This window comes from Xyrauchen texanus, chromosome 26 (assembly GCF_025860055.1).
Source record: "Xyrauchen texanus isolate HMW12.3.18 chromosome 26, RBS_HiC_50CHRs, whole genome shotgun sequence".
In the NCBI taxonomy this organism is placed as follows: domain Eukaryota; kingdom Metazoa; phylum Chordata; class Actinopteri; order Cypriniformes; family Catostomidae; genus Xyrauchen; species Xyrauchen texanus.
In genome coordinates this window covers 25,169,458-25,241,546 of record NC_068301.1, presented here as the reverse complement: position 1 = coordinate 25,241,546, position 72,089 = coordinate 25,169,458, and positions in this window count along the sequence as shown.

Below are 72,089 nucleotides of genomic sequence, written 5' to 3'. Positions count from 1 at the left end.
ACTGTATATAACCCCCACCCACGGGTAACAGAATGGTATTAAGTGCAGCTTGGATCCATGCATTGGAAAAGCAGCTAAAGCTATGAATAAATGGAGGACTTTGATAAGCGTCTGAATTGTAATTGTAGATGTCATGATCAGCTGAGCATCAGATTGCAGCTTGACTTGACCCTTCTGAACTGACGCTATGCTTGATTTCTGTCATCATTTAATCACTATGTTATTTCAAACCCGTATGAATTTCTGTAGGCAGAATTTTTGTAGGACTACAGCCTTCAGAACCAACCTACAAAATGGAAGAAAAGCATGCAGCAGGGTTCATTTAAAATTATTTTATGTACAATTGTTCTCATTTAATAACGTCTTTTTTCCCCATTGTGAATTATATTACCAACATAACAAATTGAATGAAAAAAAATCAAATTAAAATTACATTTCTGTAGAAAGAAGTTAACATGGTCAGTATCACAAATTAGCTTATTTCATTAGTGACATAGAAACAATGCAGATTCATTAATATTTCTTAATGAATTTTACATGAAGTTTCTTTGCTTGAAATATTTCAGAATCTGAAAATGTTCTGTTTATTTCCAGATTTACAGTAAATACACATATAGAGTATGTATAGACATTATAGGAACCTATACATTTTCAGTGGACTATTGAACCCCAATCTATAACCCCAAATTTTACAAGCAGGTAGGTCGTTTTTCCATTGCTTGCAGATAGGCATAGAAAAAAGGAGGTGTGCCTGATTGTAGATCTTAATGACAGAATGGCACACCATGCCATTGCCCCAGTGCTGGGCATGCACAGTACGATTGCTAGTCATACGTCTGGCACAGACGGCAGCAGAAATGGCTGTCTCACGAGCCACTCTCATAAAGGCAATCTGTCTCAGGCTCCCATAATCACCATCTGCCATTCCCCTGAATCAATAGAAATGACAAACGAGGAGCAGAAGCCTCATTGACAGGCACAGAGGGCAGAGTGCTGGACCAAAGCTCTCTGGGATCTTCAGGGGGAGATATATGTGAAGGAGCAGGTCAGTATCACCCCTCTCCTCCTGAGACTGCAGACCTGCCAAACTCTGGCCTCTTTGAGACCTTTAAGGCTGAATTCTAAGTCATTAGTTTAGAATTATTTAGTAGGCCTACACATAATACACATAAGGTAACAGGGTTGATGCATAACACGAGGATGCAATTTTTTTTAAATAATTCAGTCTCAAACGTCAGTCTTAAACTCCTGAGCCCTCACGTCCACATGTGTGGATAGAACTTTTTGGCTTCACTATAGGCTATGCATAATTTAATTTAATTTAAACCGATTGATCTCAGTTCAGGATGCTCTAGGCCAGGGGTCAGCAACCTTTTTGACATAGAGTGCCATTTTTTATTTTCCTGGTCAATGGCTGTGCAATGATCCTGCATGTGAATTTTACAGAGCATCTTAAATGCTTTAATGAAAGAAAACCTGTCCTTTTGAACAAAATGAGTAAGCATAATTTAGATTTTAGGAAGGTATACCTGATGCTGGGTTCGAAATCTCAAGGATTCATAGTGGTGTTTTCCTTATTACATCACGTGTTGTTCTGAAAGCAAAAAGAAACAAATGAAACACAGAGTTTAGCTTGCAGTCATTCACGCATTCACGCAGCCTGACTGAAGCAAAGTGGGCGCATTTACTTGTGCAATTAACCAAAAGTGAAGCACTGCCAGCTTGTGATGCGTGAATGGCATGCACGGGCTGCACAAGTCTTGTCACATTTTAACTTTAGCCTCCATTCAGCTCATGAAAACATGCTCCGTCACCAAGATGTGAATTGGAATGCAGGTGCAGATTTTATATAAATAAAATAGTCTACTCCTCTCTAGCCATTGCTGGTGTGCCAGTGATTACTCCTTTGTATGCCACTGCTGGCACGCGTGCCATAGGTTGTTGAATCCTGCTCTAGACTGCCATTAAAGGGTTAAAATTTCGACGCACCGAGTCATGTGACTTCATTTAGTTTTTACATTCAAACCTGTTTGTGTCAAATGAGTGGAGTCTCTAGTTTCATCCGATATGCCATTTAAAAAATGTCATTGATTTATCGTGAAATGACATGCTGTTAAACACAATGATCACATACATGGACAATAGGCTAATTTCCCTTAAAATATCCTATATTCACTGTGCATCATCACATTGAGATGCATCCAAAAACTGGAAAATGTTGCTTTCAGAGGCTGTATACAGAGTTAGGATGAAAATAAGGGACATTTCAAACTGTTCTGAGACCAGTGCAGACAGAGAGCACACTGGAGGTTAAGTCATTCCCTAATTAAGGAGCAAGGGAGCATCCTATAGCTTTCCTATGCAGCGCATTCAGTACTATCATCTGTTCAAAGGTTCAGTTTCTGGCTGCAGATGATGTTTGGACAACTCAACATATTTGGCAGACATGGTATAATGATAATCAGTACATAGATTCAGAAATTATAATATATAATTTTATTTTAACAGGGTTGACAGTGATTGGATGATGCTGGCCATTAATTTGAATCAGAATAAATTATTCTAATATCTGATGTAATGTCTGTAACATCCTGAAAACAAACTATTTGATGAAAAAATCTGAATTTCTGTAGCTTAGTTTTATTTAAAATTTCACAACTTAGTCTCACTGTCAACATATGTGGACATAAATTTTTAGGCGAACGGTTTGGCCTAAAAAAATTTTTTTTGGGCATGTTTCTTAGAGGCTACTTGTTAAAAATAAAAAAAGGGAACTGGAAAATACACACAGCAGTCACGCTTGGGTCTCAAAAGGTTACATTTTGTGAGGTAATCTAAAAATGTGCTTCACTTTCATTAAATTCATAAAAATGATTTAATATGACAAAATGTTCCTGAAAAGTTAAGTTACACACAGGAAAGTGATTTATATTTGAAATATATAAGTAAAAATAGAACAATAGCAGGTTAACACTTTTTTCAGGAAAATATATATAACAGTACCTTTTATTTATCTATAATAAAACTAATATGGCAAGAATTTGATAACAACTTCTGAAAAAACAATTAGCTTGATATTTCTTTATGTGTTTAGAAAAATACTGCATAGTAAAATATGGCATCCACTACCTATTGTTAAAGTAATTATTTACATATGCTAAAGAAAGACCCAATAGGCACCCATTGCACTGAAGGACATGTATTGATCATGAATGCTGGACAGATCATTTTGGACTGGTTATTGAATAAGTAAAGGATTCGATTTCCTATGACATAACCGGATTCAATTGCATTAGTTGTACAGCTCCATCACGCCTGCAGTCTCTAGGGAATAACCAAATTACATTTCAGTCTTCTCATCACAGCCAGATTTGTCTGTGCGGGCTCCGTAATGCTGCATGCCATGACAGAGCCCCTAATACCCCTGAAGGTGTGCTGCATTGATGAGGAGCTTTACTCCTATACATCAAAGCAATAGTGATTGACAAAATAGTGTTAAAGCGCCCATCACGGTGCAGGGCCTGGAGACCCTTGGGCTTACAAAGCCTCAAAAACCTCAAGATTGGATCCAAGCTGGGTATAAAGGACACACAGATGATATATGAGAGAGGCTTATCTAAGCTCTGACCACTAACAATACCTTAGCGCCGAAGGACTGAGATTCACGTGAGCACACACACACACACACACACACACACACACACACACACACACACACACACACACACACACACACACACACACACACACTGGGATTGCTTGGAAACAGCACCTGCTCCTCCATTTGAAAACTATTTAGGGAGGCATCAAACTCTATCAGAGCAGGTCTGATTGCGGTCGCCTCTTCACAGTCCTCCAATCACTCAGTGAGTCAATTAGCCCCTGCCCCAGACTGCAGCCCTCCTCAGCTGTGCGCTCCGAGCCTGAGCGGGAATCCATTCAGTGCCACCGAGCAACACCTGAGGCCCCCCCAGCCCTCTTCTCGCCCACCCACCCCCTCTTCCGCTGGCTAATAGTTTGGCTCCAAGGGCAAACACTGCACAATGGCATTCAATTCACCCCATTGTCCTCCTTTACTCTTGGAGAAGAAGCCCACCAGTCAGAGCTCCAAAAAGCCAATTTAGTCAAACATCACGTCAGCTACTGGAACTGAGGGGTAGGAAAGGGCCCTCTCGCAACTTGCAGAGGGCAACTAAAGCATTTTACCATAGCCATCTGGTTGCTTGCATGCATTTGAGGAGTTTTATTGTGTTTATAAGAGAGAAAGTGAGACAGAATGGGAGAGAAAGATGGGAGAGAGATGCATTTCGCCATTGTTTAGGTTAGCCCACGCTCACAATTGGTTATTTATTCAGGGCTCTTTTGAAATAATCGAGTTGACACATCTGTCAGATGGTGAGGGAAGGAATGCTAAAAGGTCACGGAGAAAGATACCAGCTGCTCCAGATGAACCTTTCCTGCCTTCAAATAGCACAGTCATTACACTGAAGCAGATGGGGTCTCTGAGCTTTCATTTCAGTCTTCAGGTACAACAACAGGACTGCAAGGTCAGTTTAAGCTGTCTGGAGGTAAAGCAGCTCACACCAATCCAAAAAAGCAGATTCCTGATTTGCTCCTTTTTCATCAATGGCATCTAACAGAAGAGATGATGGTAATTGGAAACTGAACTTCATTTATAATTTAGAGAAAAGTTTTGAAATGATGTCACATCCAAAGCTGGAGTGTGTTAACGCATGCTTAGAAAGCCTGAGGCTGAACTCTGCCAGCACCCTTTGATGATCACACAAACATATATCAAAGACCTGTAGAAAGAAAGGAATCTTTGATATCTGTATAGGCATCACCTCTGTTCTAAAACTTGTTTTAAGAAGGCCTTATTTTGGTAGCCCTCAAGATTCACTTTTAAAGCAGGACATCTAGTATGGTGCAATCAGGCATAAGAATGGCTAAAGGTGAAGTAGATAATTTCTGTGCCATCAACATTGCAAATCGGAATTGCAAAAATAAGGACTGTTTTCAAACAGATTTCATGAACCAGGGGCGTAGCACCATTTTGGGACCTGGGCACAGAACTATTTTAGGGCCCCCTGACTTGGGGTTTGTGATGGGGATAATATTCAGTCTAAACATTTTAGATGAATATTTAACAGTGCTAATTCATTAGTAATATATACTGTAACTTTTTATTTTCAAATGCAAAAATTATTTGAATCAAGAAATAAATTATTAAAAAAGAGCTTTTATAAAGATAACATTTCTGAAATTATAAGAGTACCAGGTTGTTCGGTCTATCCTAAGACATTTCTGCTCTCAGGTAGTTTTGAAACTTGCTAACTGATTTTTACACAGGGTCCAAAATTAACTTAAAGTTAGGACTGTGTATTCTTACAGATTTTCAGATTCAATTTGATTCTTATTCACAAGCTCTCGATTCGATTATAATTTAGATTTTTATTTTACATGGATTCATATAGGTATATTTTAGTTACAAGATCAATTTAATTAATCTCATTCTGTTAATTATGAAGGGACTTCTAAACTTCTACGAAACCCTTCTGGGTACAATTTGAAAATGTTAATTTTACTAATTATATTTTGTCCGTTTTTCATCATATTGGTCACATTTTAGCTTTTGAAAAATTGTCTTGAAACTGCATTAATTATTTTGAAAATATATTTGTTACATGTCTATTGTTTACATGCATAAATTGTTCTATTTACAATGATTTACAATGATACTCAGAACACATGCTAAATCGGTACTGTCTCTTTAAATTGACACCGGCATTTGAGTGCAATGACAGGTGATATTGTTCCTCACATATTATTTTGGTGGATTCATGTGAGGAAAATTTCACATCTCATGGTGTTCTGGAGAAAAATAACATGTAGGCATCATAGATAAACATCTGATGGTAAATTTTACACTGAATTTAAATGTTTATACCATAGATGCATCATAAGAGTCATATGTTGACAGTTTGATTTTAATTGTGAACGTCAACTTATTAAGCAAACAGCTGATTGTTCTTCACTGTTTAGTGAAGAGCATGTAATGATGCAGTTGATAATAATGTTACCTACCACCGGGTGAATAATTCTGTTTTATTTTCTCGCCATAAGCAATTTTTGCATTTGGCACATGCCAGTGGTTATTTTTAGACTATGTTTACATGGATATCAAATAAATATACCACAGTTAGTTCTATCCTCGAATCTGATTGGATGATAGACGTTCCATGAGCACTGATGGTGTGACAGCATCAGCACTCAGACGCTTCACTGTGTGTATCACTCCCCTTGTGTTGTTCTAAACTAAAGTGTAAGTGTAGTGCATATGTGTTAGGAGTTACTGTCTTTATTTTTGAAATTACATATGTTAGCCAGCAGATGGTGGCAAAAGATAATTTTTGTGTGTAATATGAGCCAGTTGGTGACGTAAAGTGAATCCGTTAGTCATTGTTTACATAGAACAGTGGAGTTTCCAAATTGGATACATACTGTTTAAAATGGCAGAGGACATCGCTGTTTCTATAGTGAATGACATTTGCACACTGGCTACCCTGAAATAGAGAGGAATACCCCGCTTGGACGTCTATATTCCACTGAGAAAACTGACCTTCAGAAAGCTGACAGCATCTCTGTATCTCTCCAAATCCCATTGGCCTTTTCTCAAAGATCAGAGGTGTTTGGGGCCCCAAGGCGACCCCTAGTGTCACTACATCGACACAACATCTCATTCCCTCCATCAGGGAACAGAGGTTACAAAAGTAACCTGGACGCAGTGGCGGTCTTAACATAGAGGCATAGATAGGCAGCTGCTTGGGGCCCCCTACCAGCGGTCGAAGTAGGGGGCCCCCAACCAACCTAAAACAAATAATAAGAAATAATCAAATAAAAGGCCCCTTACCATCATGGACGCTTCAAAAGCATAGTACATTTTATTAACATTCTTAAGAAATACGTTGAAACGTTGAAGTACTGATTAAAATGTCCAGTTAATGGTTATCTGTCCCTACACATACACCCCCTATTTTCACAATGAAATGGACTAGTCCGTAACGGTGCGTGCCGCGAAAGATAAACACACAGTGACAGGAGGACAGGGATGTACACAAACAGAGACGAAACAAGACGAGTCTAAACGCGAAAATGAAAAGAAGTTACCCAAGCGGCTCAATTAAAAGAAAAAAGCGAAAAGACGCTGATAAGTATTTGGCAACGCTGCCAAAGATGACAGACTTTTTTACGGCTAACGTTACTGATACAGACAGGAATAAAAACGTCCAACGAGTTGAACATGCCGCTACAGCAGCAGCTAGCTGTGAAGTGGTGCTAGGTGAGGATAACGTCAACCAAGAAATTGAAGAGGACATCGCGTTGTTGCCGCCCGCCGTCACCGACAGTGTTATCGAGGTTGACACTGAGGAAGAGTTGTCCAGTGATGGCCATTTTGACAGCGATGAGGAGGCTTTGGTGAGTCAACCTCTGAAATTTACGGTAAAAAATTTTTTTTTTACTAACGGAATTGTAGTAGCGCTATGATTCTTCAGCATGTGATCCATCATATGTTGTGATAACGTTAACCTGAAGAATTTGTAAAACATTGTGCACAATGAAGGTTTGAACTTTCAGACACACACAAACAGACATCAAGATTCAGCATAATGGATCATTATCAACCACTGTGATGATATAAGTGCAGTGCATGATGGGAGCCATCAATCAAAACTCATCAATATCTCCCAGCATACACTGCAGCATGAATAAATTATGCTGAATTGCCTAAAGGTGATGATACACAGGGCAACTTTTTGAGCAATGTTGCTTGGGCACTTTCCCATTGAAAATGGGCAATACATTTCTATCTGGATATTTTAGATCGGTCGTAGGCCCTGTGTCTCATCTGGTTGCCTGTTGACGGCAACATTGCCCAGCAACATTGCTCAAAAAGTTGCCCTGTGTATCATCACCTTTAGTATTTTCTTTTATTATTATTATCTGCTTTTATTTTTGCTGTTGTTATTGTTGCAACTTTTTAGTAGCTTGTTTTGTGATGTTCAGAGTTTTATCTGATTATTTTGTTGATTGTCACCGTTGTTGAGATTCATATGCTGATTCTTGATGTCTGTGTTGGTCTACATCATACTGTAGTTCAAAACCGTTATTGTACACCATGTGTTTTTAAAGTTCTTCAGATTACCTGTTTGGCACTGCTAGCTCGCATGCGGTAGGTTCGCAGAGCTTTAATACTCAAAAACGTGAAATATTAATTCGTATTAAGCATTCCTCTCTGTAGATCATTGAATCAGGCCACTACATAATGACTATGTCATCATCAATAAATAGCCAACAACACCTGATCACATTTTCTCTCGGATTTTCATGCCATAACGAATGTGTTTTATAATCAGCCAGAGAAAATCTTTTTGTAAATCTCACTGTTATTTTTTACTTTTTTTTTTTTTTACAGTGTAGTAATAGCCCAAGCCCTGGCTGTGCTAATCCTGCTGCCACCGACCAAAGCACTGTAGGCTTGCTACGGGCCATAGATTAGCTTTACCTGCCTATCCACCATTCAGTCTGTACATTTTTTTGGCGGGGGGGGGGCATACATACCTTAGCCTTGGGCCCCCAATTTGCTAAATCCGCCACTGCCTGGACGATAACTTATAACATGCCTCAGCATGTGCGACCATCGTGCACACACACATGGTTAGCAAAACTAGTACATGAGATTAACGAACTCACGTAATTCCCTAAATTAGCCATCAGCACTAATTTATCATTTCACTTTTGACACGTTCACATGAAAATATACACATGCACCCAAACCATGTATTATAACATCTGATTCAGTAAATGATTAACCAATATTTGAACTGTAAACTATTAATTATAGTAATTATATTGATTCACTTACCAAGAAACTTGATAATTATCAGAAATAATGCCTAATAAAGCGAAGAATTTCTGTTTTACAGGACTTTTGTTGAATGCGTTTGCATCAGCTCACGTTCATCTTGTAGTTTCAGCACACTTCTCACGTGGAGTGCGATATAGGGCGATTTAATCGAAATAACTCTCAAATATAAACTCTTGTTGCTCAATGACTTCTCTAACATTAAATCTATGGATTAACTTCCTTCTCAATCTGTTTTCTTTATTTATTTCTAGCCTTAGGGACGGTGCTTGTGATTTCTCCAGCAGCCAATGCTACCACAAGTGAGAGAGCAGAATCCAGCAGCCTATGATGATGCAACCCAAACTAGCTAAACATTAAAAAACATAAAAAAATAAAAGCATAAAAATATGTTTATATGCGTATTCTAACATCAGTTTTTTTCCACAGGTTTTAGCATGGTTGTAGTAACCTGGTGTAAAGCAGTCAATGGAAAGGAGGAGGCGAGAACCGGCTTTTCAATATAAATAATAGTTTAATTTCAAACTCAAACAACAGAAAAACACATACATGACGGACATGTCCGTAAACTATCTCTCTCTCCTGCATAATCCTCCGCAGTCGGCCTTTATCCCTCTTGGAGGCTTGATTAGCCTGATAAGTGACCGGGTGTGTATAATCATGACCCGGCCCTGCTCTCCACCCTGCCACACCTGGGTTACAAAAGTGTCCAATAACAGGCTGAGATTAAGGGAGTAGTATTTGGCTGGTCATTTGATTCTAACATGGCAGCCCCCATGAGGGGACACTTTCCATGTAGAATAAAAAGATTTGACAAGGTTACTGATATGACTTGTATGTTAATTTCATGCGAGTGCTCATGATTTTGTATATATGTTTAAAATTACAATTAATTTATTTAGGAGTAAAACATTTTAAGGAGGAAAAATGTACTGAGTGCACATTTAAGAGTCAGGTCAGAGGTAATCCAAAAGTAATCAGATTAGATTTCCTAATATATTATCCAAGAGATTACATTACTGTTTACAATTTTAGTCATGTAATTTGTAATCAGTATTGGATTGCTGCAATTCTGATTTAGCCTAATCTACCCAGCATTGCCAAGGAGTAAGTGATAAACATGAACTTTTATTAAATAATATCAATAAAGGAGTCAAAGTTCCTACATTACATGATATTAAAGCTTGTTTAACAAATGTACACCTGTAGAACAAATGCTAGCGCTGCATCATGTTTATCAATTGGGTTGCTAGGAGACGTCTCTGGTGACAGTCAAACCCCTGCTAAGATAACAGGAGCATTACAGTTTTGTCCTTACACATCATGCTTATTCCGAACATCTGGCAATGAAATAACTTAATGGGCAGAGATATCAAGTAGGAATATTCAGGGGTGCCGCAAGGAATTTTGGGCCCCATGACAAAAAAATCTAATTGGGCCCCTTCTGAGCAGCTGTTGTCACCAAATCTCTAGGGCCTAACTTTGCCATCAAAAGCTTTACATAACTCTAATCAAAGGCTTGCAGCTGTCTTGTTTCTTGTAGTTCAATACTAGTACTAGCACAATATTTACTGCTGGTGATTGTAAATGCAAGTCTGCATACAGTATGCAGTTCACTCTTTGATGCAAGATTAAAAGCCACCATAAAAAAGGCAATCCTTTACAGTCTCAATGTATTTTTATTGTAAAATTAATGACAGATTATAAAAAAAAAAGAAAAAAGAAAAAACTAAATATATATATTAACTTTTTATTCAAAGTAAATTAACATCATCATTTCAAAACAATGAAAACAGCAGATTTTTGAACTTAACTGCACATATATGCCAACAACAAAATAAAGTTGACGTGTAAAATGGAATTTTCACATCAGGGTTATTATAGTGCTACAAAACAGATCAAGTGATCACTAAATCAATAGGTTTTGAGGTTTGGAATATGGTCATAAACTAACACTAACAGTGACATCAAATTAAAAGGTAAGTTAATAGCCATAGCCACACCATTTGAGAGCTATCACTAGACCTTGCTCAGCCTGACTCACCAAGAGCCCAGCGCCGAGCCTTTTTGCTAGCAAAGTCATTGATCAAGTCTTTGAAGTCTAGCTTTCTAGCCAATAATGTTCATTATGTGAGAAAATAATTTGTGTTTGATTTCTGTCATTAATAAACATTTCATTTTCTTTTTTGTTATGGTAAAAAGAGCAAGAGAGACAGAGAACCCCACACAGACTCCCTGGAATGATGCTATGTCATTTACACGATGCTGATCACCTTCTTCACAGGGACAGGGAGGTGCAGTTATGGGGAGACTGGGGTGCTGCTGACTCATCTGTTGTTAAGTCTGCTAAAAGGGGCATGGACAATGATTTAATATGAATATCTTGCTAAAAGTTTCCCTGCACTGATTAAATGTTGATGAAATGTAGGCTAACACCTGCAGCTAGCTAACTTATTTTATTTTTTTTAGCTAGCTAGCTTATTTCACTACAAAGACTAAGCGCAACACGTCATAATCTGAAGACCACGCCCACTGGGAGGGAAGACAATCCAACCGTCTCCGTTGACTTTGCATTGCGAGAGGCTGCCTCCTTGTCATTTATGACATATAACAAAAGACAGAAAATGCTAACTAAACCCAGAAATACATTTTTAAAGCTTCAGAACCATAAAAGCCAGCCTTTAAGGAGACTAAAGTAGATACAGGCAGTAAGACGTGAAGCATCAGAAGGAAAAATGGGTAAATTGAATATATCTCCTCCTCTCAGGTTCACATAAGGTGGTGAAATAAGCAAACGACATGGTTAAAATTCTGAATGTTTTTTTTCTTTTTACAATATCATGTCGCGTTCCAGTGGGCGTAGTTCTCAGAGTAGTTAGGGTAGTAGTCTCCTTTTATGTTCTGAAACAAACAGTTTTTTGGTGGTGACAGCTTATAAAAAAATTATTTCTGGGTTATTTAGCTTGTTTGCTGTATACCTTGTCACACAGCAGCTTTTAGACATTGTTTTGTTTTTTTGTTATAAGTCATAAATGTCAAGGAGGCAGTCTTTCGCAAAGCAAAGTCAATGGAGACGGTTGGATTGTTCCAATACGCTCCGTCTCTATGGACAACAGGTTAATACCACTCACAGACTAAAGGCTACCCACCTTTCTTGGTGAAAAACGTCTCGGGTTACATGTGTAACCCTTGTTCCCTGAAAAAGGCGGAACGAGATGTTGCGCTGCTAAGCGCTACGGGGAACAGCTCTTGCTGTGAGCCAAGCTGAAATAATGTGTGAAACACGTCAATGAACATTGACCGGAATTTACAGCCTCGGCTGATGTAATTATTAGATGCACCTGCGGCCAGGCTATAAATGGACACGTCACCAGGTGTCGTCAGATACTCCTTTTTGAAGAGCAGTCCTGGGACGTCCCAGTGCGGCAAAGCAGCGCAACATCTCGTTCCGCCTTTTTCAGGGAACAAGGGTTACACATGTAACCCGAGACGTTCCCTTTACAAAAGGCTTCACTACGATGTTGTGCTGCTAAGCGCTATGGGGAACGCAATACCCACGCCGCCGCACTTGGGGCTGTCCGGACCCCTATGGTTGTGCAGTGTACTTACAAAAATGCGAGAGGTCTCAGACATGAGCTTGAGATGTCGACTCAAGGGCATAAGAGCCCGGAGTAGCATAAACATCTAAACCATTAATTTTTTGATGAATGTGTGTGGAGAGGACCAGTCTGCCGCATCACAAACTTGTTCAGGCATGAGCCGAGATGTCGAATCAAGGGCATAAGAGCCCAGAGTAGCAAAGCATCTAACAAACAAAGTTCGATGAATGTGTGCGAAGAGAACCCTATCGCAACACAAACTTGTCATAAAAACTGATGAATGTGAGCGGAGAGGACCAGCCTGCCGCATCACAAACTTGTTCAGGCATGAGCTGAGATGTCGACTCAAGGGCATAAGAGCCCAGAGTAGCAAAGCATCTAACCCATAAAGTTTGATGAATGTGTGCGAAGAGAACCCTATCGCAACACAAACTTGTCATAAAAACTGATGAATGTGAGCGGAGAGGACCAGCCTGCCGCATCACAAACTTGTTCAGGCATGAGCTGAGATGTCGACTCAAGGGCATAAGAGCCCAGAGTAGCAAAGCATCTAAACCATAAAATGTGATTAGTGTGTGCGGAGAGTGCCAACCTGCCGCACCACAAACTTGTTCGGTGTCAACTCAAGGGCGTAAGAGCCAAGAGTGGCAAGAACATCCAAACTATAAAGTTTAATGAATGTGCGCGGAGAGGACCAACCTGCCGCACCACAAACTTGCTGCAGAGGGAGACCTCTAGCCAAGGCTTTAGAGGAGGAGAGCCCTCTGGAAGAGTGCGCCCTAAAACCTACTGGCGAAGCTTGACTGCGCACCTCGTAGGCCCGGGCAGTAGGTCCCTCACCCAAAGTGACAACCCGGTCGCGGCTTCAAAGTGAAGAACTGCTGCCCTGACTTTACGCCACTAGCAAATGCGGTGGACATAATTCTGAAGGGCACAGACTGGACAAAGTCTGAGTAGTCTTAGCTGCTCCGGCATTACAAACGGCAGGGAGCAGAAGGCTTAGAGAATGACTGGCCAAGGGTCGAGAAAGGCACCTTGGGTAGGTAGTCAGGGTGAGGGTGCAAAGAATGCTCTTGGTCCTACCTGGGGCAACTCAAAACAGGCCGGCAAAAGAGACAGAGCCTGTAGGTACCCAAGTCTCCTTAGAGACGTAATTGCCATATGAAAAACCATCTTGAGAGTCAGAAGTCTACCAAACGCTGACTCTAGAGGTTTTAAAAAGGGAGTCTTACCCTATGAAGAGGTCCTAGCAAGGATGCCTCTTAGAGGGCACCCCGCCCACCAAGGCGTGGCAAGCCGAAGTGGAGGCCACATAGAACCTGGCAGTGGCGAGGCAAGTGCCCGCTGACAGTTCTTTCCACAGAAAATCCAGAACTGAAGCAAACTGGCAGTTAGCAGGTTCTGTAATTTGAACTTATTAGAAGGAAACGCATGCAGGCGCATTTGTGCCATGTATGCGCCACCATCGAACAGCACCCCCGAGGGGGACTGGGTGACTCGGGAGAAGTAGAGGAGACATTGCGCTATCAACAGAGGCGAAGAGGTCCTCTTCTGCCCTGTAAAATCTACCCAGATCAGTTCCAAGGGAGGGAGCCCTAGCACTTGCAATGGTCTCGATAACTTCAGGAGAAAGCCCTGTGAACCTCAGTTGGTACCCTACAGGGGCCAAGCATAAAAGGTTTCACAATTCGGGCCGGGGATGAATATGCCCCCTGAGCCTGAGAAAGAAGGTCCTACCTGATCGGAATTGCCAAAGGCGAACCGTCGAGGAGAGATATTAACTCCGAGAACCATTTCCTGTTCAGCCAGCGCAGCACCATTAATAGGAGGCAAGACCCTTGCTGGTGAACATTGCCAAGACTCCCGGGAGCAGAGAAACCAGGGGAAAGAAACGCATAAAGACGCATTCTGGGTCATGTATGTGTTTTAACGTCCAGACCCAAGGGGGCTGGGTGATTTCAGGGAGAAGTCGAGGAGACATTGCGCTATTCATAGAGGTGAAGAGGTCCTCTTCTGCCCTAAGATCTCACCCAAACTTGTTCCAAGTGGAAAAAGCCCGGCATTTAAAAAGGTCTCGATAACCTCAGGAGAGAGCCCTGTGTCCCTCAGTTGGTACCCTTAGGGGCCAAACATGAAAGATTCCACAATTTGGGGCAGGGATGAAATAGTGCTCTGTGCCTGATACAGAAGATCCTTCCTGTTCGGCACCACCAAATGCGAGCCGTCGAGGGAAGAGATTAGCTCCGAGAACCAAGCCCTGTTCGGCAGCGCGATGCTATCAGTAAGAGGCAAAAAACCCTTGCTGGTGAACTCTGGGCAACTACTACCTTAGGGTGGAGTTCTTAACTCCCCTGTTGGTATTTTCTGTCTGGACCGTAAATCTGCTCCCATATACGGGCATCCAGGGATATAACTGCCTGAGTGACAGGAGCTTGCCCTGGGCCCTAAGGAGAACCCAACGTGTCAGAAATACAGCTGACAAGAACGTGGATCTCCTTGATGATTTATGTAAGAGGCTACCGCTGCATTGTCCACCCGCACCAAGACATGGCAGCCTCAGGAGGAGGTATTTCAGGGCCAGAAATACAGCCATCAACCCGAGACAGTGACTGTGACAACCGAGCTGATGACCCTCCTATCCCCTTAAGCTGGACGACCACTTAAGGCCGCTACCCCACCCATCAGGGAGGCATCTGTCGTTAGCAGCCTGCGACAACAAGACGCACCTAGAGTGGGACCCAAGGCAGAAAACCGGGGTCTGAACCACATAGAAAGGGAACGAATCCTGAGGCGCGTAACCCTATTTAGCCTAGGGGTTTTGGCCCTTGGATGAAATCCCCTGGCTTTTGGCCACAACAAAAACGGTCTCATGAGCAGAAGGTCCAGAGGGATCACTGTGGACGCCTTCGCCCTGAGACCTGGAAATCATTGATACTGATAACAGTGCAACCTTGCCCTAGCCTGACTTTGCTCATGGTTATCTAAATGGACTCAATACTAGCGGGAGACAGTTGTGCCCGCATTGAGATTGAACTCCATACGATGCGCCGATAGACAGTGTTCTGAGTGGGAGAGAGTACGCTCTTCTTGGCGTTGAGCTTCAACCCCAGAGAAACAGATGAGCTGAGACGATGTCCCTGTGCTGAACTGCCAGTTCCTGGAACTGCGCTAGGATCAGCCAGTCGTCTACATAATTCAGAATGCAGATGCCCCGGAGTCGCAAGGAGCCAGTGCTACATCATGCATTGTGAATGTGCGGGTAAAAAGGGCTAGGCTGAGAGAAAGAACCTGACCCTGGAAGACTTTGCCCCGGAAGTGAACCTCAGGAACTTTCCATGTTGTGGCAGAACTTCTAAATGAAGCATAGAAGTGCGTCATAAGATCGATGGTGACCAGCCAAACGAGTTGTAGGGCTTGAGACACGACCGCCTTAACAGGCATCATCTTGGACTTGAACACCCACGGTAGTTCAAGCTTTAAGATCTAAGCCAGACGCTACCCCTCACCCTCCATGGGAAACGGGAAGTATTTAGTGTAATAGCCTAACTCTCTCTCTGGAAGGGGAACACACACCGTGGCCCCTTTAACCAGGAGATTGATTTTTCTTTTTACATAAAAAGAAATCCGGTTCACAGTAGTGAGAACATACTGTTGAAGCACGGAAAAACGGCGAGTGAATTAAATCCTGACGCCCTTATAAGACCCACAGAAAAGAATTCATCCGGCAGAAGTTTCCACGCTGCCGGGATCTATGAGGTGGGTATTATATTTTAACACTTCCTGTTGAGGGTTAGTCGGGTGTTTCAGCGTCCTGAATAACATACAGGAACAGCGAAAACACCCAATTTTGACGGAAGCCTCTGCAACCCGAAACACCAAGAGGTTGCGGGAATGGAGGGGCTTCGAGGGCGGCGAGACTGTCACCAATCCCTGGGAGGAGCAGCGTAGCGTGCAGAGCAGCATAGTGTGCAGAGCAGCACCAGCCTGACCTGCTGCTTAATAAGCCCTTCCCACTAAAGTGGAGGTTGTCCTACAAGGCTTTGAGGGGAAAGAGGGCTTCTTAAGTGACGATGCCGAGCCCGGCGAGAGATAGCCCGCAAGCGTCTCTTCGAAGCATCACTGAATACTGCCGTGCCTCAGTACCCACGACAGTCGAATATAATGACGTCGAGGGTATGTGAACACGGGAAGAAAATATATATATATTATATTTTTTTTGTATTTTTTTTTAGGGGTTCTCCATGAGCAAAAAAGCTCTTCATGGAGGTTATCAAAGAAGGGAAGGAACCATGAGGCGTTCCCTTTCTTAGACTGGAAGATAAAATCTATCCCCTAATTTGGAGCGTTTGGGGGGTCTCTTTTACGCGTGGCCATGACCAATCTGGCAACCGCACGAGTAACAACATCGAGCAATTCCTCCGTAGATTTTTTATCGCAGACGGAAAGCTCGGAGGCGGGAAGAAAATCGCGATCCACCTCATGATCCGAAGAAGCGTCGAGATCATGTGAAGGAACAGCTGGGTTTGGGGAGAGAGTGAGAGAAAGGGATCAACCCGTCTCTTGCTCCTCAACCAAATCCATTCGAGAGTGCTGACTCTCGGAAGCAAGCGAGGCGAGCACGACGCACTCTGCCTTTTAAAGCAAATCGCAGTGCTCGCACACACCCTGCTGCAACGCGGGCGCAGCGTGCTCTTACCCCCAAACAAACAGCAAAAACTGATGTGTGTCGTCTTCAGCTATAGAGCAAGAAGAGGGGAACACGCACCGTTTGCTTTCAGTCATTCTCTCTTTTTTTAGAAATATATATATAATATTTTCCAAACAGAAGAGAAAAAGAACAACGTTCACTGCACACTGTCTGATTATATCTCCTAACAGAGGAAAGAAAGTTTTGACAGCGTGTGTGAAACACACAGAAACAGAATCGCTCTGAAAAAAGAGTTTCTGACGACACCTGGTGACGTGTCCATTTATAGCCTGGCCGCAGGTGCATCTAATAATTACATCAGCCGAGGCTATAAATTCCGGTCAATGTTCATTGACGTGTTTCACACATTATTTCAGCTTGGCTCACAGCAAGAGCTGTTCCCCGTAGCGCTTAGCAGCGCAACATCGTAGTGAAGCCTTTTGTAAAGGGAACTGGGCTACAGATTGACACCCTTTCCTTTGTCTTTCTCTCTCTCTTTTCTCTCTTTCCTTTTTTGAAAACCAGATTTTCTTATACTACTCAACATTGTAATCTGTGTTTCTGGCGCGTCGACTAACTGTCTGCAACTAAACACCGTCATTCACCCACTGATAAGCACGCTAAGGCAGGACCAAACCATTTCATGCAGATACAGGGGTGGTCGGTCAATATGGATGTTTACTTTTTGGTCAATGGGGATATTTAACTTTTATTGCCAAAATAAGTCAAATCAAATACATAATTAATTTTATTATTATTTGAAATATACTCAATGATGATGGTTTATATAGTGTATAATATAATAAAAAAATTATAATTAATTAAATTAGTTTTTACCTATTTGTTGGGGCCCCCTGTCATTCAGGGGCCCTTGGAATGGTCCTAACTTCCCCTATACGGCGCCCCTGGGATTATCCCATATCCGACAGACAGATGAAGACTGAAGCTTCACTACGCAAAACCCCACTGTAGCCTGATTATAACTGCACATGTAAACGTATGCTTGTAAACTCACCTAAAGGATTATTAGGAACACCATACTAATACTGTGTTTGACCCTCAGAACTGCCTTAATTCTACGTTGCATTGATTCAACAAGGTGCTGAAAGCATTCTTTAGAAATGTTGGCCCATATTGATAGGATAGCATCTTGCAGTTGATGGAGATTTGTGGGATGCACATTCAGGGCACGAAGCTCCCGTTCCACCACATCCCAAAGATGCTCTATTGGGTTGAGATCTGGTGACTGTGGGGGCCATTTTAGTACAGTGAACTCATTGTCATGTTCAAGAAACCAATTTGAAATGATTCGAGCTTTGTGGCATGGTGCATTATCCTGCTGGAAGTAGCCATCAGAGGATGGGTACATGGTGGCCATAAAGGGATGGACATGGTCAGAAACAATGCTCAGGTAGGCTGTGGCATTTAAATGATGCCCAATTGGCACTAAGAGGCCTAAAGTGTGCCAAGAAAACATCCCCCACACCATTACACCACCACCAGCAGCCTGCACAGTGGTAACAAGGCATGATGGATCCATGTTCTCATTCTGTTTACGCCAAATTCTGACTCTACCATCTGAATGTCTCAACAGAAATCGAGACTCATCAGATCAGGCAACATTTTTCCAGTCTTCAACTGTCCAATTTTGGTGAGCTCTTTCAAATTGTAGCCTCTTTTTCCTATTTGTAGTGGAGATGAGTGGTACCCGGTGGGGTCTTCTGCTGTTGTAGCCCATCCGCCTCAGGGTTGTGCGTGTTGTGGCTTCACAAATGCTTTGCTGCATACCTCGGTTGTAACGAGTGGTTATTTCAGGCAAAGTTGCTCTTCTATCAGCTTGAATCAGTTGGCCCATTCTCCTCTGACCTCTAGCATCAACAAGGCATTTTTGTCCACAGGACTGCCGCATACTGGATGTTTTTCCCATTTCACACCATTCTTTGTAAACCCTAGAAATGGTTGTGCGTGAAAATCCCAGTAACTGAGCAGATTGTGAAATACTCAGACCGGCCCGTCTGGCACCAACAACCATGCCACGCTCAAAATTGCTTAAATCACCTTTCTTTCCCATTCTGACATACAGTTTGGAGTTCAGGAGATTGTCTTGACCAGGACCACACCCCTAAATGCATTGAAGCAACTGCCATGTGATTGGTTGATTAGATAATTGCATTAATGAGAAATTGAACAGGTGTTCCTAATAATCCTTTAGGTGAGTGTAAATGTATGCATGTGTGCATTAGACTTGTCTCTGTTCTGAATTAAATGCTACACTACAGATGTTATCTCCAGTCATGTTTACAAGAGATAATGCATATTGTAGTGCTAACAGGGGATTATACTATTTATTTATGTTTTTTTAATTATTGGGAAAGAGAACTGCACCTGTAGGTTACCAGGCTATTGATAAAGAAGAGGATGAGAAGACAATGTTATCAGTAACAATAATGGCAAATACTTGGTCTAAAACAAAATATGACAAAATATTTTTTTCAACTGGATGACTCCAGAATATTTAGCAAAATGTAAAGATGTATTTGAAGTTACAGTAATTATTCAGTATGTGTTGTATTTTACAGATTGTGGTTGGGTGCATACAAATTCTGTACATTATTTACAATCTATCTATCTATCTACTCACTAAAATCAGTTGGTTTACAAATTACCCAACACATAGCCCAATGGTGGGTTGATATAGCACCGACCCATTGTTAGGTTATTTTAACCCAATGCATTGTGTAGCAAGTTTTACCCAATACATTGGGTTATAAAATAACTAATTTGTTGGGTTTTATTTTTTGGGGTGGCCAAAATGTTGCTTTAACCATCCTAGTATTATTGGTACTATTATTATTGTTTACATTATTATTATTATTATTATTGCTGTGTAAATAAATTATAATGCACAAGTTACAAATATCTTGATAATGCTTTATTTCCATTAAATTAAAAGTTGCAAACATTTTCAATAATTAAGTTAGTGTTATCAATTTACTTCCTTTTTATCATTAAGTTACAATTATGTTTCAATTTACAAGAACCACCACAAATAAATAAGTAATAAATAAGTAGGCAATGATGTAACGTTGCTGGCAAGGACAAAGACGATGGAGTGACGAACCCAAGTGCAATTTATTAAACAAAAGTGAGATCCAAAAACCCTAACGAGGAACATTAAACATAAACATGAACATGATGAAAGTAGACTTGGCTTGATTTGTCTTAAAACAAAACAAAACTACAACAAAGTTACATTAACAATACTCCACAAAGGACAATGGCAAACATGAGGGCTAAAATACATTGACATGGGTAACAAGTTAACAAGACCACCAATGAAAATACAAGACTGAAAACAAACAAACAGGTGAGTAGAGACAGGCCTGAACCGGTAAGCAGAGGTTTGTTTATGACATGCATAGAGCAATCTGGGGTTCGACTGAAACATGGCGTGGAACAGACTCAAACTTGGCTGTGACATGGCATGGAGCTCTCAAGGGTTTGGCTGAGACATGGCATGGAGCTCTCAAGGGTTTGGCTGTGACATGGCATGGAGCTCTCAAGGGTTTGGCTGAGACATGGCATGGAGCAGACTGCGGTTCGGCTGTGACATGGCATGGAGCTGACTCTGGCATGGTTGGGACATGGCCTGGAGCTTTTTTTTTTCAAAATTAATTTTTCAAGGTTCTACTTCTGAAGTGTTTACCTCACATATGAATCCATCACATCCTTTTTTTTAAATCTAGTTGTACGAGGCGATCACAAAACGAGTCAGGCACCTTCCTGCAAAGGTAAAAGAACACCATCAAAATGTAAGCTGCTTTTTGGCATTAAAAAGTCACAATAAAAGTGATAAATGTCAGGACATGGAAAAAAATTCATAACCGTCGTGAATTCAGGGGCGCAGAACTATCTGAAAAGTGGCTTGATCACCCAATGTAATGTAGATGCTGGCTATTGTGTAATACAGGGTTTGGCAACATATGACACGTTCCAGCATTGGCACGCCAGCAATGGCGAGAGAGGAGTAGGCCTAGACTATATTTATATAAATTCTGCACCTGCATTCCAATCTACATCTTGATGTAATCCTTCCTCATGATTACACAGCATGTTTTCATCAGCTGAATGGGAAGCTAAACACTATTAAAGTGTGATGAGTCTTGCGCTGTGCGTGCAAGCCATTCGCACATCACGAGCCAGCAGCACTTCTCTTTCGATTAATCGTGCGAGTAAATGCGCCTGCTTTGCTTCGGTCAGACTGTGCGGATGACCGCCTACATTCCGTGTTTCATTTGTTTCTTTTCACTTTTTGACACTCCATGTCAAAAAGGTTGCCGATCCTTGGTGTAATATCTTGTTGAGTTCAATTTGTGTATTGCAGATATATGTTGCAGATATAACTTTCTAGATAAAATGTTTCATATTTCAGCTTTGAAGTATTTTAATGTTACACTGTAAAAATGACAATATACTTTTCTTTCAGTTGATGAAAAACTGCTGTGTCTGCAACACCAGATAATGAGTCTTAAAGCTGAGGCGTATTACAATTTCTTTGCGCTTCTGCCAAACATATTAAATATTATGTATGATTTCCCAAAAAAGTGTCGAACACAGAAAGTGAGGGGGAGCATCCCAATTAATAGTTTCTACGCCATAGTTTAAAATAGGCTGGCTTTATAGCAAGTGTTATGTCGGTAGCCAAGTGAGCAGCAATACAGCAGACCCAAAATTGAGGGGAAATTATAGAATTATTTAAATAATAAAAGCGTTCATATAACGTGATATTATTAACGTACCTCTGTAGCTTCTGTTGGTAGTGGCACTGGTCGACCGTTGGAATTTAAAAATGTCCTCGCGAGAACAATTTTAACCCAACTGGGTGCGTTATTATAGAAACAACCCAATAAACGTTAGGAATAACCCAACAGAACGATCCAATATGTTTAACCCAGCTATTGGGTAAAATAAATAACCCAATGTTTTTTGGAGTCTGTCTGTCTGTCTGTCTGTCTGTCTGTCTGTCTGTCTATCTATCTATCTATCTACAATTTAATTACACCCTTTAAACATATTTAGAACATGATTAGGAGTATATGATTACCAGGTGTTCAAAACATAATGACCAATTGATTTTCATAACTTTTCAATCATTAGTGATAAGTGGATAATAATTTTTAAACTGTTTTATAGCAATTTTGCTAACAAAAAGCAGTTTCTAGATGATTAAATGTTTTAGGGCTGAGTATAACTAGAAAAATATTTTTTTTATAATTTGCCTATATGTTTAGAATTTAGCCTAGAACATCAATAACATTTTCTCAAGAATTTTCTTGTTTACAGAACTACTGAAGAAATTGTTGATAATGTGTCACATATTAAATTAAAAGTCACATCAAAACTAACTTTATGGTCAACACCATGAAACATCAGCAGTCTTAATTAATCTCAATGGCCCAGGGCAAATAATAATGCATTATTCATAATGACACTTTAAACTCTTCATAAAAACAATGATAGTGTCATCAGCCTGTGATCAATGTTTGGGGGCCTTGTGAGATGCACATTGTGTTGTATTAAGGTTATCAGCCATATACATATATAATATTGGCAGACTGTGAGATTGTTGGACACTTACAGTAAGTGATTACTGCACACAGAATTTCTCACATTAATTACTTTATATTAGTAAACTGACATTCATTGTTGATGTAATGAGTAAACAAATATGTGACTTCATTGTTCACATCAAGTTTTGCTTCATTAGTGGGTTCATTATGTAACTGATCATTTTAAGTGGCTAATAAGACAATTAAAGAGACCTAATATGCCAAATGTACATATCATTATCATTTCAGTTAGCTCATGAATACATTTTATGAGGATTGCATCATTATTGACCTCATCCATGTGCTTACAATTAAGCTCTTGGGTAAAGTGAAGAAGTGACCCCATTGGATGGCTCATCATTGAGCTCATTAGTGCATACCAAATGGTACATCAATAACATCACCAATTAAGCATTTGGTATGAAGTAGTGGGAAGTTAATTGTAGGGCTGAACAATTTGGACAAAAAAAATCTAATTAAGATTATTTTGAAAAATAATGTGATTGCGTTTTGAACTATGATTATTAACATGGAAAAAAAATGTGTTTTTTGACCAAAGTTAAGTCTTGGGAAAAGTCTTGATCTACTGCCAAAAGAAATACTTTTCAAGGAAGAGTATTCATATTTGAGTCCTCTTAAAAATAATATATAAAAAAATAAAAAATAAAAAAGCATATTCACATCGCCTTCACACTGTAGGCTATTTGTTAAATATGTCCCTGTTTTTGTCCACGTTGTTATAGAGTCTCAGCCAACTTTTAATATAATATATTTTTGTAAATTATTATTATTATTGTAAATCAGTAGCATATTTATGTACTAATTTCAGGTACTTATTTTCACTTACGTGTGGTATAGTGTTTCGGTCCGATTAAACCCATAAGCCTTTATTTGGCAGAAGCTTTTATTTTAGCAGAACTTTGAAAGAAGATGTTTTTTATGGAATTGAGTGGCCATTTAAGTGCAGAGAAATGCTCTTATCCACTTTTCTGTTCACAAAAATCTGGTGTAATTGGGTACCTTTAGATTTTGAAAGTAACTTTTTTCAGCCAAATGTAATTGAAATTATGCAAATATGCAATTAGTGAATAATGAACATTAGTGAAATATGCAATTTCGTTAAGCTCAGAGCAATTTCAGCAGCAGAACTTTTAACCTACTGTTTTTGAATTTTCGTTGACTTCTTCAAACGGTCTTCTTAATGTTCTCATATGTGCGAATTGCAAGACAAGGAAACTTAAAGGAATAGGTCACCCAAAAATGAAAATTTGCTGATAATTTACTATTAATATTAACTACAAATGTTTGCTTCCATACATCTCTGTGACACGCGCTAATGAGAGGGATGATGTAAGCGTGTTGATAAGGTCACATTTCACATAGAGCAGTCAGGAAGTGGGCTATTGTTTACAAGAGAAACTTGCACAGACCACAGACAAGTGCTGTTCACAAACCAAAACAGTCCAAAACAATTTCAAAACAATATAAAAAATAATGATGATGGAGGGAACGAGGTGTTGTGTCATGAGTTGACACAAGGGGTCGCTCCTGCGGAGCCCAGACATCTCTGATCTTGAGAAAAGGCCAATGAGAATTGGCATGTGGAATTTGCTTGGCATTGTGGTCTTCAGAGAGAGAGCCTTTAGCTCTGCTGACTTATGGGGCTCGAAAGGAGCTCCCCGAAGACCCCGAAGGACCATGGAGAGGTCCAATGAGGAAACGAGGCACGGCCTGGGGGGGGGGGGGGGTTTAACCTCCTCGTGCCTCTCAGGAACCTGATGACCAAATACTGCTTCCCTAAATACTTACCTTCCACTGCATCGTGATGTGCCGATATAGCGGCTACATGCACCTTCAAGGGGTAGGGGGACAGCCGGCCTTCCAACTTTTCCTGCAGAAAGGAAAACACTGATCCAACTGCGCATCTCTGGGTGTCGTAACCACGGGAAGAGCACCACTGAGCGAACAGACGCCACTTCAGGCCATAAAGGCGCCTTGTTGAGGGGGCTCTCCCTGAGTGATTGTGTCTACCACCGCTGGTGGTAGGGTACCTAAGTCTACCGCGTCATGGAGATTCCAGAGGTCTGGTCACGGGTGCCAGATGGTGCCCCGTCCCTGAGAAAGAAGGTCCTTCCTCAGGGGAATTCACCGGGGGGTTTGTCGCAAGGAGTGTGAGGTCCAAGAACCAAATCCGGGAGGGCCAATACGGGGCCACTAAGAGGACCTGCTCCCCATCCTCCCTGACTTTGCGACTTGAGTCGGTGCTGACTCCAAAGGAGGAGACGGCGGGCGAGTTCTGACATGCGGCGAGAGCGTAGACCGCCTTTGCAGATGATATACGCCGCCGTGGCTGTGTTGTCCGTCCGGAGCAAAATGTGCTTGCCCTGGATCAATGGCAAAAGCCTCCTCAGGGCAAGAAGTACTGCCAGCAACTCGAGACAGTTGATGTGTCAACGCAGTTGCAGGCCAGTCCAAGGGCTGGCGACTTAGTGCCCGCTGCATACGTCGCCCCAGCGTTGGGAGGCATCTGTCGTAACCACGACATGTCTGGAGACCTGGCCTAGGGGAACTACTGCCCATAAGAACACTAGGTCTGACCAGGGGCTGAGAGAGTGGCAACAAGCCTGCGTGATGAGGATAAGGTGTGTGCCGTGGTGCTATGCTCGTCTCTTGACTCGGGTCTGTAGCCAGTGCTGGAGTGGTCTCACATGCATCAACCCAAGCGGCGTGACCATCGCTGAGGATTCCATATTCCCCAGGAGCTTCTGAAAGGATTTCAGTAGGACCAACGTGTTCCGTCTGAATGCATGCAGACAGCTCAGCACTGACTATGCACGCTCGCTGGTGAGGCGCGCCATCATTGAGACCGAGTCCAACTCCATACCGAGAAAAGAGATGCTCTGAACCGGGACGAGCTTGCTCTTTTCCCAGTTGACCCGAAGCCCCAAGAGGCTGAGGTGCCTGAGCACCAGGTCCCTTTGAGCATACAACATGTCTTGCGAGTGAGCTAAGATTAGCCAGTCATCGAGATAGTTGAGGATGCGGATGATCGCTTCTATCAGTGGGGCAAGTGCTGCCTCTGCGACCTTCGTGAAGGCGCAATTGGACAGGGACAGGCCGAAGGGGAGGACTTTGTACTGATATGCCTGACCCTCGAAGGCAAACTGGAGAAAGGGTCTGTGTCGAGGAAGGATCGAGACATGAAAGTAAGCGTCCTTCAGGTCTACCGCTGCCAACCAATGCAGATGCCGGACGCTCGCTAGAATGCTTTACTGCGTGAGCATCTTGAACGGGAGTCTGTGTAGAGCCTGGCTCAGAACTCGCAGTTCGAGGATTGGCCGCAACCTGCCGCCTTTTTATGATACGATGAAGTAGGGGCTGTAAAACCCCTTCTTCATCTCGGCGGGAGGGCATCTCTATAGCGCCCTTCCGTAGAAGGGAGGTGATTTCCGCACGCAAGGCAGCGGCGTTCTCGCCTCTCATCGTGGTGGAGCGGACGCCGTTGAACCTGGGCTGGCGCCTGGTGAACTGAATCGCATAGCCCAGTCGGATGATCAGCCAACGCGACGGGTTTGGGAGCGCGAGCCATGTGCGAGAGGGACCAAGGGGACCGGCAGGTGGGGCGTCGCGACGGGGCGGAGCCCGGGGTGCTGAGTCTAGGGACATCGAAGCACTTACCTGGCTCCTTGTGACCGCTCCCGGAACTGCCTGGGATGGGGTAGGAAGAATTTCGCGGAGACCGTCGGCTCGGGGGCGGGCTTGTGCCACGGCTGGGCGCGTGGAAACGTGAGGTCCTGTTCCAGGGCGCTGTACCTGCCAAAGATAACCGGTGGCCGGCGGTCGTGATAACGACGGCTGGGGAGACCGGAAATAGAGGCCGGGGGCTGAGGAAACTGCTCTTTTTTTTTAAATGTGGGGAAATAAAATTCAAAAGGAAATAAGGATTCTCCACCCGCCCATCCAGCAGGGGAGGGAGTGGTCTGCTTACCAGCTCCTGTAGTGCAGTTTCCTGAGTCCCGGGGCTGCCCGTCTCAGGGGCGCTTCGAAGCCTTCTTGGGGTTCTTGGCGGCCGGCCATGGGGCGAGGGGCATCACCGTCCTGTGGGTAGCTATATGCCCCAGGAGAGGCGGGCTGTGGTGGGGCTGGTGTTGGTGTTGGTGCTGGCACCGCAGGGGGACGCGCTGGGTTACAAGCAGATGGGGTGCAGGGTACGTGGTCACTTGTTTTGACTATAAATCTCAAAATAACACCTTTTAAAAATACATTCTATGAAAAATCTAAATATCTTATGCAGTGTTGTTTCTAAAAGAAGATCAATCTAATTGATCTTGTTTAAAGGATTTAAAAAATATATTTTTACAGGAAAACAATACAAAAATGATCAAGAATACGATAGTATCAAAGGTCTTACTAGAAAAAAATATATATTTTATGAATTTTCTTAATTAAAAATATGATTGTGTCTGGTAACGTGCATGTAAAAATACATAATAACAAAATAACATTTTGTCTTAGTGTAAAGCTGAAATTTACACAAGGTTTATTTCTATTTCTTCTGCTCCAAACTTACTTCAAACTTACTTCTCTGTCTGCTTGTATGAATGTAACACATCATAAGAAAGTTTTTCACCGCTGTTCAAATGCACTTTAGATCACATCATTTATATGTATAAATGTTTTCCATCTGAAAGGACTAAATATTAAATGAAGCAATCCATCCATCCATCCATCTTCAACCGCTTATCCGAAGTCGGGTCGCGGGGGCAGCTGCTCCAGCAGGGGGCCCCAAACTTCCCTATCCCGAGCCACATTAACCAACTCTGACTGGGGGACCCCGAGGCGTTCCCAGGCCAGTGTGGAGATGTAATCTCTCCACCTAGTCCTTGGTCTTCCCCGAGGCCTCCTCCCAGCTGGACGTGCCTGAAACACCTCCCTAGGGAGGCGGCCAGGGGGCATCCTTACCAGATGCCCAAACCACCTCAACTGACTCCTTTCAACGCAAAGGAGCAGCGGCTCTACTCCGAGCTCCTCACGGATGACTGAGCTCCTCACCCTATCTCTAAGGGAGAAACCCTTCTGAGGAAGCCCATTTTGGGCCGCTTGTACTCGCGACCTAGTTCTTTCGGTCATGACCCAACCTTCATGACCATAGGTGAGGGTAGGAACAAAAATTGACCGGTAGATCGAGAGCTTTGCCTTTCGGCTCAGCTCTCTTTTCGTGACAACGGTGCGATAGAGCGAGTGCAATACCGCCCCCGCTGCCCCGATTCTCCGGCCAACCTCCCGCTCCATTGTCCCCTCACTCGAGAACAAGACCCCGAGGTACTTGAACTCCTTCACTTGGGGCAAAACTTCATTCCCTACCTGGAGTACGCACTCCATCGGTTTCCTGCTGAGAACCATGGCTTCAGATTTAGAGGTGCTAATCCTCATCCCAGCTGCTTCACACTCGACTGCCAAGCGATCCAGTGAGAGCTGAAGGTCACGGGCCGATGATGACATGAAGACAACATCATCTGCAAAAAGCAGCGATGAGATCCCCAGCCCACTGAACCGCACGCCTTCCCCACCCCGACTAAGCCTCGATATCCTGTCCATGAATATCACAAACAGGATTGGTGACAAAGCGCAGCCTTGGCGGAGACCAACCCCCACATGGAATGAACTCGACTTCGTGCCGAGGACCTGGACACAGCTCTCGCTTTGGACGTACAGGGATTGGATCGCCCTAAGAAGGGACCCCCCCACCCCGCACTCCCGCAGCACCTCCCACAGTCTCTCCCGGGGGACCCGGTCATACGCCTTCTCCAGATCCACAAAACACATGTAGACCGGATGGGCATACTCCCAGGCCCCCTCCAGGATCCTTGCAAGAGTAAAGATCTGGTCCGTCGTTCCACGGCCAGGATGAAAACCGCATTGTTCCTCTTCAATCCGAGGTTCGACAATCGGCCGAACCCTCCTCTCCAGCACCTTGGAGTAAACTTTACCAGGGAGGCTGAGAAGTGTGATACGCCTGTAGTTGGCACACACTCTCTGATCCCCTTTTTGAAGAGGGAACCACCACCCCGTTCTGCCACTCCTTAGGCACTGTCCCAGATTTCCACGCTAATGTTGAAGAGGCGTGTCATCCATGACACCCCCTCCACATCCAAAGCTTTCAGCATTTCTGGTCGGATCTCATCAATCCCGGGGCTTTGCCACTCGCGGAGTTGTTTGACTACCTCAGTGACCTCCCCCAGGGAAATAGAATCTGATCCCCCATCATCCTCCGGCTCTGCCTCTACCATAGAGGGCGTGTTTGGATTTAGGAGTTCTTCAAAGTGTTCCTTCCACCGCCCAATAACCTCCTCAGTTGATGTCAACAGCGTCCCATCTTTGGTGTATACAGCTTGAATGGTTCCCCGTTTCCCCCTCCTAAGGTGGCGGACGGTTTTCCAGAAGCACTTTGGTGCAGACCGAAAGTCCTTCTCCATGGCTTCTCCGAACTTTTCCCACACCCACTGCTTTGCCTCCCTCACGGCCGAGGCCGCAGCCCTTCGGGCCTGTCGGTACCTTGCAACTGCCTCTGGAGACCTCCGGGACAACAAATCCCGGAAGGCCTCTTTCTTCAGTCGGACGGCTTCCCTGACCACCAGTGTCCACCACGGTGTTCGAGGGTTACCACCCCTTGCGGCACCTAAAACCTTGAGGCCGCAGCTCTCCACCGCGGCTTCGGCAATGGAAGCTTTGAACATCGCCCACTCCGGTTCAATGTCCCCAACCTCCGCAGGGATGCCTGAAAAACTCCGCCGGAGGTGTGAGTTGAAGATCTCGCTGACAGGGACCTCCTCCAAACGTTCCCAGTTCACCCGCACTACTCGCTTGGGCTTCCCAGGTTTGTCCAGAGTCTTTCCCCACCCCCTGACCCAGCTCACCACCAGATGGTGATCGGTTGACAGCTCTGCCCCTCTCTTTACCCGAGTGTCCAAAACATATGGCCTCAGATCCGATGACACGATTACAAAATCGATCATCGACCTTCGGCCTAGGGTGCTCTGGTACCACGTACACTTATGAGCATCCTTATGTTCGAACATGGTGTTTGTTATAGATAATCCATGACTAGCACAGAAGTCTAATAACAAACATCCACTTGAGTTCAGATCAGGGAGGCCGTTCCTCCCAATCACGCCTTTCCAGGTGTCCCTGTCATTTCCCACGTGTGCGTTGAAGTCACCCAGCATCACTATGGAGTCCCCCAACGGGGCCCTATTCAGGACTCCATTCAGGGTCTCCAAGAAGGCAGAATACTCTGAATCGGTGCATATGCACAGACAACAGTCAGAGTTTTCCCCCCCACAACCCGTAGGCGTAGGGAGGCGACCCTCTCGTCCACCGGGGTAAACTCCAACGTAGTGGCGCTCAGCCGGGGACTCGTGAGTATCCCCACACCCGCCCGTCGCCTCACACCCTGGGAAACTCCAGAGAAGAATAGAGTCCATCCCCTATCCAGGAGTACGGATCCAGAGCCAAAACTGTGCGTCGATGTAAGCCCCACCAGATCCAACTGGTAACGCTCCACCTCCCTCACTAGTTCCGGCTCCTTCCCCCCCAGTGAGGTGACATTCCACGTCCCCAGATCAAGCCTTTGCTGCCCGGGTCTGGTCCGTCGAGGCCCACGGCCTTCACTGCCGCCCATATGGCAGCGCACCCGACTCCTGCGGTTCCTCCAATGGGTGGTGGGCCCAAGGGATGTAGAGGGGGGTTCCACGTCGCTTCTTCGGGCTGTGCCCGGCCGGGCTCCGTGACAAGCCCGGCCACCAGGCGCTCGCCGACGAGCCCTCCATCTGGGCCTGGCTCCAGACGGGGGCCCCGGGCTTCCTCCGGGCAGGGTAACTCCTCCTCTTGCCGTTTTATTCATGAGTCATTGTGAACCATTCTTAGTCTGGCCCCTCACCTGAGACCACTTTGCCTTGGGAGACCCTACCAGGAGCACATGGCTCCAGACAACACAACCCTCAGGATCATAAGGGCACACAAACCTCTCCACCATGATAAGGTGCTGGTTCCCGGAGAGGCGTGCGTCGATGTATCATTTGCTTTGAAGCAAATGAAAATAAAATGCAAAGTAATTTCTTCAGTAATCAAAATACTTTTTGAATGTAACTGTATTCTAATAACTAATTATTTCAATTGTAACTGTAGTGGAATACAATATGATACTTATATTTTGTATTTTAAATGTTATTCCATTACATGAATTCCCAGAACCGCCGCTCCATATAAGCAGACTACGTAGTCTGCGTAGGGCACCAACTCCCTAGAGGGGTATCATCTTACCCTAGGAGGGCACCATAAAGTCCACCGGCTGCCCTAACTCACACGTTATACATTATTCAAGGACCCGAAAGCAGTCTCGGAACACATATGATAGCTTCATGTTCAAATCACGTCAATATGAATATATTGTGAATACTTTATATATCACTCAGCCCTAGAAAAAGCACTTTGATTAGGAAACAAAGAAAATCTAGCTTGATTAATGATGACAATCCCTTTAAATAGGTTTCTAGTGAAGTGAAGAACATGTAGGCCTCCTCCTTTGCGTGTCACTCAAAGTGTTCTATCCTCCAGATGAGTAAATGCTCTTTGGCAGGGGTTAGATGGCTGTGCCCATGGTCATAGGTGGTGATCACTACTGTTTAAAGTTTATTAGCTGCAGTCTTGAGTCTGTCATACTTTGAGTGTCCTAAATCACTCTGATCAGGCCGTTTCTTCTCAAGCGTGCTGCTGTCTATCTTTAAGGCTTAGGCACAGCACAGATCGGCTCTGATTGTATGTGACAGTTTCACATAACTCATGACATGCACTTTAGAGCTGTGGGCTTTTACAGTTACACACAGCTAACTGACACTGTCATGGGTCAGCTGGTTAAAGTGTGTCAGTTTGAGAGTGTCTAGGTACTGTAATAGTGTGTGAAAGTGACAGAGAGAGAGAGAGAGAGAGAGAGAGAGAGAGAGAGAGAGAGAGAGAGAGAGAGAGAGAGAGAGAGAGAGAGAGAGAGAAAGATAAGTTCTGTCTCAAAATCTAGTTAATTGTCTAACTAGACAGAATTTTAGGTCAATAGCAGACAGCAAAATTAGTAAATTAGTTCAAATTCTAGAGGAGTATCTCATGAATCCTTTCAAGAATCTCAGAATGTATTTTGAAAAGCTCAGTGAAAAAAATTATCCAAGATGGCTAACAGAGTTGAGAGAAATATATAAATATACTTACATTTAATAAAAAATGTCTTGGTTATGTGAAGTGTAACCCTGGTTCCCTGAGTGGGAATGAGATGCTGCATAGTCACATTGGGACACGCCTTTAGTGTCACGAGTTCTAAAGCCCTTATACAATCACAGCAGTTTATTGGCTGATGGCACTTAAGCAACACACCTAGGGAGCTATGTCACTGGCTTCATAAAGGCACTTGCTTTGTACCATTAAGTCAGATATTCTGCATGAAGGCACGAGTCTATGCAGCTGCTAGAGAGTATGACCAGATACTCTGAGTCTCTTTCCCACACAGGGAATCTGGGTTACTCTTCACATAACCAAGACATTCCCCTTCGTAGGAACTCAAGCTGTTTAGTAATATTGGGAATGATATACATTCACAGCATGCGAAAAGTAGCTGCCAATGTCTACGCCCATGTCCAGACAGTTTATATTCTAAGATTTCCGCTGGCCCATCCAGACCCCGTAGGCTGGATGACCCTTGTATACAGTGCCTCAACCCGTGGAGGAGGTGTCTGTTATCATAACTTTGCAGCAACACACCTGTCCCAACGGAATGACTAACATCAGGTGGTTCCATTTCCATGGTAACAGAGTTCGGTAGCACCCATGCATCACTTGTATTAGTGGTTGATTTCCCTTTGTGGAGTTCATCAAGCACTGAAAATGTCTTTAACGCAACATGCCCAGGGGAATGACAGTGGAAGCCCCAAAAGCCTGTGAAATGTTCTTGCAGGGAGAATGCGTCCCACACTGAACATCGTTAGACTCTGGCGGAATGACAGAATGCGAGCTGGAGACAGATGCTCCTGCATCACCTCTAAATCTAGCTCCACCCCTAGAAACAGAATCTGTTGCCTTGGCAATATGACACTCTTGTCCACTGTGGCATGGGTGGGTGTGGTCATGTGTCAGTCTGCGGGAGAGAGAGAGAGTGCTAAGGCTCGTCACCTGGTTCTTAATTATCTCTAACACTTGTCTTTCATTATAGTGATGGCGGAGGGAGACTTAAAAGGCATGCAAGAGCTTCAGAGAGAGAGAGAGAGTGACCAGAAAGCCACAGCAGTCTGAACTTTTGGGAGTGTTACCTTTATGTTGACAACGACGGTTACTGTTGTATGTATGTGAACAGAAAATCTGACTCGATGGCATGAAACAAGCACCTTTATGGAGCCGTGACGTAGCTTAAGCGCCATCAGCCAAAAAATGTATGTGATTGTGTAAGGGCTTCAGACCATGTGATACACAGGGTGTGCCCCAATGCGACTATGCAGCATGAGTTCCTACGAAGGGGAACTGAAATGTTGCAATAAAAACTTTTTTTTTTTACTTTTTAAAAAGTGTATTGTATCATTAATTTAGTAAAATATGCTAACCTGCCAACACCAAACTTGATCGCTAACAGTGATTCTAATGGGTGCTTTTTTTGTGGCAATGTAGACTTTTATTTTCACTTTTGTTGTTCCAAGATGGGTAGGATGCTGCATTAGAAGGTAGCTGCATATAGTCAGCTGACAGTGATGCAACTCTCTAGATTTTCAAACAGTCTTTGTATAGTCTTTGTAGGTTTGTGTATATGAGTGAGCATTTGAGAAGATCTTTGGGCCCATTTCACTGTTCTTGAGTTCGTCCCAATAGTAATATTTATATGCTCTTGTGCTGAGTTTTCCCCATTGGCTGCGATATGACAGGGATGCAAACAATGCTCACACTGCTGTTTGACACATTCATACATCTTCAGATAAAATAGTGGCTCCTGCGTTTTGAAAATGTTGTGTTTTGTGTCTATTTTTGAGAGTTTGATAGTAAAATTAAGCTTGAGATTTTTCTCAAACGAGTTCATAACACCCTGCAGATGGCATAGACCTGAGCATTGAAGGTTGATTGACAGGCTGAACACTTGCTGTGAGGCTTCTCTGAGGGAAAGCATGCAGAGACTGCTTCAAGTTGTGTTCAGGATTGTTGTTATTGTCATTGTGCAAAATATGCATATTTCTTTCTATTTGGGTTATAGTAAAAGCTCATTTACATTTCTTTCTGAAATTATTGCAAAGTAAAAAATCACTAACTAAATCACTAACTAAAATTGAAGTTATTTACTCACTTTTATGCCGTTCCAAACTTGATTGATTGTCTTTATTAACGGAACATAAAAGAAGATCATTTTGATGGTAATTTGATCCAGTCCTGTTGGTTGAATTAATTAAAATGACAGTACAAAGGGACTTATTTTTAAGCTGAATAAAGCACACAAAAGTGTCATAAAAGAAGTCCAAGCGACTCATGCATCACATTCCAAGTCTTCTGAAGGCATACAATCACTTTCCATAATGAAAACACCTTACAATAATTAATTATTCACTTTCAAATCATTGATAAACAACAGTATGTAAATCCAATATGACGGCAAACGTCATTGGTTCTTGTGTGTCTTGTGACCAAACAACATGACATCATAGAAGAAAGAAAATCCTACTGGTTAGGAATAACATGTGTGTAAATGTTGAAAGAATTTTTCATTTTGAAAAATCTTGCCCTCTGGCATAGCAATCTGAAGTCTCATATGAACATCCACATAAACTGTTGCATCACATATGGTTGCAACACATGCAAGAACCAATGCGGTTTGGCATTATTGACTCACATAAAGCTATTGTATGCCAAAAGACTAGGAAAATCTGCCGAATTATGAAATACTTCGTGGTACAGTATACTTTTATGTAATTTTTGGAGCTCGACAGCACCCCATTCACTGCAATTGTATGGAAAAGAGCAGAATAAACATTTCGTTTTGTTTTCCAAAGAAGAAAGAAAGTCATAAGCTTTTTAAGCAACATTTGTCACGTTCCTCTGTTGTCTGCCCTGTGTCATCATCACTGCCATTTTGTTAAAGAACTACACTTCCCAGTATCCACCTGTCATCATCACTGCCATTTTGTTCATTGTTCTCACCTGTGTCCTATTTAGTCATCACTCCCTGTGTAATTAAGCCCTGCTTTTTGTTTTCTCCTTGTCTGTCGTTGAATGTTGTTGATGTTCGCTCCCATGCCTGTGTTCCCAGCTCCAGTGTTTTCGTGTTTTGTTTTCATTTTGCCCATCGTGGTAGTTTTGTTTGTTCATGTCTGTTTGCTTCCTTTCGTGTCAATAAAGAGAACTGCTTTTGGATCCGCACCCCCTCGTCTGCCTTCGTTGCCTCATTTGTAACAGAACGACAGACCCACAATGGATCCAGCGGTTCAGCAAGCCAACTATCGCCTGCGGCAAGAGGACAGACCGGTGGAGGATCATGTCGGTGACTTCCTCGAGCTGGCGAGTGTCTCTGACGTCCCTGACTCCTCCCTGGTCGTGTTTTTTCGGGCGAACCTGAACAGTGCGATTAAGGAGCGGTTGCCACCGGCAACGCGCGGCTGGACGCTCCGCGCGTTCGTGGAGGAGACTCTACTGGCCTGCGGTTCCTCGTTCACTGTGGACATCGTCGAGGAGAACCCCGTAGCTCCTCCCACAGTGGTAACCCTCCATTCACCCGTGGTTCGTCCCTTCACGTCTGCCAGCGAGCCAACCTTCATGCCTGCCGTGGTCAAGGAGCAAATGCTGCCAGCTTCGTCCGCCCGGAGGAGGAGGAGGAGGAGGAGGAGAAGAAAGGCTTCCGCTCCCCAGTTCACGCCTGCCACGGCCAGCGAGCCAGAGCCCACGCCTGCCACGGCCAGCGAGCCAGAGCCCACTCCTGCCACGGTCAGCGAGCCGTTAGCCCCCGACGTCAGTGAGCCAGCGCCTGTAGCCTCCGACGTCAGTGAGCCAGCGCCTGTCGCCTCCGACGTCAGCGAGCCAGCGCCTGTCGCCTCAGACGTCAGCGAGCCAGCGCCTGTCGCCTCAGACGTCAGCGAGCCAGCGCCTGTCGCCTCAGACGTCAGCGAGCCAGCGCCTGTCGCCTCAGACGTCAACGAGCCAGCGCCAGTAGCCTCCGATGCCAGCGAGCCAGCGCCAGTTGCCTCCGACGCCAGCGAGCCAGCGCCAGTAGCCTCCGACGCCAGCGAGCCAACGCCTGTAGCCTCCGACGTCCCTGTGCCAGCGCCTGTAGCCTCGACCGTCCCTGTGCCAGCACCTGTAGCCTCGACCGTCCCTGTGCCAGTGCCTGTAGCCTCGACCGTCCCTGTGCCAGCGCCTGTAGCCTTGACCGTCCCTGAGCCAGCGCCTGTGGTCTTGTCCGTCCCAGTGCCAGTAGCCATGACCGTCCAAGAGCCAGCGCCAGTAGCCATGACCGTCCAAGAGCCAGCGCCTGTGGTCTTGTCCGTCCCAGTGCCAGTAGCCATGACCGTCCAAGAGCCAGCGCCAGTAGCCATGACCGTCCAAGAGCCAGCGCCAGTAGCCATGACCGTCCAAGAGCCAGCACCCCTCGAGCCTCCCAGGGCTCCGCCTTCCGAGCTTTCCAGAGCTCCGCCTTCTGAGCTTTCCAGAGCTCCGCCTTCCTGAGCTTTCCAGAGCTCAGCCTTCCGAGCTTCCTGAGCTTTCCAGAGCTCAGCCTTCCGAGCTTCCTGAGCTTTCCAGAGCTCCGCCTCCCGAGCTTTCCAGAGCTCCGCCTCCCAAGCTTTCCAGAGCTCCGCCTCCCGAGCTTCCCAAGCTTTCCAGAGCTCCGCCCTCCGAGCTTTCCAGGGCTCTGCCTCCCGAGCTTCCCGAGCTTTCCAGAGCTCCACCCTCCGAGCCTTCCAGAGCTCCGCCTCCCGAGCTTTCCAGAGCTCTGCCTTCTGAGCTTCCCGAGCTTTCCAGAGCTCCGCCCTCCGAGCTTTCCAGGGCTCTGCCTCCCGAGCTTCCCGAGCTTTCCAGAGCTCCACCCTCCGAGCCTTCCAGAGCTCCGCCTTCCAGGCTTTCCCGAGCTCCACCTTCCGAGCTTTCCAGAGCTCCGCCTTCCGAGTTTCCCAGAACTCTGCCTTCCGAGCTTCCCGAGCTTTCCAGAGCTCCGCCCTCCGAGCTTCCCAGAGCTCCACCTCTCGAGCCTCCTACGGCTCTGCTCCCAGAGACTTCTGAGCTTTCTGGGGCTCTGCCTCTCGAGCCTCCTACGGCTCGGCTCCCAGAGACTCCAGAGCTTTCTAGGGCTCCACCTCTCGAGCCTCCTACGGCTCTGCCTCCTGAGCCTCCTACGGCTCCGCCTCCCAAGCCTCCTTCGGCCCCACCTCCCGAGCCTCCTATGGCTCTGCTCCCGGAGCCTCCCGAGCTTCCTACGGCTCCGCCTCCCGAGCCTCCTACGGCTCCACCTCCCGGGCTCTCTAGGACTCCGCTCCTCAAGTCTCTCGAGCCTCCCAGGGCTCCGCCTCTAGAGCCTCCTATGGTGCCACCTCCATCGGCCCCGCCGCCAGAGCCTTCCAGGACTCCGCCTCTAGGGCCTCCTCCCAGGGCCCCTGATCCTGTTCCTGACCTGTGGCCTCCTCCCAGGCCTCCTGACCCGGCCCCTATCTTGTGGCCTCCTCCCAGGCCTCCTGACCCGGCCCCTGTCCTGTGGCCTCCTCCCAGGGCCCCTGACCCTGTTCCTGACCTGTGGCCTCCTCCCAGGCCTCCTGACCCGGCCCCTGTCCTGTGGCCTCCTCCCTGGCCTCCTGACCCTGTTCCCATCCTGTGGCCTCCTCCCCGGCCTCCTGACCCTGTTCCCGTCCTGTGGCCTCCTCCCCGGCCTCCTGACCCTGTTCCAGTCCTGTGGCCAGCTCCCAGACCTCCTGAACCTATCCTTGCCCTGTGGCCAGCTCCCAGACCACCTGAACCTGTCCTTGCCCTTTGTGCCCCCTTGGACTTCCTGCCTGCCTTCTGTGCCCCCTTGGACTTCCTGCCTGCCCCTTGTGCCCCCCCCCTTGGACTTCCTGCCTGCCCTTTGTGCCCCCCTTGGACTTCCTGCCTGCCCTTTGTGCCCCCCTTGGACTTCCTGCCTGCCCTCTGTGCCCCCTTGGACTGCCTGTCTGCCCCCGGTGCTCCCTTGATCTGTCGGTTTGCCCCTTGTGCTCCCTTGGTCTGTCTGTTTGTCCCCCCCCCCTTGGATGATTTTTTTAATTTATTTTTTTTGGAGTATTCCCTTTTTTCTTTTTTCTGAGGAGCGTCTGGAAGCCGCTCCTTTGAGGGGGGGCTATGTCACGTTCCTCTGTTGTCTGCCCTGTGTCATCATCACTGCCATTTTGTTAAAGAACTACACTTCCCAGTATCCACCTGTCATCATCACTGCCATTTTGTTAAAGAACTACACTTCCCAGTATCCACCTGTCATCATCACTGCCATTTTGTTCATTGTTCTCACCTGTGTCCTATTTAGTCATCACTCCCTGTGTATTTAAGCCCTGCTTCTTGTTTTCTCCTTGTCTGTCGTTGAATGTTGTTGATGTTCTCTCCCATGCCCGTGTTCCCGTGTTCCCGTGTTCCCGTGTTCCCGTGTTCCCGTGTTCCCGTGTTTTGTTTTCATTTTGCCCATCGTGGTAGTTTTGTTTGTTCATGTCTGTTTGTTTCCTTTCGTGTCAATAAAGAGAACTGCTTTTGGATCCGCACCCCCTCGTCTGCCTTCGTTGCCTCATTCGTAACAGCATTAGGGTGAGTAAATGATTAATATATTTTCATTTTTGTTTGAAATATTTCTTTAAGCATTTGCACAGCATAATAGTGTTGTTAAACAATAGTATGACATCTTAACTGTCCATTTCTTTTGTTCTCGAGCATTTCCTTAAACAACCCCCCACCCCGACATATAGAGACACACAGCACCTGTGAACACCCCAAGGGAAGAGAGCAGCAAGAGAGGACCTAGAAGCACAGAGGAAGGGTGGATGGAGGGATGAAGAGAACAGAGGAATGTGAGACAGCATGGCTTCAGGGGTGAGAGAGAGAGTTGTCTCTGTGTGCCACAGAGAAGGGTGGGTTGGAGAAGGGAGGAAAAAGACACCATATGGCCCCTGCCAGGGTTGGGTTTGGGGTGACAGGAAGAAGGAAGATTGAGAGGACGAGGCAGCTGGCAAAGGAGACGATGAGAGGGAACACTTCCTTCTGCAGTGTAGGGCAGAAAGACAGGGGCCGAGGGCCAGACAGGGACCACTGACTGGCACCAGATCTGATTGTATTCAAGGCAGAAATGCCAAACAGTGACAGGTGCTAGCACTGTAAGTGCAGAAAGGAAAGAGAGGGAGAAAAGACCAGATGATAAGAGGAAGAATGTGAGGGAGGAGAAAAATGAGGATGGCGGAACTTGTGTTTGATTGTGTTTGACCCATATGTTACATGTTTGCATGTAACATATGGGTGGCTCAAAACGTCACCGAGGTGGGAATATATGACATTTCTATTTCTGGATCTGTGGTGTGCAAATGTATTAAGAAGTTTCCTCTAAAGTTCACACAGGTGTCCTAGCAGAGTAACCAGATGTGAACACATACCTCTAACATTTGTCAACCAGAAAATGCTTTTTGTAAAATGTTTTGCTTGACAGTTGTGCTGTCAGGATATATATATATATACTGTATGTGTTTTTACATCTTTTTGCAATGACATTTGTAACTATGGCTTAAGTGTGACAATTTTTTTATGCCACTGTGTATGAAATACACAATGAAGCACACATTGTTTTAAAGGTTTACATCCATTGCATGTGCCAGATGGTTTATCTTATTTATCTCTGTCGGGCACATGATAGATTGAGTTTGTTTGTTTCTTCAATTGCACCAACACACTGTGTACGTGCTTGCAAGCATGGATGAGGAATTATGTGTGAGTTTGTGCAAATGGGTAAGTCAGAGAGCAGGAGTGTTCAGAAGAGCATTTGCGTGCATGAGCCTGTAAGGCTGGGGCTCAGGAGGCCTGCAGCTGCATCAACCAGGTGCCACATGGCACTCGCGCTTTGGCCTTGGTGGCAACATCCCTGTAGGTGGTCCTAGTCAAGAGACTCTCATGGCTTATCAATGCATACACACAAACACATAATTTCAGCTTCAATATCTGTAATGCGAAGACACGAAAATAATATGTCAAGTGAAAATAAATTCTGATGAAACCATGAAATCGTATTTCTATTTTTTAGGATACTTTGCACTATGCATTGTAAAGACAGCTATAATTTAGACCAAACACAATTCAATATGTGAATAGATGTATGAAAGAAGACCAATCACAAATCAGTATGCCACTATTATGATGGCACCATTGCTGTCGGCTACATTTTGAATGCAAACATTTGTACAATGTAAGTAAATACATTCAGTATGGATATACATAAATACATCTGTGTATGAAATACACTCACTGAGAACTTTATTAGGAACACTAATGGTCCTAATAAAGTGCTCGATGTGGTCTTCTGCTGTTGTAGTCCATCCGCCTCAAGGTTCGACATTCCACATGCTCATTACAATTGTACAGAGTGGTTATCTGAGTTACTGTATCGCCTTTCTGTCAGCTCGAACCAGTCTGGCCATTCTCCATTGACCTCTCTCATCAACAAGTTGAGAACTACCGCTCACTGGATGTTTTTTGTTTAAGGGACCAGTCTGAGTAAACTTTAGAGACTGTTTGTGTGAGAAAATCCCAAGAGATCAGCAGTTACAGAAATACTCTAACCAGCCCATCTGACAACAACAATCATGCAACGGCCGAAATGACTGAGATTCAATTTTTAACCCTGATGGTTGATGTGAACATTAACTGAAGTTCCTGACCTGTATCTGCACGATTTTATACATTGCACTGCTGCCACACAATTGGCTGATTGGATAATTGCATGAATAAGTAGGTGTACAGGTGGTCCTAATAAAGTACTCAGTGAGTGTATACATGCAGTATGCAATTGCATATATAAATATACTGTATCTGCTACCGGTCCAAAGTTTTGAAACACTTGACTGAAATGTTTCTCATGATCTTAAAAATCTTTTGATCTGAAGGCAAATGCTAAATGTTTGAAATTATAAAAATATAATTGTGCCACAATATTAATTTATTTAATTACCAAAAAAAAATAAAAAATAAAATAAAAAAATAATAATTAATTGATTACTTGGACCAAATAATAAAGAAAAGCAGCCAATAATTGCCCAACATAGATGGGAACTCCTTCAATACTGTTTAAAAAGCATCCCAGGGTGATTCCTCAAGAAGTTTGTTGAGAAAATGTCAAGAGTACATGTCTGAAAATTCTAGGCAAAGGGTGACTACTTTAAAGATGCTAAAATATAACAGTTTTTACATAAGCAGATTAGTTACTCTAGATCTCCAGACGTTTATGCATGATAATGTAACCTAACTCGACTGGAATTGATAATACACTTAAGCATTTGCATAGTGCACATTCCACAGTAGAAGAGTGATTGACGGTTGTATCGCTACGCCAATGGTTTCTTTGTATCTTCGTTCTTTCTTTCTTCTCTTTTTTTATGTGCGGGTTAATTTTAGAGTCATCTAATTCAAAACAGGGATCCTCAATTATGCAATGTGTCATTTACATATGCTAATTAGTATCATATTAATTATCTTTAAATTGGGTAATTAGGCAATCTCAATTAAGACATTGTTCATTACACTAAATGCACAGGAAAGGTATTTGAAGTTTTTTTTTTCTGCCCTCCCAGTGCCTCATCTCCCTTCATGAGTGTGTAAGTGTGTATGAGTGTGTGTGTGTTTGAGAGAGGAGCTCTACTGGGCTCGCTGCCACATCTGAATCGGGCCTTGCCAGCATGGCGCGTTTAATAATTTAGCCGTCCCACATCATATAAGGGATGCACCCACAGCTTTCATGATTACCAAGCATATGGTTTTGTAATGAAGCTGCTGCTTGTAAAATAGTAATGACTGCAGAGACATAGAGAGAGAGAGAGAGAGAGAGAGAGAGAGAGAGAGAGAGAGAGAGAGAGAGAGAGAGAGAGCTGCTTCTTTATTTCATTTTAGCCATGCAGAGAATGCATTATGTCTTGTTTGAATTTTGTGTGTAGTGAAGCAGCCATTGAGAAGATCCTGTTTGTTTTGCTATAAATGACTAAAGGCCAACAAAATGCTGGCAGGGATTCAGGGGTACTAGAGCCGCAACAGAAACTGGGAGGATGCTGGGAGGGTTTATCCACCTCTGCATAGTCAGTCTGCAGAAATCGGGAAGACAATAGGACTTCAATGCAAGCTTAAAACCACAAAAAGAGACTTTACCCAAATCAAGCAAGCTGTTTTAGTACAATTACTTTTACCTCTTTTCTTGATCTTTTTTTTTTTTTTCTATTGTCAGTCATGTGCTGCACAGCAGGGGATTGGTTAATGTGTCAGGTCAGCAGCTTTGCATTTGCTGATGGGAACATAATACAGAATAGTTTCAGGTATTTCCGACCAACAGGGATAGCTCTGTGTGGAAGATGAGGCCACATCAGGGGGTCCATTTCTACTAGCTTCCTCTGAAAGATGGATGTATAAAACATACATTTCTTGACCTCTTTTGAAATATTAACACATATTCACCAACATACACATTACAGCATTCTAGGCTGTATTCTACTTTTGAGCAGATGCTCATGCTAAATAATTTACTGGTGCTGCCCTCAAATTGTGCACATAATATCTGGTATATACAGTCAAATATTCTGGGCCAAGCATGAATCTCAATGATTGCCTAAAGGGAAAGGATAAATAAATAACAATGCTGCAATTGTGATGTGCAGCCTGGAGAATTTATAATATAAATCCAAGATTTGATTTCTTCTCCATCAGAGAGTGAAACTCAGGGCAGAGTGTGGCAAGCGTCTCCCTGGCCTCATGTGGAAGACAATAGGCTTCACAGCTGTACTTACTCCCACTGAACTTGTGGTCATATACGCAGCAAACCCTATTCCAAAAAGGTGTAAGCTTCCTGATGTCTGCTGACTTCTAATGGTTTGTTCAAACTGGACACGATCTGCACTGTTTTTTAAAATGTTTTACTGGGTAAACATGTGCTTGAGGGACACATTTAACCATTGCACAGCATCTCATTGTTTTTGCATATCAAATTAAAAGAACTTGAACTGAATGTTAAAAAAGGATCAAGACATGCATTCTGTTCCAATTGTTTCTCTGCATCTGCCCCGCACCGCCTTCCCCTTTTGAACAGTCTCTAAGGCAGCATACTAACCATCAGCACACCTTATTAGAGCCTGATTTGGAACATTGTACTGCAAATTGGAAACAGCTCTGTATGTGTGACACCCTTGACAAATAGTCACAGGTAAATTTATTTTTATGCATATGAATATTTCATATTCGTTATGCATGTAATTATTTGGTTGTCATGGTATTGCCTACCATTATACACCTGTACTAGACTGATGAGATGTAGATCGCTAAGTGTACAGTAGGGGCTGTGCTATGCATTAATTGTGAGAGTACTGCGAGCCGCACTGGAAAAACAGTCATTACGATTTCGGCTCCGGTGATGTTAAAAGCACAACTTTGTCTGTCTTCCATTTCTATCTCATAGGTGGGTGAAACTTGTTACTGTGAACACAATGTCAAAAGAGAGCATAATGTGAAGTGTATTTATCTGTGGAGCGGAGGGGGGGGGCGGGGCCGGGTCGGAATAGGGATAAAGGCGGTCGGTGACGATGGTTCGAGAGAGAGAGAATTACGGGCATGTCCGTCGAGTGTGTTTGTTTATGTTTGTGCTTCTGGTTTAAGTTTGCATTAAATTATGATTTATGTTGACAAGCCAGTTCTCGCCTCCTCCTTGCCCATCCTTAACAGTGTTACATTGGTGCCGAAACCCGGGAAGGAGGAGGCAAGAACCGGTTTGTCAACATATTCCGACCCGGCCCCGCCCCCCTCTGCTCCACACTATCATTTGAGGAAGGGGATGTACATTTTGGCACTGAATTAATATGATCTATGATGATGAAATTTTATTGTTACATCGATGCCTCGTGCGGGAACATGTTGTAGCATGCCCGGGTGTTGCATCATATAACTTAAAAGGTTCTAAAAGGATCTAAAGGCTCCAGAATGCTGTAATCCGACACAAATGCTATATTTGTCATATTTAAAATCCTAAACAGTTATTCCTACTTCAGTAATTTTATAAGATGTGATTCCAGTTTTGCACTAATACCCAAAGTTCTTAAGACTGATCACATTGTTCTGTGAATATTACTGTATATGGGTTTAGAATGTGTTCACAATATTCAGTTAGTGAATTTAAGTGTTTACATTGCGTTATTGGCCTGCTCAAATTATTTAGTTCTATGGACATTATATAACTTTCATAAATTTTTCATACAGTGAGAGACTGTAATGTAGTATGATGTGAGTTGTTGGAATTAAGTCTAAATGTGTGAATATATACACTAACATACTTCAACAAAGACGTTATGTGACATGTGGTTTAGTGACATTACTAAGTTTAATGAGTTGACTTAAAGAATGTTTATTGCTGAGAGAAGAAACATTAACAATGTTGAAATGACATAAAATATGAAAATATAAAATTATTATAATAAAGTCATTACGAGAGTGACTCCGGTGATGTTAACAGCACAACTTTGTCTGTCTTCCATTTCTAACTCATAGAAAACTTTTACTGCAGCACCGCCAGTCGGTTGGCAGGCGTGCTACATATGCCACACAAATAGCACTCCTGATGCTATTCATCATCAATTCATTCATTTGATGCTAGCATGTTGCTAAGCTAACATCGGATACTCTAAGCATAAAAAATACTTAGTTCACACAAATATTGGTATCACATTGCAGGACAGGTATTTTAGAGCTCCTTGTACAGAAGCATACACACAAAAGTTTCAGAGGTTTTTCTACTTTTTCAAGAATGAAAGTGACAGGGTTTGCAGGTTAGTATATTAAACTTATTTAACTGTGCAAACTGAATGATTAGAAATAATTATACAATTTCAATGTATCTTTGAAGAGGTTTTATTCAAGCTGTGGGGAAGTGCTTTTGTGTGGCTGACAGCAAATTCCCATTCATTAAAATTAAGGGAAATATCCAGTAGATTTGGCTATTAAAAAAAGAAAAAAAAAGATTCAGACTGTTCAGTTTCAACCAAGCATATTCATTTCTCAAGTGTAATGTTGTTAAAGATTGCAGAGCTATAATCTCTATAATTTGAAATATGTGTTTTATGTTTTATTTATAATAAAATAAAAAATGTATCCATGATGGCAAATCTCCATTTTCAGCTGTCATTACTTAAGTCTACTTAGAACATAATATATCACATAATCCTCAAGAAATCATTTAATATGTTAACTTAGTTCTAAATTAACATTTCTTTTTGTCAGAACTGTTAAAATGGTTGTGCTACTTAATGAAGTGTGGAAATTATAATGTAGTGTCTTTTTCCAGCTGAGGTATTGAATACATTTGCATTTTTTTTTATGTTACTTTACATTTGCAAGTCAAATTTCAGTTTTAAAAATAACCAAAAAGAAACATATTTCTCCTCAAATTCATCAATATATTGTTATTTTGTGAGATGAAGGCTATTCGACACACTTCTGTTTTGAAAGAATAAAACAAACTTGATCAAACAAGGACAAAGAGAGGAGTGAACAACCCAGATGTACAACAACAAGTATGCAAGTACATCCGAGTGAATTCAATTCAGTTCAATTCACGTTGCCTCATTGGTATGACAAAAGTACATTTTGTATTTCCAAAGCATTAAAAGAATGTAGAAAATAGTTAAGAACCGTTAAACAGTTGAATTAGTGATTGGACAAGCAATATAAAAGGAAAACATTTCAAATCATAAAAAAAACAGATAATAAATAATGATTATGATACAGAAATTATGTAACAAGTTAACTTTAAATAATCAACTATAGACACTCAAATAAACATGATCAACATTCAAGTGTAGGGTTTGCAGTGTGTGTGTGTTTCTTAATTTCACATCAGTCACTGTGTTCAGGTAGTCTGCCACAGTGTACTCTCGATTTAGTGCCAAACAACATTCTAATTTGTGTTGATTTTTAATGGTATTTGTCCTTTGGGTGATGTATTTGTCTTTTTCTGTGGTTATAATTTGGTTGGTCCAAATGATTGTGATTTTGTCCTGAGGTTGGCTGATATCTGCAGGTGTGAGGTCAGTCAGTCTCAGCACAGTCTCTAATTTGAGAACCAGACTCCTCACGGGTCCTATACTAGTAGCTTTAATGAACAGTATATTCCGAACACTTGCATTGCTGCAAGTTGAGGATTCTAGAAAGATTGAAGAATACATTATTTATTTAAAAATAGTCAGTTGTAGCAATGCAAATGCCTTTACTGTAAATGTTCAATTATTTTCAATCAATTTAATACAAAATCACAATATATTTAGATAATTAATATATTTAGATAATCATCTGGAAAATATCAGATTATAGATGCATAAAAAAAGGCATCGATCCCAAGCCTAGTAGAAATCATGGTTTTTGGCAGAAACCATAATTTTACTATTGTAATGTTGTAACCATGAGTAGTAACTACAACTGTAGTAATCATGTTTTTTGGCAGAAACCATGGTTTCACCAGAGCAATACTGAAATATCCATATAGTAACCATGGCTCACTTTAAGGGAGGTTTTTTTTTTTTTTTTTTTTACAAAAAATTGTGAAACTGTGGTTACTGTAGTAAAACCCTGGTTAATTTTTGTAAGGGGATAATCAGGAAATGAGATGAGGTAGGAAAAACTAACGTAAGAAATTCTTGAAGGATGAAATACTGGGGAGTAGAGAATAAGAGAAGGACAGTGATATGTGAATGATCGAGAGAGGGACTTTCCCTTCACATGGGAATATAGAGAAAATATGCTGTATAAAAGCATATGTGCCTAGGTTGCCAAGGTGACTAACTAGAGATGATAAATGATAAGATACTGCCTGAATGCCAATGTCAGGGGTTAGATTACCACAACAATAGAAGGTGCTTTATGCCGTCCACTAGGGGGAGCTGTGGTATTCCATTTAACACATTTATTGGGAGAGAACCATACCCATTTTGTGTATCTGTAATCAATATTTTAGCATCTGATTTTAACAAACATTCCTAAAAATACTAATTTTATGAAAGCCCGATGATATCAGAACACTTGCCTTGTTGTTTTTTTTTCTAAGACTTTTCTTTTATTAGACCCCCCCCCATCCAGGAACATGGGATGATGCAACCACTGACAAGTTTCTCTCCACACACTGTTCTCCAGTCAGTCATTCTAACTAGGATCTTGGCTTCATTCCTTCTATGAATAACAGGCTTCATACTGGTAGGCTCATCTGGGAGAGGGTGAAGCAACTCTGATCTCAGATTTCTCATCTCTAGCTGGCATCATCTGGCAAATTCATTCTTCTTTTAGACATGCTAAACATGACCAGTTTTCATACCATGTGATAATAGGGTGAGTAAAAGGAGTTTGTCTGTGCGAAGTAAACCACTGGGGAGACTTCTTTGCGCAACTAAGGATGTGATGGTGTATTGTTGTGATTTTTTTTTAACTCAGTCTGTGACCAGGGCTGTATAAGGGGCACTTACCCTCTAATATTTTGATTAGTGGTAGGCTGATTGTGGTGAGGCAATCATCATCACAAAGCATGGGATTCCAGAAAGGACAAGTATTCTCTGGTCTGGTCTTGAAGAGTCAGCTCTCCTGAAGACAAGCGGAATCGCTGGAATAGAAGAGCAATGCCTTCCCTCAGCACTCAAAATAGATCAGGTGATGCGCAACCTGCAGCAGATGGTAGATAGCTTAGAAGCATCGTTCCGGCTGCCTCCGTTGTGAAATGAGGAGTCCGTCCAAACAACCACACCAGTCCTAACTCTCTGCAGTCCTATCTCTAGAAATTTGCCTAAGGTACGTATATACGACGGTAATGGTAACTGGCTGGCCTATCTTAGGCAGTTTGAAATGATTGCCAAAGCAGCCAGGTGGTATGACAACAACCGAATGGTTCACCTGGCGATGGCCTTGGATGGAGAAGCACTATGATGGTGAGAATGAATGGGGACAGTTAGTGGTGGTATTAGAGAGAAGGTTTGGTGAAAATGTTTGGGAGAAGTTACGCCAGAATGAGTGGAGGTGTGGCGAGTGTTTGGGTCCTCTGGCTGTTGACATAGAGGACATGACTGGAGCCACATATTGAGAGCTACCTTCAAGTGCGAGGGATAGCCTAGGAATTGAATGCTTTCTATTGGCATTGTGCCCTTTGCAACTACAACAACAAGTCCGCCTACAAAAGCCTCACAGCTTGGTAATAATAACAGTAATAATAATAATAGTAATTGAGGCCATTTGTCTGGGCAGTTGGTGGTAGAGTGCAAGCTAGATGGACAACCCATAAAGGCTCTGAGGGACACTGGCTCTAGCATCAGCCTGATAAGACCCGATTAAGTTCCAATCAGTGCAACGTGGCAGAACACAGTGCCGTCATGAGTCAGACAGCAAAAATAGAAGGTAAACAAAAAATGTGCCTACAGCTGGGCCCCATGACTACAGAAAAATGGTTTTATGTTGCTCCTGCATCGGATGATTGCATATTGGGCTTTGATGCCTTGGCAGCCCTGAAAGCAGTGGTGCTGCCTGCAGAGGGCTGTGTGACAATGGCTGAGAGTGTGTAGAGGCCCTCGAATATGGGCACATGTCTGAAACAGTGGCGGTGACACAGAGTTGTGGTCCTGAGACTTCTCAGCTAATAATTCAAATGCAGCAACACTTTAGAAGGGACCCAACCACTACACCTGTGTCCTCATCGTAGTCAGCAGGATCTGATCAAGGTGAATGGGGCGGGGTACACCAAGATCTGGCGGTGGCATTAGCTGCCCTATTTGAGTGCAGCAGTGTGGGCTTTAGGCAAGTGGACAGTTACACTCACTTCTGTTTGAGTTCAGAGCCCTGTTTGCAGCAAGGGATGAAGACTGCCATCGCACCCTGTTGCACCACATTGACACGGGTGACAGTACCCCTATTAAACAGCGTATCCGTCACCTTCCCTTTACATTGCAAAAAGATGCAGAGTTGAAGATAGCAGAAATGGCAAAGTCGGGCGTAATCCAGCCATCATCCAACCATCATATCGCTGGTGGTACTAATTAAGAAGAAAGATGGAACTTTTCAGTTCTGTGTGGATTATCGTCAGTTGAACTCAGTAACAATGAAGGACTCGTACCCTATCCCACTGATAGATGATTGAACTTATCTCTATGGAAAGCACTTCAAAGTGAGGACAGACCACTCCTCCCTGCAGTGAATGTTGAGTTTTAAGCAACCGGAAGGTCAGTTGGTGATATGGCTTGAGTTATTACAAGCCTTTGACTTCACTGCAGAGTATAGATCAGGGAAAAACCAAGCTGACAGTTTATCTTGGTGGCCATGTGTATCAGAAGACTGTCTCCATTGTTCAGCCTCAGAGAAAAAGGAGGAGTTTCAGCTGAGGGTGAGAGTGACAAACATTTCCCTGGAGAATGACAATTGGACAGTAGAAGAGCTGAGGAAGGAACAACAGCAGGACCCACATCGCTGCAGTAATTACATGGCTAGCGAGTGGGCACTGTCCTGATCGTGTTGTGTTGGCACCTCACAGCACTACCACAAATAACTTTGAGGCAATGTGGGAGACCCTCCAGCTCCATGAAGGAGTTCTCTACCGCCGGCAGTACAGCACTAGTAAAATGGCAGAGGAACTACAGCTAGTGCCCAGCTGCAAGCTGGAGCTCCTATGGAGAGGGTCACAGTTGACGTGCTTGGACCCTTCCCTTTAACTCACTGAGGTAATCGTTATGTGTTGGTGGCAATGGATTACTTCACCAAATGGCCTGAAGCATATGATATCTCAAATCAGGAGGTGGCAACTGTAATGGACTGCTTAATGCAGGACATGTTTAGCTGGTTCAGGATTCCAGGTGAGCTCCATAGTGACCAGGGCCATAATTTCAAATCACTGTTGACCACTGAGCTTTGTGACAGGTTGCTAATTTACAAGACCCGAACAACCCCCTTGCACCTGCAAAGTGATGGTTTGGTTGAATGGTCAAACTATATGTTAACTACCCAGCTCGTTGTGTTGACCAACCATCATCTGCAAGAGTGGGACCAGCACATTCAACTTCTTCTCTTTGCCTATCACACTGCAGTACAGGAGTCAACTGGATGCACCCCAGCTGCACTGATGCTGGGGAGGGAATTGCGCATGCCGGTTGAATTGACATGGGGCCGGCCTCCGGACACTGTCCTGACTCAGATTATGTTAGGGCCCTACAGCACAGGATGGAGGTAGTACACCAGATTGTGATAGAACACATGAGGCAAGGTCGGGTACGTCATAAATGCAATTATGATTTATAGCAAAAGGGCAGCGAGTTTCAAGTTGGCAAAGAGTTTGGGTCTACAGCTACCTCCAGCATTCATGATGCATTGCATATTTTTTAAAGAATCATTGTCAGATATGTGGAAATCAAGGGTATATTAAGAGGTAAACAGATGGAGATCAGCAGGACTTCAGCGATGGTCCATCAAGTTCATCATGATCCACTGACCATCATTACGGAACAGAATTGCAGAGTTGAGGTCCTACAGTTTCATGCTTTCATGATGGTAACCTATGGGCCATTAAGAAACTAACGACACATTGTTCTCACACTCTCTGCATGCATTTTAATGTAAGCATTACATTTTGTTTTGCATGGAGAGTTCATGGTCCGTCACTCGCAGCAAACCAGCTCCAGCAAAGCTCTGGCGTAACGGACCAGCAAGTAATGTGTTCTTCAACACTGCTCATATCACAGAACAGATGAATGTTTGTGTATGTGTGTGTGTGTGTGTGTGTGTGTGTGTGTGTTACTGGTGTCAGCCAGCATTGCCAGTGCCAGTCCCACTGTGTCTGCTCGTCTGTGGACATGGCTTATTTTGCATGGCAACTCACAAGCCACACTTCACAGGGACTTCATAATAACACCCCCTGCCGAGGTGACAGCCTGATTGGATTTCTGAAGGAGTCACTTGCATGCATTTGCATACTAATTGACAAATGTTTTTTTTCCGGCTCCCCTACTTCCTTGACTCTCCCCGTTCTTGAACTCTCATTAAATTGTGGAACCATCATCCATCCATACACACAAACTCCCCATTTTTTTTTTTAAATAATTCAACCAACATATTAAAACGTTTTTTTTCTTTTCTTTTTTTTTCTTCTGAAATGCAATTTTGGTTCCACAAGGAGAACACATACATAAATTGTGAATGTGTGTGTGTGTGTTTTATGACTAAAAAGAGTAAAAGAGGATTTCTTTCGTAGCTCAGAGATAAGAGCTACTCCAGCTGAGAACACGTCAAGTCGGCAAAATAAGCCTCCCAAGAGAGCAGACACCAGGCAAGGCAGAAACAGTAGTGGCAGATGTGCCCCACTATAATGCAGTATATATAGGACACACACACTCCCAAATGCCCTCTGCCCTTCATTACAGACTCACACGCACACGCACTCAAACACACCCATGTTCCCCTCCCACATACCAGCACACGCAAAATTGAAGTGGATGTCGACAGATGCTGCTCTTGCAGCCCGTGTTACTGAGGCGGTTGTTATTTTTTTTTTACTCCTACACACATGTAGCTTTGCCACCATTTTAATTATATGGTATAAAAAGAGCTCAAAGTCTCTGTTGGATGCAACCTATCGGAAGGAGACCACACAGAATCAAACTACAGGATTGTTTGTGCAAGTGCCAGTGTTATATACAAATGGCTCAATGCGTCAAGTGGCAGAGAAAAGCTGTGTTGGTGGAGTGCCAACGTCTTTCATAGCATTAGGTTATGAAACAAAGCGGCTCGAGTCAGGTGTGTAACACAGTGAGAAATTAACTCATTTTACCTCATGTGCAGGGATAAAAAAAAGTCTGCAAACTAATGATTTGATTTATGAATTTAATTAGTGTAATACATATTGCTCTGGCTTCTGCCCTGCTGATCTCCTACAGAACTAAGGTAAAAAGATGCTCTCGCCCCAGCCGACCAGTTAAAACAAGTCTCTGTGGTTTATAGAACTGAGATACTGGAATAAAATATGGATAGATACATGCCCCTCTTGCTTCTGAAGGAGCTGTTTCAAAGACAACGAAGGCTACTGAAATGTTCATGAGGACAGCGTGCTTTACTGACATACCTTGGCTTGACTTTCTCTACCGAACAAACAAAGTAGCACTCGTATCAGGAAGCTGCTAATGTGCAGATAACATGCTCAGCGAACACAACGAGTAAAAGCATGCTTGATGATCTAAGTAATGTAATGATTTAAACAATCTTAGCAAATTTTAGCATAAAAGCATGATAATATGTTTATCAAAATGAAACATATAATCATGCTTTTATGGGTAGATGATATGAAATACTTTAGGGAAGTTGACTTGCCCTGCGGTGTGACTTCTTATAACCTAAAACTATTTTAAACAGCTTTGTGTATATTCTTTTATCATTTTTATGCTGCATATAGTTCATATGAGCTAATATTAAATTGAGAGACTTCATGGAGTATTTGAACTTTTATAAATTAATTTGTCACACTGCAGGACAAGTGAAGGCAACACATGTATTAAACTTGTATTTTTATTTTATTTTTGTTGTCACATTAAAACTGACGAAGAATGTTTTTAGTACTTTATCATTTATTTAGGAACTTTTCAAATGCCTTTTATGTGTGATTGTGTCATTTCCACAACACCAAAAAATGTTGACCCTAAAAAAATATTTTTCAAATGCTAGTGTATTTGTTAACTAAATATTTGTTATTGAAGAGCTTGCTTGAAATGATGTTTGATGAAAAGAAAGAAAAATCAAAGTAAGTAAATTTCACTTATGAGCAGACTTTTTTTATTGGGCACAATTTACAATCAATTAATGGCAAATTAGTGGCATAAATATTATTTATTGTGTAAATTTAAGATAAATAAAATGTTAGCTCTGAATTAGCCTCAGAAAAATAAATGAGTAATACATTTAATTTCAAAAATGTTAAAAATGTAATTTCCACCACTGTTATGTCCATCACAGAATTTTAATAAATAAAATTCAGAATATAAGATGTGATGGAAATGTAAAAATAAACTTTACTTTATAGACATTCACAGAGCTAAAAGTGCCAGAAGTTGAAGAAACACCCATACATTTTAACCATACATTCTGATGTTGAAGATACTGTGAAACCTTTTGAAATAGTCATTGAGTAAAAATTTTAATCCATTTAATTAGAATTTAATAGAAATATAATGATTCATAATTAAACTCAGGGTGGGATGTCAAATTTGTGTGTTGTTTGCTCTTTATAAATAACAGTCTGACACATTCAATTTCAGGGATCATCAGTGCTATATTCTCCAAATACCATACTTTTTACAAACATCTCTCACACACCCATTTTTACTTTTAGACAGAGCCACAATGGAACAGAGAAAGTGAGTAAGAGCTTCAGTAGCACCAAACGAGGGCCCCCTGGAGACTGTATGTTTGGTGCTGTGCTTGTTGTGTGCTGGGAGAGATGTGACATTGACAGTGATAGCCTTGCTGCTCTCTCTTTTGTAAAGTGGCCGTTGCAGGTGATGGATTCACTTCTAATGGAGTGCTACTCCCTCAGAGGGCTAGCGTTTACCCAGTGCTCTGCCTCCCACTGAAAGCACCTCCACACTGCTTGCACATGAATAATTGCCCACTAGGGACTGATTTTGCTGTAGATATCCCTGTATGCCCCCCTCCCTCCCACCCTTCACTCCTCTAGGGAAAGGGGAAGGGAGGAGGTGCGTGGGCCCATGGTGTCAGCGCGCTAAAGGCATTTTCAGTTCTTTATTTTCTTTCCCCCCCACATCTCTGATACTCTTTCATACAGTATTTCATACAAATGGCATTGGTTTCTCCAATGTGTGTTGTGTGGAGAGAGAGAGGTGCCCTTGGCTTTTAACAAAAACCAATAATGTAAGCCTGAGAGTTCAGAGAGATAAATAGAGAGAGAGAGATAAATAGAGAGAGAGAGAGAGAGAGAGAGAGAGAGAGAGAGAGAGAGACCAAGCTTTTTATTTGTCATCGTGTTGCCGCTATGAGAAACCAGTTGAACGGTGGCCTTCACACACACATTCAGTACACACAATTTTGCACAGCTTTCAAAGTTAGTATTATGCCATTCTTTTTCTCTTCTTTTCTGCTTTTAAAATCAGATTTTTCTGAACCATTTATAGAACAAACAATCATTTTACAAAAATGCATCATAGAAGTGATTCAGGATGCAGATAATGCCAGTATTTTATTTGATTTCATATAATGCAAATGATGATCTTTTTGTAAAAAAAAGTAAGAGAGATTCATACATATCTCAGATTCATACATATCTCGGTGAGACTTTTTTCCCTTCTTTTTTTTACAAATTTTAACGCATAAAAAAATATGCATATACATAGGCCTACAGTATATATATATATATATATATATATATATATATATATATATATATATATATATATATATATATATATATATATACACACACACACACACTGTATGTCAATATTTATATATAAATACTTTAAATGTAATACATTTAATGAATCAGAGAGTTAAAAAGCACAACATTATTGTGGCAGATGTGTAAAGTGGCTTTAGAAGGCAATACATTTTTATTCCTATATCATTAAACATTAGCTTATACACCATTGGCCTAAAGAAGTGGTTTCCAACTTTTTTAGTGTACTCCATCTGCAACCCCCCACCCTATACGTAAGGGTTAATGCCGACGAGGTGTCCATTGTCAGGTTTTAATGGACGACGGCGAGGTGTGAACCGGCCGACGCGCAGCGGAAGGCCATTAAAACCTGACAATGGTCACCTCGGAGGGCATTAACCCGCTTATACCATGGTCACTTGCCAAATAAAACATTTTTAAAACATTAGTTTATATTTTAATTAGGCTAAATCTATTTTTTACAAATAATAACTTGCCTGACGGTTTATTTAGCAACCGGAGATATTTATAGTCTGCTCAGCTTGTAGAACCCTTCAGGTTCAAAAATGCATTTTTTTTTTCATGAAACACAAAGGTAGGCATAGTTATTTTTTTATTACACATAAAACAATTAATCAAACAACAATCAAACAAAAAAAAAACAATTAGTTCTGCCCTCCAGCGATTTGCGCTTATAGAGGGCAATAAATTAATCAGATCAAAGAGAGGGTCATTTGCCTACATGGTGAGCGCTGGTATCCTTACCGCTTTTTCTGTAACGCTTAATTATTGCTTTAAACACAGCATTACAGGTCATGAATCTGGTGTCAGTTATAATATTGAATTCCCTTATATGGCGGTTGATACCGGCTCTCAGGCTCCTTAGGCTTGAAACGCTGTACTCTCCTCCTGCCTTGGTTGTCTGGACAGCTGCGTAAAACTCCCGCAGGGTCTCATTCAGAGCAGCAGCGGTGTAATTTTCAAAGCTGGAGTCCATTTCTTTTTGAACAATAAAGTCTCTGAGTATATTTACTGCCCATTTCGTATTTTTTTTTTCGTGTTGATCTCATCTTTTTCATCTTCTATTTGATTCAATTCTCCCGGTGTTATCTCTTTGTGTCGTTTCTCTGTTTTATTTACATTTTTTCTTTCTTCAGCAGCATCCCAGTCGTCAAAGTTGTCATATTCTCCATAAATGTTAAAAGAAATAACGAAGTCGCTCATTGTTGTATTAGTAGGCTATGTAATATCTAACTAACGTTAGATGTTTGTTTTGATAGAGCAAATTGTTAACGGATACTTTGACTGCCTGTTGCTATGGTTACTCACAGCTGTTGTAGGCAGCGCATTCATTTATTAATTTCGAATGGTAAACAGGCAGTTTCACCAGAACTACTTTACTAGGTGTCCTCTATCACCTTTTAACGGACACCCTGCAGCCAATCAGAATCGAGTATTCACCCAGACCATGGTATAACATTACTTATACCATGATCAATGGAAACAAGTAAATTCTTCATGCTGCAAATCCTCCGTCTAACCATTAACGATAGCATTAGCATGTGATTTAGCATGTAACCTCTCATATGGCATTGTGCTGCCCATCACTGTGAGATCTCCAGCCCATGAGCCATACAGTGGAATCATTTGTGTAGGCCTACTGGCAAGAAACATGTCATAAATATTAGATCTGCTGATGATGGCTCCCAAGATGGATTGCATTCTCATTCCATAAAACAGCCACGGGACACATTAATTATTCATATGGGCTGAAGCCACCCGCCCACCCCTCAGCAGATACTCAGTACACATTTATGGAGTCTATTTACCTCAATTAGCCCTCTACACACTTTGTATAACCTGTGTATGTGGGGCCAAAGAAAATTTACAATCAAAATGACAAAATAGACATGTGCATGACATGTGCTTGGCAATTGACTTTGAATGATTATCATCATTCCTGAAAGCCTAGAGTGTTAATACCACGAGTATATACTTTGGCTGCCAAAGCATGCTAACATTTGCAATTGATTAAACAAGTTCCATTACATTTATTCTATGCAAATAACACAATTATGCAATTTAATATTAACTTCAGCGCATCTAGTGTCACCAAATGAAATTACAAAATGATATGACCAACAGGTTTCCCGAACAGTCTATTGATTCCATTGATTGGACAAATAGATTGTTCTACTCCCTAACTCCATTAGTTGAGCCAATGCTAACATCAACCAACAATGCAGAAAATCAACGAACAAATAGCTTACATATAACAGTCTCTGTATATTAATCTGAGATAGTAGTAATAATTTTAGCACCACATACGTATCTGCCCTATTCTTAAACGCTGCAAACTCGTAGACTGAGATAAGTTTGTACAGTTGACAGTAGTTTCTAGAGAAAAGTTTTTCTCGCTCTCCGTCTGTCACCTTTTCTCACTCTCTCTCTCTTGTTCTGTCTGACGCAGCTGACATCTCAACACTTCCTCTGTGCCTGCTGTCTTATGTTATCTGTCAGTCTGCCAATAATAGCACATGTTGAGTTATTGGAGCTTTGCTCAACATTAAACAATTAACTGGGTTTTGTTGTCCTTCCTCCCCCGAAAACACATGTACTGCACTTGCTGCAGTTCACCCAAAGCCTAGATAAACTCACTGTCATTACAAGCATTACAGTTTGAGACAGTGCCAGTGCATGAGTCTCTTGGCAGCACGTAGCTCCAATTAGCTTTGGGGCGAATAAAATGCATGGTATCCATGACTCATGTAGGCATTTAAAGAGGGATCTACTGTATTTTTAAATCATGGAGGCTGTGAATTGGACTTGGTGGTCAAGCTAGTTAGCAAAGTGTATCCTGAGCGGGTGAGTCGACTGAATTTTAATAGGGATGCTGACAATGTTGCAGGTACAGAATTGTGGGCAGCTTAACTGATGGTGAGTAAGAGAGAGAGAGAGAGAGAGAGAGAGAGAGAGAGAGACAGAAGACTCCACGAGAAAGGCTCCATGCGTACACAACTGTCCTTGTGTATTGTTAAAACTTTTTTATTCTCTCTTGGAAGAAACAAAGAAGTTGTTGATTCAAATAAATCAAAATCACAAACATATGTGCAATAAGATGAATGAGTATCTCTACAAAGTGTATATTTTAGGAGCTGTGAATGGTCACCATTTTCTTTCTTTCTTTTATTTATTTTTTACAACCTTTAGTTGTTGAATCACCTTTAACAATTATTACGTCATTGTGAGACTTGACTCAACTTCAAGGAGAGGAGGAGGACACAGGAAACAGGGCTTTGGAAATACAGGTAAGGCTTTAATTGCCGTTTTCTCTTATACACATACACAAAATAACAACAAGCGCATTGGGTCGGCTTGTCAGGTTCTCTCTCTCCCTCCTGGAGGCTCTGTGGCTGCTTTTAAGCCGCTCTCCCCATGCTCACTGAAATTAGAGACAGGTGTTAAACATAATTTAGCTCAGGTGCAAGCGCCCTTACCGCTTTCTCTCCCGGACGGGCGCTTGACCACGCCCCCGCTGCCACAGTCATAAAAACATTTTTCAAAGTACAGATGCTTTTTATATAGCATAATACCATTGTAATTACCAATTTAATAAATTAATAAAAGGTTAAGCCAATTGAAACACTTTATTGCCATTGCATATGCACAATAAGTGTTTTGTACTGCATATTCAACCGTTGATATTATGTGCATAAATAAAGTATTATATTGTATATGTATAATGTAAATATATATAGTTATATATAGTATAATAAAGAAATAAACAGAAGTGCACACACACACAAACACTCACACATTTATTGGTGCAGCTATCATTATGAGGACTCTACATAGACATTATGATTTTTATACTGTACAAACTACAGATTCTATCCCCTAAACCTAAACCTAACCCTCACAAAAAACTTTCGCATATTTATAGCATAATACCATTGTAATTACCAATTTGTAACCTAAAAAAAAGTCCTCGTAAACCACTTAAACCCACACACACACACACACACACACACACACACACACACACACACACACACACACACACACACACACATGCATGTTGGTCTACCTATCATTATGAGGACTCTCCATAGACATAATGATTTGTATACTGTACAAACTATAGATTCTATCCTCTAAACCTACCTCTAAACCTAACACTCACAGAAACTTTCTGCATTTTTACATTTTCAATAAAACATCATTTAATATGTTTTTTAAGCAATTTAAATTATGGGAACACTGGAAATGTCCTCATAAACCACATTTATAGCATAATACCCTTGTAATTACCAGTTTGTAACCTAAAAATTGTCCTCGTAAACCACATAAACGTGCCCACACACACACACACACACACACACATACAGTTAAGAAATGAAAAGTTGTAAATTAAAGTGATATGTAAAAGACATAAGAAAAGTTATAGATAACATACAACAAAGTACAACCAATTATAAATATACATAAGGTCATAAAAATGACATGTATACTTATTATAACTATATAACATTAATTAATACATAATGTATCATTATGTAACATTGAGTGCATTTACATGCACATTCATACACCGATTTTTCTTAATATGTCAACAACATGTGTGGTCATGTAAACACATGAAACAGCTTTCATTTATCGGTGCACATAAACCGCTTAAGAATTAACCAATCGACATGGTTAAATTACCCCGATTTTGCATTGCATGTAAACACCTTTACCAGCATTCTTACTGGTTTATCCAATGTACGCAAGTGTTGTGTGCATGCCCCTACATGGTATGACATCAAAAGCAGAAAATAAGTTTTCTTCCTATATCTGATTTTCGGGAGTTATTGGCGTATTGGTGTTCAATACATGCTAATTGAACAATTATTTTTCTTTTTTTTTTAAATAGTTTTTATTAATTTTGATGAATGTTGAATTATCAAAAAAACTATTGTTCATTGTTTGTTTGTTACTCCACAATGCATTAACCAATGTTAGCATGTACAAATTTTAATGTTGAAAATATTTATATATAGAAATTAACATTAATCAAGATTAATACGTGCTTTAAAAGTAAAAATTCTGCCATTTGAGGACATCTGCCTACGTATGTAGACATGAGACAGCAAGGCAGCTCACTAAGTTTTGGAACAGAAGCATAATTTATGTCAGCTACTGCGTTAATAATGTTAATGAATACAACCTTATAAAGTGTTCGTGTTACCAGAAAAGTTTTAGATGAAGTATAACATACATGGCTCTCTGCAAGACACTGCTGTCACTGCTTTATATTGCATGTCAACTCCCCTGTGAAGGTCAGCTGTACAGCAAAAAGCGATTGTATCTTTATCCCTGCGTCCTTCATTACAGATTCAGTGTTTGCATAAGAGGTCCCCGTGGCATTGTCAGGCCTTTGAACCAGACTTGAAATTGAGAAGCAGGGCAGCACTGTAAAACTTTCACACAGAGACATTTGCACTAAATGCCTTCTTGAGAAGAGAGAAGCTCTGATGGATGTATGAAGAAACCAATGAGTTTTTAAAGGGTCAGGGAGAGCATCTTCCCTCATTACATAGACTCTGAAAGGCTTACTTAACCATTCGGTCACACTGAGCACAGGATAAGAGAAAGGGAGGAAGGGAGGGAGAGAGAGAGAGAGAGAGAGAGAGAGAGAGAGAGAGAGAGAGAGAGAGAGAGAGAGTAGAGAGAGTGACAAGGGAGGAGAAAGACTTTTCGTGAGCAGACGGTCTGATGCGTCTTGACTAGACAGACATTAAATTTGCATAGAGTTGGGTTTAAGTGGCTCTGCCTAAACACTTATGTTCACATGACATATTTTACTGCTGTTTTAATATAGAGTCTGTGAATTATTAAATGACTGATATTGCCCGAGCTGAAAGAGCTTTTTGAGCATGTTACACAGGTACAGGGTATAATAAAACATTTAAGAACTCATATCTGAGACACAGACTCCATTATTTTGAATAACTTGCTGTGTATTGTATATTTAAGCAATATCACACGAGCAAGAGTGCGATATGGCCCTAATCACAGCAGTGCTGATTTAGGGCCATACAGCACGATTGTGAGTGTGATATTGCTTATATACAACAATTCAATGAACAAGTACATTTGAAAAACGTAGGAAAAACTAAGTAAGGTCACAAAAAACGCGTTTGTGCATGGAACTACTTTCTTACGCAACTGATCAGAACCTGCTGGTTCAAACCAAATGATGCGTCCAAGCCTCTCAAAAATGTACTACTAGTATCATGGCTTGGGCTGTTTCTAACACATTATTGGAGAAACAAGGATGTGTGTGTGTGTGTGTGTGTGTGTGTGTGTGTGTGTGTGAGAGAGAGAGAGAAATAGAGAGAGAGATGGAGCATGTCCGATCACCTGTTGATGATGCTGTAGTCTGCTAGTCAGCTTTCTGAAGATAATTTCATTTTGGTGAAATTCATCCTATTTTCTCAGTGGAAAAATAGCCGTCCACGTGGGGGTATTTCTCCCTATTTCATGGTAGCTGTTGCACAGGAGTCTTTTACTATAGAAACTGCAATCCTTAGCCATTTTGTCCTCTCCAATGTGGAAAGTCTGGTAATAGGTAAACGTCTTGAGTTCTGTAATTAATAAGTCTGTTGTGTCTCTCAGCTGTGATGAGCCTTAATGCTGAAGTTTAAAGCGATTTCATTACTTTAGTAGTTTAGTGGTAATACGAGTGATCATGGAGTGCTGTTGAATATAAACACTGAGTGACTCTGACTCACTTCACGACACCAACTGGCTCATATTACACACAAAATTGGTCATTTGCCTCCACTTGCTGGCTAAAATATGTTATGTCACAAAATGAAATGTAAAGAGACAGATGACCTCTTAACACACATGCGCTCCTCTTACACTTTAGTTTAGGATTATGAACACAACGGAGTGATACACACAGTGAAGCTTTGGACTACTGATGGTGTGAGACCTTCAGCACTCATGGAACATCTCTCATCCAATCAGATTCAAGGACCGGAACTAATTGTTGTATATTGGTAATTATACAATGGATGGGTCCGTCTTTTTGATGCTGATTGGTCAATTTACCAATTCAGGTGTGCTTTAATGAATTACATACTAACAGCATGATGTGGAACACCTGTTAACCCTATTACTGTGTACTGATTATCTTTTTTTTAAATTAATGCCAGGCTAATATAAAACAAAGAAGTAATTAAAAGATTAAAAATATAACATTTACAACACAGTTAATTAACAACCAAGCAATGGTGGCAGGTACACTTTTTATTTTTTACCATTTTTAAAATTTGACAATGGATTTTATCAGAATGTGTAGAATATCCAGTGCATTGAAAGGAGATTGCTGTTTGTTTCAAAGGATTTAGAGCCACTGTGTCCGCAAGAATAACACTGACCAGCTTAATCAGGAAAGAAAAAGAAAGTCAAAGGAAGAGAGAGATAAAGTAAAAGTGAAAAAGAGAGACAGAGAGAAAGACCAGGTGTTCCATCCACCCCAAAACGGCTCAGAATCCGCACAGCTGCTGGCATATGATTGACTTTCAACAGGCCTTTCCAGCATTCTTTAGTGTAACAGGCAGAGGAAAGCAATTGGTTTCGCCCCAGCATAATGGCTGGCCATGAATGCTGAGTGTGATGGTGGGAGTCCATTAGAGCCTCAATGGCTGACAAGACATTAGCACACCCAGGATCTCAAACGGCCCTTTTATCACCGGCCTAAGGCTGGGCTGAGGTCTGAGAACTGGTGGCCAGCTGGGTCTGTACCCACCCACACACAAAACAGCACCTGCTTCGTATTACCCAAGGGCTGAGATTCCCAGTGTTGCCCTCAGCTGGCATGGAGACGCAGAGGAGAGCATACTGAGAAGCAGCTGTGAGCTTTGAAAGTAGGGAGATATGGGAAAAGAAAAGCAATGGCTTTGTAAAGATTATCAGAATGGCAATGTGCCGGTATGAAGCACTGGAACAGAATGACAAAAGTATATTTACATTTTTAGTAAGGACTTTATTGACTGGATTTTGTTAGTTTGGAAATATAATCTCTGTTCCAAAACCTAGTGAGCTGCCTACATAGACAGCCTTTTAAGGCATCATAGGCACTCTCCAAACACAATGGCTGTACAAAAAGCTAAGCAGAAAAAATATGCTGCTATCCTACTGTATAGAAGGCAATAGCAGAAAGCACATGGCTAGAAATTCTAGTTATAAATACACTTATATTTCATTCAATACTAAATGTTTTGATAAAATAATAATTTAATCTAATAGAAAAATTACACATGTGTATACAGTGCATATTTTTCCTTATTTGAGTACCATGTCATTAGCCAAGCATCATGCTAACCTCAAACTCTATTGGAATCTATTGCGAGTCAAATCTCTTGTGCGCTTCCCATGCACAGAGTCAATGCCTATGTAGAGCATCCAAATCAGTCACTCAGTTGACTGAGGTTCCATTTCAGGTAGGATGCTGCTATGTGGCCAGCAGACATCAACTCATGAGGTTTTGGTGATGCAAAACCTTTATAAGCACTCAAGTTACCATAACCTTCCAAATCATTAAGTTACTTTGAAAAATGGGGAAAATCTCACTTTCCTGGAAATTGCATGAAGGCACATTTCATTCTGGGTGGTTTTCACGCTGTTTTACAGAGCTTGTCACTGCTAACTTGGCTGTCTTCCCACACTGAGCTCAAGGGGGACAAAATGCATTAGTCTCACTCAGAGGTGAACACCTATCTCATACAGCCTCCTTTTCTTCACAACTCTTTTCAATCTGAAACAGCGCTGTATGAGTTGCATAAAAAGTTCCTTTGGTTTGACTAAGTGCTTCTCCAAAAAGATTTAGTGCATGGATATGTCCCAGATAAGCACTTGAACAGAAGCCATTGGGTGTTTTATTGGTGCAGCATGGTACGCTTTTATCTGTTTTGGACTGGCATATGGAAGGGGAATTGTATCAGCTGCAGCTTGTATAGATGGAAAGGCAGGACACTTTATATTAAATGTAAGTGGATTAAGATAAGGCCCTGAAAAGTTTGCTATGGGTCACACAAGTTCTAAAAAGGTGGTGATCTGATTAGTATTCGTAGTTTATTGTATGTAATGTTTACAAATACATTTTTATACAAATAGACATTGGAATGTACAATATCAATGAATTGACAGCATATAAAACGTGAAAACGTTTATGTAAGTACAACTTCAGATATGTACAAATGCTTATGGATCCTCTTACAACAGGTTGAAAAAATTCCTGGAAACTTTGCTGGGTTACAGGTGAACGAGTTCCAGTATTTTATCAATCAAGTTATATTGAACATATTTAATTAATCTATTTGATCATAATTACAATCTATTAATTATATTTAAAGGAATTTTCCAGGTTTAATACTTAGTTAAGCTCAATCAATAGCATTTGTGACATAATGTTTTTTACCACAGGAAAAAAAAAATTCTACTTGTCCCTCGTTTATTACAAAAAAGCAGTTACAGTGAGAGACATTTAATAGAAATGAATGGGACCAGTCCATAAACACAAAAATAGACACTGTTCAAAAAGTATTGACCTATCTCAGTGATGTCACTTTTCCCCCCAGCCGCCATATTTGTGACCATCAGCGGGAGGAAACAATGGTGGTGAATGTAAAAACACCCGTAAAAGAATATCAAGAAAAACCTCAAAAAAAGCTTTTGATCCATACCAAGTACCATAAAAGGTGTATAAAGGTCTGAAGTAAGCACAGATATGGCCAAATTTGACTTTTGCAGACATTTAAATATATTTGTATTAATCTCCGTACACCGTCTAGTTTATTTCCACAATTCCCTGCATGACCCATCATATTTCTTTATATTTTACGGCAATAGTTATGTTTCTTCTTATTTTTAATATCAGTTACGTACATTGGGGTGATCTGTGTTATATTTATTGTAGTTTAGTTAATGTTTACTGCATTATTTAAATTTAGCATGTTACCCTGATGGTGCTTATTGTTTGTGTGAGTGTCTCTACATGTTTATTGGTCATTGCTCCTGGCAGAGCCACTATTGGTGTCATTGTGTGCTCTTCTGTCATTTTTACAGTGATTAACAATAAATTATAAAGTAAGAAGCAGATTTTTACATTTACAGAAGGCTAATATCAAGTTTATTACATTTGTTATACTGTAAATGTAGTAGATTTTTAAAACATTTTTACAGTGCCATCCTGGTGATGTAAATTACAAGTTTTCAACTGAAAAATGTAAGTTGTTCTATAAAGTTGTTTACATTTTTACAGAATTTTTACAGTATTTTTATTTTACAGTGTATTATTTCCACATATTCAATATTCTATGAATCTCAAAGAATTTGCAGATTATATTTGCATACTTCTCAAAAATAGAGCTTTTTTTTAAAAGTAATTAAGTTTTAGATTCTATTCGTACATTGATGTTGTACATTTCAGCGTTTATGCAAACATGTGAAATTGTACAATATATGTCCTAGAACCACACTTTACTTTCGAATAGCTGCATATACTAACAAGATGTTGATGGTATACAAAATGTGATCTCTATACATATAGAAACTGAATACATTTTATTATGTTTTATCAGTGGTAAAAAGTTTTTAATACTGTTAGCTAAGGTGGCAAAAAAACATTTCATTCAAAATGGTATCCTTTGCTTAATACAAGGTCTTTACAGTGCCATACAAAGAAACATTTGTAAAACTAAATAGATTTGCTGCAATAGACCCTACCATTTTAATTGAATCATTTTCAGCGAGTTGAATGAGAAATGTGAAAGTATAATAATGGATCCAACAGATCCAAATACCATTGTATCCTTAATCCATGGTTAATCCCCCAAAAGTAAAGCCTTCACATTTGCAGAACAATTCACTTGACAAACTGAAACTATTTAGTCAGGCTCATCCCACCCACTGCCTTAAACAAAGGGAAGGGCTAAACTGCCCAAGAGACTACTTTGACGTCAGTACCAACTCCAACTTTCTTTGAGAAGTTATATGATACAAAGATAGGTGAATGGAGAACTTGCTTGAAAGTGGGGTTGCTTTCAGAGCTGTGATAAAAGGCTTTACTTTTGTGTTAGCGGGCTCAGCTTCATTTGGTCTATTGAATGTTTAGACTTTCGCTAATTGACAATGTCAATGAAATTCAGCAGCTATTATTAGAGCGCCAGGATGAAAAGCCTATTAAGAAACGTTTGTCTAATGTCTCTATTCACTGACTCCACAGCAGTTCTTTCACAGAAACCAAATTTGCTGATTTCTTTCTTTTTTTTTTTTCTTCCTTTCTTTTTTTTCCCCTGAGCTTAGCATTTGCCACTGCACTATAACAAATTAAGTCTTTAGTTTGGGTGTGCTGGAACTGAAGACCTGGTTTAAAGATAGCTTGAAAGCATTTCATGCCCGTCTACTTGGAAGTCTGTCACCTAAGTCACCTCGTTTTTTTCCACCCAGTATAAACACTCTCTTGTTTCTTCCACTGAGGTTTTCACACAAATTAATATAAGGATAGACTATGAAGATGTTTCAGCAGATTCCAATTAATTTCCAACCAAAGGAGGAGAGCGAGCCAAGGTCCTTTTTTCAAAGGTGACATTTCTCAGAAAAGATTGTGAGGAGAAACTCATTTGTTTAACAGTCATCCCTGAAAGAGCACATTCACAGATTTGAGAAGACATTTATAGGTCAGTAAAATTCTACAGGAGTGGGATAATTTGGATGAAATATTTCACAAATGTATTTTATCAACAGCAGATTATCCATTTATTTCTCTAATTCATATTATTGGTATCTGCACAGAATCAGTCAACAATGATTTCTTCCAAACGGTTTGGAAAAGCTTTTTTCCAGTTTGTTTTTAACAACCAATATTAAGGAGTAAATAATTAAAAGAAGTGACAACGAAATATTTCAGTCTCTCTCATATGTAGCATTGAAAAGTCTTATTCATTGTAGTGAATCAGTTCGTTCGACAGTTCACACTAATGAATAACAATATATATATTTTTTTTTAAATCAAGACTTTAGTTGATTTAGTTAGTGTACACTTATTTGTTCAAGTTGAATGCTGTTACCTAATTTATTTTTTATTTATTGTACAAACCCTCATTGTATTGTGACAGAAAATTGCACAATTAAATTATGTTTATGGTTAAATTATAAATTACATGATGTATTCAGGTTGATTCAGTGATGTTAAATAATATTTGTGTCTTGAATTAAACCAGTTAATTTAAATGTTACTACATAAAACACATTTTTAGGTTAACATTTTCAAAAAGGATGCTTGACTGTAATTTAACTACTTTATGAGTAACTTATATCTTGTCTACAGTTTTAAAGTAAAGTAGCTTCCCCAACACTGTTAATAACTAGCATACATCCAATCACATGCCATGGAAGCAGCTAGATAGCCCTATTCCCTCTCTCGCCCTCTCCATTCCTAATACATTTTAAGTTAAGGTTAATGTTTTGCCTGTCAGCTTTTGATTTAAATGTGTTTTATTCCTCATCCACTGTATCTTTCTTCTTTCATTACACATTTTACTGGCTGGATCGCAACATTCAGCAGGAGGGAGAGAGGTTAATAAGTGCAGTCACCCCTGATTTATTCAATTTGTAGAGTCCAGTCAAACAATGCGACAGCAGCTTTATTTGACCATCAGCTCATTGTGGGTCTATTCTTATGTTCACCCATAACAAAATGATGGAGTTTACCAGCACAAAACCGACATGCTTGTTCTCTGAGGCTTTCAATAAATCTGTCCTGCTTTGCTGCACGTAGTGGAAGTGTATGAATTACGGAACCATTAGGCTTTTAGCATGTCTGGATCTCTTTCATCTGGAATGCCGATGTGCCCTTTGTTATACAAATGAGTGGGGTGCCAGCTATGATAATCAGATATGGTTGTTTGGTTAGCCGTGAGTCATGTCATATTAAAGACCCCATGAAATTACATAATGAGCACACTTTTCTTTACTGTGTTGATATATTTTGGTGGGACAAATCGAAGCTGAACGTCCCTTTTTATTTTAAATAACCATTTGGCTTCATTTACATCACAGCCATTAAAAAGGGATAGTTCACCCAAAAATGAAAATTCTCTCATCATTTACTCACCCTCATGCCATCCCAGATGTGTATAACTTTCTCTCTTTTGATGAACACACACAAAGATTTTTAGACAAATATTTCAGCTCTGTTTGTCTTTACAATGCAAGTGAATGATGACCAGTTCATTGACAGTACAAAAAGCAGATAAAGGCAGCAGCATAAATGACTCTAGTGGTTAAATCCATGTTTCTGCAGCTATATGATGGGTGTTGGTGATAAACAGTTAAATATTTAAGCCATTTTTACTATAAATTCTCCTTGCCCAGTAGGTGGCGATGAGAATGTGAATCACCAAAAACAAAAGAAGAAATTAAAGTGAAATGGAAATTTTTTTTGTAAAACAGGACTTAAATCAGGGTTCCTAAATAGGCAGCCTAAATGTTTCTCCCAAATTGGAGTGACAAATGTTTGGCCCGTGCTAAAGGCTTGTTCACACCAAATCTGTGATGATTATTTGAGACAAACTTCAGACGAAATGTCTATACACAGAGTGCATAAAAAATTTGAATGATAAACAATTTCACCCCTGTACAGTAGGCGACGCTGTTGCTGTTGACCAGCTGTCAATGCTAGAGATGAATATATTGAACACTATTTACCTAATTCAGCATAACTGTTTCATTATGTTCTTTCCAAGGTGTTGATGCATTCTGAGGAGTATGTAATCTGTGTTTTTATGTGAGTGAGATGAGTAAAGAGTGCTGTTGCATAAATAGATGTACTATATCTATTTTTATATGTTTATATTTGTATATGTATTTTGCTACGAGTATCTTCCAAATGGACTCCCGAAGTCAACAACTTTTTTTTTATAATGTCTGGATTAATGCCTGGATTATATAACACAAGGCACTGTGATACAAATACCACATATAATATGTGGAATAGTTCACATTAAGAATAACATTGTACAGAAAAAAATATGATGCATAGCCTAATATTAAAACTTATTTATGAGAAAACATTGGCTCACTGTCTTTTCTTTATCGAAATGATTGCAATACTTTGTAATATTATCCTTAAGAACAATAACAATATTAATGCTAATAGGTCCAATAAATAAATCTGCAATCAGGGAAAGTGCAGGGAGTAGATCCCGTTTGGAGATGAGCAGGAACAGTTGACTCGCATGATCCAGATTGTTCATTAATGTTTTTTTTTTTTTTTTTTCTGCTGGCAAAGTTGTGTAGTTTTGTGTATCTGTATACAAACAAAATGTTCATAATTGTTTGAATAAATAAAACAGGCTAATACCACTGAGAAAAAGAACGAATAAAAATATGAATATTTATGCATAGCTCGATACAACAATAGTAATAATAACAACAATAATAACTGCAGCAGCACAAAAATTTCATTATATCGACGGGCACGGCTCTTGACATGTATTGTTGACAGAATTAGGCCCTTGTTGAAATCTAATTGGGGAACCCTGACTTAAATATGGATCTATTTCTCACCCACACCATTCATATCACTTCTGAAGACATGGATTTAACCACTGGAGTCTGTGCAAAATGAGTCACCAATAGTTTTCGTTCGTTCTTCTGGAAGAGAATGACAGTATTTTAAATAAGAGATACTGTATCTGCTAAAAGGTAATTTTGTCAACCTTTAGGGATATACTTGCATATACTGTAGATGGCCTCAAAGCTAATAGATATGGAAAAAAGCCACCAAAATGTTAATTTCATGGGGTCTTTAAAGCTGATGTAATTTCTGAAACAATAAACAAAGTTTTCAAAACAGATTTCTGAATAAGCCCCTCACCAGTAGTTGTTCAAACAGTCAGATAGTCCCGCCAACTCACGCCATTGGTTGAGTAACGTTGTTGGGGCGGGTCTCTCAAAAGAAACACAGGAAAAAAAAGTTTATAGAAAGTTTATAGTGCCACAGAGACCGTTTTTGCCGTTTTTATCAAAATTAACCTATCAATGGCTTACTTATATTTTTTTCTGCATAATAAGCTTGGATAGAAGAAAGTATTTTAACACTGAAAAAGTTACATACTTCAGCTTTAAGAATAGTCAAAACAGGGACAATTACAATGAAACTCTTTGTCTTGTCTTTGTTAAAGACTTTGTTGTAATTTTTCTTTCAACCTTTTTGTTACTTCTCACATGTAGGTTAGAACAGTGTGTGTGTGTGTGTGTGTGTGTGTGTGTGTGTGTGTGTGTGTGTGTGTGTGTGAGAGAGAGAGAGAGAGAGAGAGAGAGAGAGAGAGAGAGAGAGAGAGAGAGAGAGAGAGAGAGAGAGAGAGAGGGATGAAGCAAACAGTGGGAAAGCGTGATATTTCAGGCGGTTGATTAGCAGCTCTAAAGGAGTTCCCGAGCACATGCTGCATTGCCAGCAGAGAGTTTCTTTCCCCAGCATTACACAGCAGAGGGAGAGGAGAAGGAAGACGTGACATTGTTGTAGTCCCAAGTCTCGGGATGGTGAATAGAAAGTGTACTAAAATTACAGCCGAGCTTTTGTCCACACACCCTATAATCTTTATGCTGAAATGCTGATCTGCCTGCGTTTCAGTCTTTTCACAAGCAACAGCTTGAATTCTGTGTAATGTAAAAGAACTAAAAAATGTTTAAGAAAGGAAATACACTTTTCTATCTTTCATTTAAGTTGCCGCTGTTCTGATTAAGGACATTATTCAAAAGTCTGTGATACAGAGACCAAATAAGTACATTGTTTTTAAAAAGTCCCTTTGGAAAAACTTGGGAATTTGCTTAAATATTTAGAGGTTAGAGGTTAGACTTTGACTTGATGACTTTGCTTTTTGCTGTTTGCTCAGCCTTGGCAAAGCTTCGTAATTAACCAACATTCAGCCTGAGACAACAAGAACGATTGGGCTTAATCAGTTATTGAGTCTGCGTCAAATTAACTTACAATCTGCTTGTATTTAAAAATTCAGTGATTATAATCAATTTATATACACATATCATAGATAGATAGATAGATAGATAGATAGATAAACAGAACACAAAGAGCCCAATTCCAACACCCCCCCCCCAACCCAGCCTCTGATGAATTGTGTGCCTTCCTCACTGTGATTAGGCAGATTTAATTGGCTTAGGCATGCTTTTGCATAATGTATATATTTAATTTCATTATGAATTAAATGAAAGGGCCAGCTTTTGCCAGCATGTACACAAAGGATTTGGGAAGCCACTGGGGTTCTGATGAGCAACATATTCACTCTGATAAGACAACAGCATCTCAGCACGCTCAGTCACACTGCACACTGAGCTTGCTTTTAATCAGGAGTGAATACCTGATGAATCTTATTAACTAATAACATGCAAATTATCACTTTCACAATTCATGTATTCTAGATATATGTAAAATATTGCTTTACTGCATTTAAAACAGGCATTAAATAGGTATGAGACGTAATGGAGAGGATCATTATGCTACTTTAACCTCGTGAGACCCCCACGTGACTTCTTTGTGCATTTTCAATGTAACTTTTTTATTTGAAAACTAATAGCACCTAATAAACAAGCTAAGACAATGTTTGTCTACAGCAATAGTTTTCCTAAAAATGTATGTCCTCGTCTGTGGACAGTGGGACTAAGTTGTGAAATTAATTGAAAATAATTGTTGCGTATAGCGAATCCAACATAGCGAGCCCTCGAATGAAGCCGCAGGGTCGCATAAGGTTAAATAACTTTTCTTTTAATAAGGTATAATAAGAAACTTGAGTATTCTGCAGAGGAATCTTAAAACTCAAAATAAACCTATGAATATTTAAGTTGATTTTTGCATATTAAGCTAGAAAACGTTGATATATGAGTAATTTAACATAAAAAAAAAAAAACCTTTTAAATGATTATTTTCAAAAAGTTTTAAATACTGACACTAGAAAAGAACATTTTAAGTTCCATGGTTTTATTTTACAATCTTTCTACAGGTGCTTCAAAAACCATATAGCCAAATAAAGAACCAGATTGAGCAAAACGTTGTTCCTTACATGAAGAGGGCACTTTGCCGAACCTGACACTGCAAAGAAACATTGAAGAATTTTTGTTTTTAAGAATGTAGAACAGAAGTACCATTGTAAAACTCATAAAAACAGTATATGCAGAATCAACATGAAATCACGTCCAGCTTTACTTTCTTAAAGGTGCTCTAAGCGATTTTTTTTTATGAAAATATATGCAAAAAATTGTACTACGCCCTGAAAGATATTAATGAAGTGTCCTGATATATCTCACCAGTCTCTGTGGCAGCTCTAGACTCTGTAAACAGAAAACAAAAATGTGTCTCTGGACCGCGAACAATGAAACTTTCTGCCTGTCAATCATTTTGTGTGCTCTCATAGTATTTTAGCAACAAATTATTGAGTCTTAATGCCATTTGTATGCCATGTTGCAGTTGTCAGTTGAGGGTGCTATTTTGTTGCTGTTGTTTTTGACAACCGTT